This window comes from Clarias gariepinus, chromosome 26 (assembly GCF_024256425.1).
Source record: "Clarias gariepinus isolate MV-2021 ecotype Netherlands chromosome 26, CGAR_prim_01v2, whole genome shotgun sequence".
Lineage (NCBI taxonomy): Eukaryota > Metazoa > Chordata > Actinopteri > Siluriformes > Clariidae > Clarias > Clarias gariepinus.
The window spans coordinates 21,933,255-21,994,202 of record NC_071125.1 but is presented as its reverse complement, the minus strand read 5'-3'; the positions used below and the strand labels follow the sequence as shown (position 1 = coordinate 21,994,202).

At 41.3% G+C, this 60,948-nt stretch overlaps 5 protein-coding genes across 8 annotated transcripts; 3 read left to right on the top strand and 2 right to left on the bottom strand.

Annotated features, from left to right (window-relative positions):
* Nucleotides 1-1,312: 1,312 nt before the first annotated feature.
* atp6v1ab (ATPase H+ transporting V1 subunit Ab) lies at nucleotides 1,313-11,328 on the bottom strand. The gene is made up of 15 exons (XM_053488077.1): nucleotides 11,192-11,328; nucleotides 6,258-6,354; nucleotides 5,885-6,013; nucleotides 5,348-5,562; nucleotides 4,800-4,937; nucleotides 4,559-4,710; nucleotides 4,064-4,226; nucleotides 3,872-3,980; nucleotides 3,665-3,787; nucleotides 3,352-3,466; nucleotides 3,136-3,199; nucleotides 2,848-3,051; nucleotides 2,671-2,765; nucleotides 2,415-2,586; nucleotides 1,313-1,776 (listed from the first exon to the last, which is right to left on the bottom strand). Exons 2-15 carry the CDS (start codon nucleotides 6,337-6,339, stop codon nucleotides 1,684-1,686), a joined length of 1,854 nt encoding a protein of 617 aa, XP_053344052.1. The 5' UTR covers nucleotides 6,340-6,354; nucleotides 11,192-11,328; the 3' UTR covers nucleotides 1,313-1,683.
* A 1,167-nt stretch (nucleotides 11,329-12,495) lies between these two features.
* naa50 (N-alpha-acetyltransferase 50, NatE catalytic subunit) lies at nucleotides 12,496-18,378 on the top strand. Of its 2 annotated transcripts, none has more exons than XM_053488310.1 (5): nucleotides 12,496-12,673; nucleotides 14,526-14,659; nucleotides 15,076-15,195; nucleotides 15,370-15,436; nucleotides 16,582-18,378. In XM_053488310.1, exons 1-5 carry the CDS (start codon nucleotides 12,666-12,668, stop codon nucleotides 16,757-16,759), a joined length of 507 nt encoding a protein of 168 aa, XP_053344285.1. In that variant the 5' UTR covers nucleotides 12,496-12,665; the 3' UTR covers nucleotides 16,760-18,378. The 2 variants fall into 2 exon arrangements, with proteins under 2 accessions (XP_053344285.1, XP_053344284.1); XM_053488309.1 differs by having other exon boundaries at nucleotides 12,497-12,673; nucleotides 14,523-14,659.
* An 803-nt stretch (nucleotides 18,379-19,181) lies between these two features.
* LOC128514058 (basic helix-loop-helix domain-containing protein USF3) lies at nucleotides 19,182-31,116 on the top strand. 2 transcript variants are annotated; one of them, XM_053487709.1, is made up of 7 exons: nucleotides 19,182-19,286; nucleotides 22,455-22,535; nucleotides 22,639-22,706; nucleotides 23,001-23,032; nucleotides 23,295-23,377; nucleotides 23,457-23,553; nucleotides 23,925-31,116. In XM_053487709.1, exons 3-7 carry the CDS (start codon nucleotides 22,657-22,659, stop codon nucleotides 30,623-30,625), a joined length of 6,963 nt encoding a protein of 2,320 aa, XP_053343684.1. In that variant the 5' UTR covers nucleotides 19,182-19,286; nucleotides 22,455-22,535; nucleotides 22,639-22,656; the 3' UTR covers nucleotides 30,626-31,116. The 2 variants fall into 2 exon arrangements, with proteins under 2 accessions (XP_053343684.1, XP_053343683.1); XM_053487708.1 differs by having other exon boundaries at nucleotides 19,198-19,286; nucleotides 21,863-22,535.
* A 900-nt stretch (nucleotides 31,117-32,016) lies between these two features.
* Nucleotides 32,017-58,970, bottom strand: boc (BOC cell adhesion associated, oncogene regulated). Of its 2 annotated transcripts, none has more exons than XM_053487812.1 (19): nucleotides 58,695-58,970; nucleotides 44,914-45,037; nucleotides 44,510-44,800; nucleotides 39,626-39,772; nucleotides 38,619-38,762; nucleotides 38,196-38,489; nucleotides 37,394-37,669; nucleotides 36,872-37,137; nucleotides 36,472-36,637; nucleotides 36,331-36,384; nucleotides 35,810-36,028; nucleotides 35,355-35,533; nucleotides 34,808-34,907; nucleotides 34,601-34,723; nucleotides 34,273-34,458; nucleotides 33,918-34,123; nucleotides 33,727-33,815; nucleotides 33,466-33,581; nucleotides 32,017-33,350 (listed from the first exon to the last, which is right to left on the bottom strand). In XM_053487812.1, exons 2-19 carry the CDS (start codon nucleotides 45,017-45,019, stop codon nucleotides 33,229-33,231), a joined length of 3,084 nt encoding a protein of 1,027 aa, XP_053343787.1. In that variant the 5' UTR covers nucleotides 45,020-45,037; nucleotides 58,695-58,970; the 3' UTR covers nucleotides 32,017-33,228. The 2 variants fall into 2 exon arrangements, with proteins under 2 accessions (XP_053343787.1, XP_053343788.1); XM_053487813.1 differs by having other exon boundaries at nucleotides 36,478-36,637.
* Nucleotides 51,504-52,951, top strand: LOC128514116 (uncharacterized). Its single transcript, XM_053487814.1, has 3 exons — nucleotides 51,504-51,849; nucleotides 52,095-52,241; nucleotides 52,478-52,951. Exons 1-3 carry the CDS (start codon nucleotides 51,771-51,773, stop codon nucleotides 52,735-52,737), a joined length of 486 nt encoding a protein of 161 aa, XP_053343789.1. The 5' UTR covers nucleotides 51,504-51,770; the 3' UTR covers nucleotides 52,738-52,951.
* Nucleotides 58,971-60,948: the final 1,978 nt, after the last annotated feature.

Genomic DNA, 60,948 nt, shown 5'->3' with positions numbered 1-60,948 from the left:
GTCGTCCTGGTCCCTTTGCAGAAAAACCGTCCCAAAGCATGATGTTTCCACCCCCATGCTTCACAGTAGGTATGGTGTTCTTTGGATGCAACTCAGCATTCTTTCTCCTCTAAACACGACAGTTGAGTTTTTACCAAAAGTTCTATTTTGGTTTCATCTGACCATATGACATTCTCCCTATCTTCATCTGGATGATCCAAATGCTCTCTAGCAAACTTCAGACGGGCCTGGACATGTACTGGCTTAAGGCAGGGGACACGTCTGGCACTACAGGATTTGAGTCCCTGGCGGCGCAGTGTGTTACTGATGGCAGCCTTTGTTACTTTGATCCCAGCTCTCTGCAGGTCATTTACTAGGTCCCACCGTGTGGTTCTGGGATTTTTGCTCACAGTTCTTGTGATCACTTATAGATAGATTAATTATAGATGCCATTAATACAGGTAACAAGTGGAGGACAGTGGAGCCTCTTAAAGAAGTTACAGGTGAGAGCCATAAATCTTGCTTGTCTGCAGGCGACCAAATACTTATTTTACTGAAGAATTTACCAATTAATTCATTAAAAATCCTACAATGTGATTTTCTGGAAAAATTTTTTCTTATTTTGTCTCTCATAGTTGCATTATACCTATGATAAAAATTACAGGCCTCTCATCTTTTTAAGTGGGAGAACTTGCACAATTGGTGGCTGACTAAATACTTTTTTCCCCACTGTATAACACTACATTAAAAACAGCATCATCTGTTATTGTAGAAATCAGAGATCGGTTATATTGTAACAGTATGACATCAAAAAATAGCAAGTTGCTATTTTTATGATGCAACATAAAAAGTAATTTTCATAACATTACTTGTGCACATGTGGACAACCAATTTCTCATATAAATTAAGAAAAGAAATGAAATTGTACAAACATTATTAAAGCAAATCCCATTTTTTTTGCCAGACACGCCTTATTAAGTGATACAATTTCCCCTCCATAATTCACCCATGTTTGTGTCGCCCCCTGGTGGAACCATCCCACTACTGTATTTATGATTTTATCCTTACAGTGGTATTCTTCACAATCGTTTCTACGTTGTTTAAAAATCATGCACTTCACCATGCAAAGTTTCACTGATGTGTAAATCACTCACATGAACGTTAAAACTTTTCAACATTTGTAGTTTTTTTTTTTTATTGTTGCAGGACTTCAACACCATCATACAAGCAGTGCACGAGAAAAGTGCGACGCCCCAGTTATATTACACAGCGACATTACGGAATAATACAGTTTAAAACAGAACCGAAGAACAACACAAGCACTCAGCAGAGCTCCGAGCAATAAATAGTAACTCTGTTTAATTCATCACATCTTTTCAAATCGTCTGTACAGAGAACATCGGAATGATAATTACACCAGAGGGGACTCTACAACTAGCAATCTCAAAAACAACAACACTGGAGGATGAGGCAGTAGAGTGGTGTATGAAAAAAAACAAAAACATCTGGAGCACTCAAACATAAACACGACTAACTACAACATACACACACAAAATGGAGGAAGTTCTTGACGACAAAACACTTCTACTGCTGCTCCATTAAGTAAGGATGTAAAGAAAGAAGAAGTGGAATGTTTCTGGATGGAGCATAAGACAGGGAGAGAAGGACAGCTGAGTTCAGCTGACGTGGACGACGGAAGGGGCGTTAGTCCTCCAGCGTACGGAAAGCGTTCTGCATGTCCTCAAGCAGCTGTGCGTAATCGGCTTTAATCTTTGCCTCACCTTCCTTCACAGGGTCCTGAGAGAAAGAGAAAAAAATCGTTTAGATTCAAGCAGCCTAAACATTGATGAAAATATCCTAAAAACATCCTGGAGTGTTTTATTGGCCTTGTACTACAGTAATCTGCCACAGTACAGTACTTCATAAATAGAGTTAATGTTGTGGAGCACCGATAGATTTTTGAAATTCTGCTTTTCATATTATGGAGAAACTTGGAGGACTTTCCTATGAAGTAAATATATTGGTTCAAAGCACCGACACTGGAAACTCCTTCAAGAGATGTAATTTTGTCTTGTAAACAAACCATTTGACCAATCAGAATTTTAGTTGTGTTTTTTTGGGGGGGCGGGTTTCCCAATTTTCTTCCTAATTTAGTCGTGGCCAATTCCTCCCTGTCACTAGGGGGCTCCCACATTAAGTCTACTACTACCATTCAGCCGGGAGGGCAGAAGACTATCACATGTTTCCTCCTGTGAGAGGAAACAGCATCACCCGGGGATCGAACCAGCGATCGAACCACTCTGAGGCCAATCAAAATTTTAGTTTGATCAGGTTTGATTTTATTATCAGAACATCATCTCTGAGTTGCTTTTAAAATGTCTGCTTGTCCCGAGACTAGAAAATAAACGTAAATTTTACTGCTGGTAAAAGTTCACCTTAAACTTCATGGAGCTGATCTTGTAAAGGATCTCGCCCATGTGCTCCCGGATCATGGCCCAGGTGATCTTGTTGTCGCTGTGGGCGGTGGTCTCCACCGCGTGCCTGGCCATGTCGTAGAAGGAGATCATGTTGGACAGGATGCCCACAGTCTTGTAAAATGGACAGAACCTGGAGATAACAAATGCAAAAGTAAATCACGTCGATTTTAAAATAATGCAGCCATTCGATTGCGTTCTATGGAAACGCACAAACCTGTCGTAAGGCGTGTAACCGTTCTGCTGCAGGAAATCATCCTTAATCAGCTTGGCCACTTCAAGTGTGATCTTATCCGTCTCAGCCAGTGAAGCCTGGTGCAAATAAATACTTATGTAATGTACAAATCTGAAAAGATTCCGACACCATTTTAACCAATGTGTTCAGAGTCCTGACCTTGCCAACGAGCTGTACGATCTCAGCCAGGTCCTCTTCCTCCTGCAGGATCTCCTTAGCTTTGGTGCGCAGCGGCACAAACTCAGGGAAATGCTTGTCGTAGTATTCATCCAGCGCTCGTGTGTACTTACTGTAACTGATCAGCCAGTTTACAGATGGGAAATGCTTCCTCTGGGCCAGTTTCTTATCGAGACCCCAGAACACCTGGAATGAATAAACAAGAGCGTTGAATAAAGTACAACTGTAGTGCAGCTACTGATGTGAGTCAGGACAGGTTCAAGTTTTTACCTGTACGATACCCAGCGTAGCAGATGTCACAGGATCAGAGAAATCTCCACCAGGGGGCGAGACGCTGCGGGAAAAGAAAAAAAAAAAAAAAAAAAAAAAACACACTACCTATTAATAACTGCTAATTGACTACTTATAAAGTTAAAAAATATTAATAGATTGTAAAATACAAGTGAAAAAAGTTAAAGTTAACAGCTCTGGAAGAAAAGCACTTACGCTCCCACAATGCTAACACTGCCTTCCCTTTCAGGGTTACCGAGACATTTCACACGGCCGGCGCGCTCATAAAACGAGGCCAGACGAGCTCCCAGGTAGGCAGGATAACCGCTATCTGTCACACACACACACAGAAAAACATGCACACAGTCAGGGAAATGATGCATCTGAAGGGGGGACAATTTTAAAATTAATGGTTGTCATAATAAAAAGATTTATATTATATCAATGCTTATTTAGCTTTTTTTTATAATTTATTAATTTTTAAAAGGAGAAGGCTCAAATAAAATGAAATAAACCTAAATCATCTCACCAGCAGGCATTTCGGCCAGACGGCCAGAGATCTCTCTAAGAGCCTCGGCCCATCGAGATGTGGAGTCGGCCATCATGCTGACGTTGTAGCCCATATCCCTGAAGTACTCAGACAGAGTGATTCCTGAAGCATAGACAAAAGTTAATCCAAAAAAAAAAGTGAAATGCTAGTTTCAAAGTTTTAAAGTAACCCCTGCTGAGCGGGTACCTGTATAAATAGACGCCTCTCGGGCGGCCACGGGCATGTTGGAGGTGTTGGCCACCAGAGCTGTTCTCTTCATGATGCTTTCCACCTTCCCATCCACCTCCATGGTGAGCTGTCGAAACAAACCAGAGCACAGTCAATCACATCTCATACCCAGTTTTCTGCAGAGCGAGGTCATGCTGTGGCGTTTCTCACCTCAGGGAAATCTCGCAGTACTTCTGACATCTCGTTACCTCGCTCTCCGCAGCCCACGTAGATGATGACGTCACTGTTGGAGTATTTGGACAAGGACTGAGAGATCACGGTTTTGCCGCATCCAAAAGCCCCTGGGATGGCCGTGGTGCCTCCTTGTACACACCTGTCCACCATTTAAAGACACCAGTTTGGAGAGAAGAGACCAGAATCTAGTCAGGTACAGATAAGGGCTCTAATTCAAACTGTATCTGGTTTGTCATTCATAATAAGTTTTTTTAAAATAAGTAATCCTTCAAAACACCGACAAGTAGCAGAAATGTCAGTGTGCGAGTCCTGGCTCTGCCAGTTCCTCAGCCTCAGCTGCATCACTCTAATCAATAACTGATAGATTTTGTTACATCCCTAATATAAACATGTATACGCAGACACATCAGACCATGCAAGTCTTTAAGCCAGATGTAGAGTGTATACAGTATGTTTATGCAAGGCACTGACGGGAAAAGAGCATCCAACACTCGCTGGCCAGTTAGCAGAGGATGATTAGCGGGCAGCTTCTCTGTGACGGGTCGGACCTGGCGCACGGGCCAAACCTGCACCATGGTGAACTTCTCCTTCACGCCTTCGAACTCCAGCTCCAGCACCACATCCTGCAAAAACACAAATGTACACACTCTTGAGTCAGACACACACACAATCTGCACTGCTATGGTCTGAACAAAACGGCCACGCGGCTCACCGAGACATCGTAGCTGCCAGGGGGCGCCACGTAGGTGACGGTACCGCGGTTTTTGGGCGGCAGCATGATCTTGTGTTTGATGAGAGAGTTCTCGTACACCATGCCGTAGATGTCTCCTCCGGTTATGTGACTCCCGACCTGACACAGGAACAGCGAGGAAACAAGTGCGAAATACTGAAGTTACTTCCAGGCATTCTGACAGTCTAATCTGTGCAAACCTGTTTTTACGCCTCACACGAGACAGGTTTCAACCTGATCCGACTGACACCTGAGCTGTGTTTTATGAAATAATTATAGAAAAGATGATTTGGTTTAAGCAAGATGGACAAATAAATGTTTATCAGCTAACGGTTCGGGGGTAGCGTAACTAGCGGCAACGTCTAATCTAAGGATGTGTGTCCAAATTGCCGTGTCACACTAAAACATTATAAATTTTAAATTAATGTTGACCAAAAGAGTTTAATAAACATAGATAAATGATTAAGTTGTTTAACCTAGTTTTTAAAATCTTAAAAAACAACCCTTTATTTGATTTCCACAACACATACCCGTAAGCTCTTGGAGGGCGAGAACTCCCATTTGAGGTCACGGTTGAGGGCGCCGATGTTCACTCCTCTGGGGATGTAAATGCTCTTGGTCAGGTCGTTGATGTCCTTCAGTGGACGCTGGATACCGTCGAAGATGGAGCCCATGATGCCAGGACCAAGTTCTACAGAGAGGGGCTTCCCCGTACGCAGGACCGGGTCGCCGACAGACACGCCAGCTGAACACGGCTCAGGAAAACAAATCTACATGCTGACTAAAGTTAACTGACAGGAGATAACAGAGAATAAACAGCTCCAACAACGGTGTGGTCTTTTACTCTATCTGTGGTTCACTTTTACTCTATCGCAAAGATTTTTTTTCGGTTCCTAATCATCCATTTTCAATAGTCTGCCAATCACTATAAGAAGTTTTTCATTATTATTAACTTTAGTGACTCTTTAATAATCTTTAAGGCATCCTGTAAACTGGAGATCTCTTTGGAGCAGCTCAGAGTGATCTACAGGATCTGTAAATAAACACAAACTGTGTGAGAAGGATACACGTTTCTTCGTACACCTGAATGGTGGCCATGTCTCCCTCCAGGCGGATGATTTCTCCCACCAGCTCGCTGTGGCCCACACGCACCAGCTCGTACATCGCCGCCCCGGCCATGCTGGAAGCCGTCACCACTGAGGGACGAACACACACACACACACACACACACACAGCATTAAATATGACACGCATCCACTTTGTGGAAATCCTGACAGACCACTTCTAAAAGTTCACTTAAAAAAAAAAGAATTGAGAAAAAAAAAAAAAAAAAGAAAGCATGTATTTTTTTATTGCAAATAAATGCATGTACACTTATTCTTTAAATACAATTTTACACCCGAGTGATAAATAACGAGGCAAAGTGTTTGGTTTACTAACCAGGTCCGGAGACGCCGTGTACGTATCCAAACTCTCCCTCCCGCTCCTCATTTTGGATCTTGGCCAGTTTGGAGAAGTCCATCTTAGAGGTGTGTGTCTGAAGACAAGAGAGAGGGAGAGATCAGACTACGGTGCGTAACTGAAGGAAGTTTTCATCGGAAATGACGTACGCGGACATGACTTCTGACTCGCCACCTTTACTGTACATCACATCCATCCTTGTTAATTGTTTTAATATCAATTTAAGACAATTTCTTGTAGAACACAATTTCATCGAGTTTAATTTTATTACGATGTAAGCACAGGTCTTAGAGCTTACCCAAAGTGTGTGTGTGTGTGTGTGTGTGTGTGTGTGTGTGAGCTGAGCACCAAGCAGGGGGGGGGGCATCTTCTCATAAGCTCACATCAGGGGGAAATCGAACTGGATTGTTTATACCTCAGCCAATAAAAAATTAATAAATAAAAACAACAAAAAGCAGGAAATTTTTTATTTTTTTTCCTGCTCAATCTAGGGACCTAAACATCTAAGTATCTAAATATGATAGCCTTTAGAGCCCTGAAACAAAAACAGATACTGTGATACTGTTAATAATATTTCCCCCCATTTTGTCCCAAATCTTTGGTCTCCTTTCCTCTATCATAGAGCAACTACTAAGCAGAAAGGGGATAAGTGAACACGAAACCACATGAAGCCGACCAGGAAGCGCAACAGCGCTATCCACCCTCTTCAACATGCACAAGCTCATAAACATTTATGATTGGCTAGTGCTGCTGTGATTGACAGGAGGGAAAGGAGTATGCTCCACTCACCTAAAGAACTTTTTTTAATATCATTTATTTATAATTAATTTATAATTATATTTCTATATATAATTTTAATAATTAAAAATTTTATTACAATTATATTTTAATAAGTCCAATTCTTTTTCCCTGATTTTCTCCTTAATTTAGTCGTGTCCAATTCCCTCCCGTCACTAGGGGGGGCTCCCACATTAAGGCTACTTACTACCACTCAGCCAGGGAGGCCGTGGGCTGTCACCAGCCGACCTCTTCTTTTCAAACTGCTTGCTCACGCACCGTTGGGGGCAGCATCACACATTCGGAGAACAGTGCTATCCGCTCCCTCCGCGTGCGCGAGCTCACAGGTGCCCCGAATGGCGTAGAGCCGTAATTAATGTGGGAGCACTATATCTCTTCATCATCGGGACTCGAACTCAAACCCTCATAGTAAACAAGACAATTTATGGACTTGTGTAAAAACCGGATTACACACGATAATGTTATTTATACCAAAACCACATAACTTGACATCACAATACATCATCTCAACTTTCTCACTAAAGAAGTTTTATATTAATTAGGAGTAGTATAAAAAAAAACTGTTTAATACAAACAGCTGAACCTCACAAGAGGGTCTGTAGAGCTGCACTGCAAGATTCTTCCCTCCGTCAACACCAAACTGACAAATACTCCAAGAGTCAGGTCTGGATTGAGTTTTAGTCACATTCATGTGAGCAGATGGACTTCCTCCTTTTTTTCCAAGTGTGTGTCAGGCATTGACAAAAAAAAAAAAAAAAAAAGAAGAAGAATGGAGCAGGGTTACTGCTACTATGCTCATCAAGTTAATCCTGAAGCATTCTTCACTTTCTACTCAAGTTCAGACATTCAGAACGCTCTCCAGCGTGTGTACAAAAAAAAAATGCTATTTTTTTTGGTGTGTTTTATGGTGATACGTATTTAGTAAGTTACGGCCACCTTCTGGTCTTCAACTTCTTCACCTTCCCTTTAGTTTAAAACTTATTTTATCTTATACTTTCTGAGCTATCCTTCCAAATTCCCATAAACCCCCCCTCCCACTACGGTTGGGGTGAAGCTCTCTCTCCCTCTCTCTCTACATCCCCTCCCCCACTGTGTCACTGCTTTTTTCGGTTTTGTTGCTAAAAAATAAGAATAAAAAATAATCTGATTAGATTTTGCCCCTATTGTGACCTCACATAAGAAGACTCCTGCCCCTGGCTTATTGTTCAGCTCTGCTATACTCTGGGGGCGTGGCTTCGGAGTAGCTCACATGCATAGGTACAGAAACGTCAAATTTAGAGGATGCGTGAAATAAAGGGAGTATGAAGTATTAAATAAATGAAGTATCTGAGCAGTTATTTTAGCTGAAGCATACACACACAAACAAGTAATTTGGTTGAGCTCTGAACCCGGTGTTTTATTATGGGACCTTTAAATTAAATTAAAAATGATTAATGAAAATCTGATTCTAATTGTTACAAAAAAAAACGATACAGGAGACTCCTTAAAAATTAAAAACTTCCATCAATTAACAGTTAGGCTTTTTTTAAATTGGTTCATCAATCATAGATAATGTAAAATGTCCACCGTACAGGTTAATAAAACTGTTATTATATAGTATTATAAATTTGTAGATTATGTGTTTGATTGACAGTTCAGATTTTTTTATTATAGCTCTAGCTCAGGTTTCATGCATGTCTGCTTTTAAGGCAGGGTCACATGAGCACAGCATGTGACTGACTCATGAAAAGAGGAAGGCGTGTGTGAAACAGTTGCTTGAGTAATCCCGGTATGTCCGTGAGGATGTGCCGCTTCAGCACGAGGGCCTGGGAGGAGAAACGCTACTGCATAACTGTGTGGCTTTTATCTGCTGTTCTGCTACGAGCTTAAAGGTTTTTTTTGGTCATCTTCTACAATCTCCAGAGCGTTAGTCAGAACATTCAACAGTCTTCCTGCATCTCTAAAATCAATCAATGATTAAGATTTTCTAATATATTTCGATCCAACCTTCCTGAAAAGGCGTCTTTCCTTGGGATTGCGAAAGAGGTGTGATTACGGCCTGATTTTTTTTTTTATTAACTCAGATTAACTTATTAACAGAGCAAAAGATTATACGTGTGTGAATGAAATTCAAGCATCACAAAACCTGAACTTGCAGGAAATCCAATGTGAAATTCAAGCACCAGTGTGTGAGCATGTGTGTTTGTGTTTGAAAAGTGTTCAATATGCAAAAACAACTCTCATAGAATAAATAAGCACACTGTAACTAAACTATTCAATAATCCTTTGTTTAGTTTTTTAAATCCTTCATTTTTACTCCCACTGATCCTTTGCTTTTAACTCAGATAATTTCTTTATTATTTATTTCCATCTGAGGTGGATTATATTTCTAAAATTACACACTGCATTTGACGCATTGCTTAAAAAAGGAAAAAAAGAAGAAGAAGGAAAAAAAAAAAAAGAGTTCCTCATAGTAAAGGAACATTTTTACAGTAATTTCCTTCCAAAGAGGAAGATAAAGATGAGTATGTACTGATTTATCCTAACAGAAAGATGATTGTGTCATTTGTTTAATCACTCAGTGTTTGTGGATATAAATAATGAATCCCAGACTTTAGAGGTATCTGTTTACATATTCAAAGGCGAGGTGTGTGACGCAACTTCAATGAATAAAAAAGAAAATAAAAAAGAAACACATTTCTATACAGATCAGTGGAGCGGACTGAAATGTACATGTTGTGCTATTAAATCCCAGCTAGTCTGATCCTGAAAACATCGCAGGGCTGAAAATTAAACCTGGTCTTTTCAACCAATACAAACAAGGGAGAAAAACTGGACTCGAGAGAAATAAAAGGCCTTAATCGTGTGCTCTCTCTCTCTCTCTATTTCTTTCTTTCTTTCTTTTTTTTTTACATGAGAATAAAACCCAGGATCACAGCAGACAGTTTAAGCCTGAGCATTAGGTTCTCAGGATTGACTAAGACAGGAATAAACTCTACAGTGGGGTCAGGGTTCCTCTTTGGAAAGTCCTGGTGTCACAATAGGTTTGAACTGAGACAATAAATAATAAATGTAAATATTTGTTAGTCTCATTTTACACACACACACACAGACACAGACACACACACAGACACAGACACACACGGCCTGTAAGGAGCAGAGACAGAGCTAACATAAATTCTGAAACTGCAGAAACATGAGGAGAAATGGTTATGGGTCACGTGACTCCTGCATTACACAGCGCACTGGATTAGAGCGGTTATAACCTGTTTATTACAGCGCGTGCATCGCACTGGGTCTGACTAGGATCACAACAGCAGCTGTGTGTGTGTGTGTGTGTGTGTGTGTGTGTGTGTGAGGAATCATTACACTGTGACACTGCACAATAAACTATAATAATTAAATTAAATCACGGAGAGGGGAAATGAAATGCTTAAGGGGAGGAGGCGGATCAGGTCACGTGACGTTGAGCTTCAGCTGATCTGGAGTCAGACACGACCTGATGATAAAGACCCCGGAATGTCACGTGACCATCGCCCTGGCTGCAGGCTCAGCTTGAAATGCAGACAATACAACACGTTCACATACAATTTTATTTAATTTTAGTATCACTTCTGTATTAGCATGTAAGCATTTAAATGCTAGCTATTATTTATTTTATTTTTTTTTATCTCCAGCAGGCGAGTCATTTTGGTTTGCCTGAATGGACTGCCTCTGTTTTTGTTATATTTTTTCCATCTCAGCATATAATAAAATGATTTTAAAAAATACATTATATAATTGATAAACAAAAATTTCTAAATGAAATTGGGTCTTAACGCACGCGCAGCCCCGTGCAGTCCCCAAGGTTATAGCCGGGACAAACCGAGCATCACAACACACAGACACAGCCTACACCGCACTAAAACACACCTGGAGTGTTAAACTGTGTTAGTAATATTAACTGTAATCATTCAGGATCGAAACAAAAAACCGAGTGAGTCCGACTGAATCGAATGAAAATGCAGTGCAATGGATTTAGCTTAGCCACCTGCGCTAGCTACCTGAGAACTAATCAAACAGGCCTAAATAAACATCCTGGCATTTAAATCAACTTAAAGCAGCCTACGCACGGATATAATTTTAATATTACATACCTGAAATTTTGTAACGGATCGGACAGAGCTCCTGATTCACACTGCGGGGGAAAACGATGAGAAATAAGGCGACTAGAAAGACAGATCAGCTGACTTCATTCACTCGACGGTGCCTTAGAAACAGGAACAGATGTACAGAGCGCCCTCTAGTATGAGTGAGAGGAAATACCGTAAATGATATACACAGCGCCCTCTTGTGTAAGCTAAAGGAAATATTTATATATAAAGCGCCCTCTTGTGTTAGCGAGAGGAAATACTGATATAAAAAGCGCCCTCTTGTGTGAGCCAGAGGAAATATTGATATACACAGCGCCATCTAGTGTAAGCGAGGAGTGAAAATATTGATGTACACAGCGCCCTCTAATGTGACCAGAGGAAATAATGTACTGATGTACAAAGCGCCCTCTTGTGTGAGCCAGAAGAAATATTGATACACACAGCGCCATCTAGTGTGAACGAGAGAAAAAAACTGATATACACAGCGGCATCTAGTGTGAGCGAGAACAGAAAAGACCGATGTACACAGCGCCCTCTTGTGTGTGCGAGAGGAAATACTGATGTGCACAGCACCCTCTTCTGTGAGCGAGAGGAAATGCGGATGTACACAGCGCCGTCTAGTGGGAGCCAGAGAAAATACCGATATTCACAGCGCCCTCTAGTGTGAGCGAAAGAAAATTGATGTTATAAACAAGCTTAAAACTGAAAAACGTAAAAAATATAATAATGTCAAAGGTATATAAATAAGCACATAGAAGCGAACAAAAACGGAATTATTTAACATAAAGCTAGTATTTTTCTTAAACTTCTTTTGTAAAATGTATTTTTATTCAATATGGCAGGCCAAAAAATATCATATCTCTTTGACGTAGGTGTTCGTACAATAGCAAATCAAATTACATGGCTCCAACACTAAACTGTTAGTGCTTTAATGTTTCTTAGTTAACTTATTTTCGCCCCCAAATGAGTTACCTGGATAAAAAAACGGAGAATGTTTATATTCTATAAAAGTACTCTTGGGACAGAAAGAAACTAAGGACTCTTAGTTTGCCAGTTAAAAGCAATACGCGTCACTTCCTGTGCCCATGTCTTTGCTAGTTGCCGCTGAATCTCAGAGCTGCGTTATTTCTCCTAATCGTTTTCATTTAACCCCGCCTCTTAAGATGTGATTGGTTGGGAATACATACATAAACGATTATTACGTTTTAAACCAATAGTAGTTCAGGAAGCAAGACGCATCCAGCCAATTGTGTCGTAGAAGGCGGGGTTTACCGGAATATTGGTGTTGAAAAAAACAGACTGATGAGCGACTTGACAGCAGCAGCGTTTGCTAGTCTGCTAGCAGCATACATGTGGAGGGAACAGCAGCGAGAGTTGCTCGCAGCCCAAAGTTAGCACAAATTTATCATCTTTTGTATTCGGATATCATTACGACGACATCGGTGATTTTTAAAACCACATATAAGTTGAGATAAAGATGAAAGGGTGAGTAGGGTGTGTGGATTTATCCGCCTTTAAACCGTCACTGAAAAACTTTCCCCCTTCGTCTCTTTTTTTCGTCAGGGGAGGGCGGGGGAGTTGCTAGCGATGCTGATGCTAACACTGATGCTAACTATATGCGAACGAATTTAGCTAATACAAGCCTTTAAACTACAGCTGAGTTTAAACTTATATGATGTCAGACTTAACACTGATTTGTTAAAGGCTTATAAACAAACAGCTTGCACTTTCGTATGACTCGGAGCTCGTACATTGTTAAATTAGCTTAGCTTAGGGACGAAAGTAAATGTGAAAAATGTTGAGTCAGACTGTGGAACGCTTAGCAGCTAGCATGGTTAGCGCGGCACATTTCCTCAGCAGGGCAGGTGATTAGCACTGGTTTAGACCTCACACAGGGTTTAGTGGAATTATTGTGATTGAGTAGCGCTTGCGAAACAATTAACATAGTCTACGTAACAATGTAGCTAGCAATGATGCTATCGTTACACACTCGGTCAGTGAGATTGAGCGCGTGCGCTTAAACCAGTAACCGGGCGGTTAACACGTTATATTAGCATATATGTTAATGAGGCGTGCACTCATTTAACCTGTCTAACACACAGGTCTGCTGCCCAGACGTACAGTTTACAGAGCTAAAATCAGTCAGAATCATGTTTGCTAAGATTTCATTAGGTTAACCTTGTAAGCTGTACACACAATTTTACTTTAAATGTACACCTGAAAAGGGCGTGTTCATTCTCGGGGTCATATTGAATAAAAGCGCTCCTCTCTTCTGATTGGCTGTGACTTTCAGAACTCATTTGTTATTCAGTGTTCATTCAAATATATGCAAATTTACACCTGTCCCCATGGGATAACTAGTCAAAGCTCTTTTTCTTTACATTGTTCAGATGCAGGAATGTTCACCAGCCGTGCTGTATACAGCTTGTTACTAATATTACAGTATTGCAAATTAACAGACAGTCATTCTAATCCTCGAACAATAAATGTGCGTTTATACTGTATTTGTAGATATTATTTGCGTTCTCCTATGTTGGATATCAGATAAGTGTGGTAGTGCGAGGTCAATGCTGTGGTTTTACAGATAATGCAGACTTTATTTTTGCATGGATTGTAAAAATGCATGGATGGTAAAAACATTCTTGGGACAGGAGTTAATATTTTGGAGTGAGTGAGATATTTGCAGCAAAACATGAAGAATTTTTGTGTTTTAGAGAATCTTCATCGTGTGTTAAATCTGTTGTGAAGTATTAAGTAATAATTTTAAATGAATGCCAGAATCACTGCGTGTTAACCCAGCTTTAAGAACACAATATAGTTACCTGCTGTTTCTTTCCTTGACACACACAGCCCTCGATTTCGAATCGAATAGGTGCTGTTTGTTTTTATTTAATCGAAACAGGATCATGTGATTAACCCACATAAGTCTTTATATGTGATCTAAAATTCTGGGCAAGTTTCTTATTTCTCGCCCTTTTGTTTCAAGGTTTGAGAGAGTGTATTTGTTGCTCTATCGTTACCCTATCTTCACCCCCAGCTGTAGCGGTGACCTAAAAGTGCAGCTGTGCCATTTTAGCATGCACTCGCCCTATAAATACTGCTGTCTGTCGTTCCCTAACTGGTGTCAAGTGAAAGCAACTAATAAAGCTCATGACTGAGATGAAGCAGTGCTTGGTTCTGTTGGCCATCCCACTAAGTAAATGAACCAAATGTAAATGACCGTGTTTTTGGTGTGAATATCCACCCCAGTTCTTATAAAGCGTTGTTTTTAACAAAGTGTTTTTCTGTAATGATGAGTAAAGCAATTTTGTTGAGCATTCTGCTTTTGTTCCAGTAGCCGGATCGAGCTGGGGGACGTCACCCCCCACAATATTAAACAGCTGAAGCGTCTCAATCAAGTTATCTTCCCTGTCAGTTACAACGACAAGTTCTACAAAGATGTGCTGGAAGTAGGAGAGCTCGCTAAGCTAGGTAAGGCACCCAGTCTGTTTCTCATCTGCTACATTCGTTGTGTGAGATTAAAACAAACACCCATTGTGACCCATTTCACTGCATGCACTTGCAAAATAAGTCTTACATTAATAGGTTTGAGTTTGTTTGATTTAAAATTCCTCCCTAATTACTTAAACTCATGTTTTTCAAACAGATTGAAACCCAAAACAATAATTGAAGCGATAACATGCCCTTCATCATTAATAAATTATAAACTATTACTCGTTGAGACATGAGGTTATGGGAAAGCGATCAGCTTTAATACTGCTTCATTACATCACACCCAGTCGTTTATTATTTTTCCTGAGCTGAATGACAATGTTTTATTCTTTCATTGTTGCTTTTGGACCAGAAGCACCATCAGTCATGCTTTTGATTTTTTTTTTTTTCCCAAGCATACTTTAACGACATCGCAGTGGGAGCCGTGTGCTGTCGGGTGGATCACTCCCAGAACCAGAAGAGATTGTACATCATGACACTTGGCTGCCTCGCACCCTACCGCAGACTGGGCATAGGTACAGGTTTTCCACGATAAGGAGCAGTACAGGAGCGAACCTTTGAAAGCCTCAAGCTATACTATATTTCAGAAAATTTATTCTCTCTCTCTGGTTTCAGTTGCATAATTTTCAATGTGTTGTTTTTTCATGGTAAAACTTTTTAATTTTTAATTTTTAATTTTTATTTTAAAGGAACAAAGATGCTGAACCATGTGCTGAACATTTGTGAGAAGGATGGCACGTTTGACAACATTTACCTGTAAGTTGTTTTAGTTTTATATAATAGCTCAGCCATAGTTTATTACTTTTTAATTAGCGATACTGGTCGTTTAGGCATAAAACTTGTTCTGACCTTTTGAACAAAGGCGTTAGTGAAGTGTCATTTTTCACCTTTTTTTTCATTTACAGTTTTAAATGGAAACAAATCCCAGATTTTGAGTGTTATCTCAGACTTTTGGACCTCACTGTATATAATCAGTTAACATTGTACTCGAACAGCAATAGATATGATAAAATAATTTCTCTATTATCCTTTAGGTATGGTTCTATGTAGGGATGCATCGAATGTTCGGCAACCGAATAAGTAAAAAGGCCGAATAAATTTTGCCGAACAATGACGTTTTTAATGACGCGATTAAATATTAACCCGCGTAGAGTGAGAGGCGCGCGCTTTATGCAGCAAACATGTCGGCAGTGTGGAAGCACTTTAAAGTGTCAGAGAAAGAGGCAAAAACGGCCGTTTGCAGACACTGTTCTGCTGAATTGTCCAGAGGGGGTGCATCTGCAAAAACGTACAGCACTTTAAGTTTGATTTATCACTTAAAATCAAGACACCCCGAACATCATGCAGAGTACGAGAAACACACGGCGGCGGCTACGGCAACAGCAGCAACGAATCCACATTTTTTGCACTATTTAATGCACATTTGTTGTTGTAGACATACAGAGTTACATTCTTTTAGCAGGCAGTTAAAGGCCTAACATAGGCTATTCAAGAAGGGGGGCTTCAAAGATGGCCAAATAAAAATATTTTTTTATTTTACTAATTTATTTATTTTAAGTTATATTGTGCTTTGTTTGTATAATATCTGCTGGAATGTTTAAAAAAATGTTCAGTGTTAAATAAATATTTTGAAATTGTATTTTTGTTATTTGATTTATTTTTCTAAAAAAGCAACACGAAATAGTAAAAAGCAAATTTTTACTATTTAATAAATAATTAATATAAATTGGCGAAATAAATGGAAAAAAAATGCGAACCACCGCGTTCGGCCTTCGGCCAAGCATTTCATTATTATTTCGGTGCATCCCTAGTTCTATGTGGTTGACCAACAATGATCTTTCATTGAACAATGATTTTTCCTTTTTTTAATTTTTTTTTTTTTTTATCATTTTCTTCCCCAGTCATGTGCAGATCAGCAACGAGTCTGCAATCGACTTCTACCAGAAGTTCGGTTTTGAGATTATCGAAACAAAAAAGAACTATTATAAACGGATAGAGCCGGCAGACGCCCACGTTCTCCAGAAGAGCCTGCGGAGCCCAAGCGAGCCCCCAGCAGGAGACCTGCAGAAGGCTGAGTAGATGCCAGAGCACTCTGGAGAGATGGATCTCGGCCCGTATTCACCATGTGGAACTGTGACCGATGCCCCGGGGCCTGTAGATACACCACTTTCATTCGGAGGGCAATTCAAAGAGAATAACAAGTCCATGAGAAAAATGCAGAATTTTTATTTTTTAAAAACAAAACTCAGTCCCCATCAGTTTGCAATTTTTTTTTCTTTTCTTTTCCTTTGCTCATTTAGAGAGTTGAAATTAGGCACAAGGGTTTTTTTTTTTTCATCAAGGCAAAATACATAAGTGCTCCAAAAAGCTGCTTACTTGTTACAGAGTAGACATGACACGGTGAAGGTAAAACTTTGTAAGCATACTGTTTGCATTTTGTTTTTAATCGTTAATGACAAGGGGACACGACGTTGACGTTTGAACAAGCCGGTAGACCTTTAAAGACAGTACTGTGTTTTTGGCGAGAGGTGGTCTTGCCTGGCAGTGCTGGACGTCATGCTCCGGATTGTCTCGGTGACCTCTGGACCTCCCGTCACCTCGCCAACCTGAGCCCGGGGACGCAGATATGTTCGATTTCACAGGCAGAATGCTGGAGAGGCGTGTCGCACGTGACGTCGCGTCTCTTTGCAGCGCGAGTCTCTCTGATCTGCCTTGCACAGGATCATCTCGCCCCCTCGAGCTGGCATGAACATGGTCAAGCGGTTTGAGAGTGAGAGATTGGGTGTGGGAGTGTAGGAGTAGACCTTTCTCCCGTTTCTGAATGTCTTTGCTTCTCTGCCCATTATTTAAAGTCCCCTTAATTTTTTTTTTGTTTTGCATAATTGCTGGTTGGTTCATGGCTTTTCCTGGGGTGCTGTTGGTGCTTCAGATTGGAGAAAAGACTGTTAGTGCCAGTTATGGAGAGGAGGTGTGCTGTTGGTACAGTTACCCCAGAATATGAGAGACTTTTAACCTAGCACGTGCCTTTACTATACACGTACATTCCACGTGCAAGAAATTGATTTTAATTTATTAGAGATACTTTTTTTTTTTCAAGAACAAGCTGATTTCAAAAACAGGGAAAAACAATGGCATAAAATACTATTATTTATCGATTTAATAAACCACAATAATGTGGATTTACTCAGAATGTAATCATTGTAATGAGTAATTTAATTGTCTGTATGATTGTAAAATATTGGCGTAATGCAAAGGAAAACTTTATAATTTTTTTCTTGAATGGTTTCAGTCTGAATTTTTCGTCCTCCACGTGACTATCAACAAATTTCATTTCACTGTAAGTGTTCATTGACTTTGATTTCAGCAGTCTCCTCTTCGGCACACTGGCAGCTAAAAACCTACCCACTACATGTTGCTATCATATTAGTGATTTTCACTGACAAAATAAAAAAACCTCACAGTTCAGTTTTTTAGCGCTCCGTGGGATTGGCATGGTTCGATTATAGAGGTTCCTTATGCTGAACTTGGATTCGCAGGCCAGACCCCAGGGGAAGCCTTGACACTGCATGCCAAGAGGGATGTGCCCTCTCCATTGTAGTACAAGCATGATTTATTTCTTTCTTTGGAGAATTTTGTCTTTTCTGGAGCTCTATATTGTAAAACTTTTAAAACCTCTAAATAAAATACTATTTGCATTATTTGTCAGAATATGCTCTTATCATGCTGCATAAAAAATACAAGGATGCATGGGGTTGAATATAAGGGCTGGGTGATAATGACAGCATAATATCCATATTATTATAGATTGTTCTCTCAATATACATTTTTTAAGTGTTTTTTAAAATTATTACAGTCTGCTAAGTTAAAGCATTTTTTATGTTTTTATTAATATGGATCATTAAAATGTAAAAAGTTTACATTTTTAAAGAAAATGTCAGTCAAAAAAGTTTATTTTTCATGATTTTTATGTACCATCAGTGACATTTTGGAATTTTTTTAAAAAAATTATGGAATAAATACCAGTATACTGTTTTACTTTGTTTTTAGTTTAAAGCAAGCATTTATTAAGAATTAATTGCCTCGTAGCTTTTCAATAATCAATATCACATTAACACTGTAAAAAAAAAAAAAAAGATGATGCATGGTATTAGGTTTTAGGAGAGATACTGTTGGTATTATTGGTCGATATCGGTCCTTGAACGTGACCTTATGTTTTAATTAATATGCCATTAAAAGAAAAAAGGCCTTCCTATATTAATTATTGAAGGAAGGCCACACCCGTTAACTAGGTTCCGACTCGTTTTTGGTCAATACCTTCTCCTTAAATGTAATTGATTGATATTTTAATCCGCCCCTCCCATTAATTATATTATATTTGCAGCAAAGTAAAATCGTACGGATTTTAATAAAAGCCACGCCCCTTGGTCGTCTTCCTGCTCATTATTGGGTGACATCAGCTCCTTCGATGTGATTGGTGGATGGTTTAATCTGCCCCGCCCACCAGGTTGGTACCTGGCATTGGGGGAAAAAATGAAGTAAATCGAAAAGGATCAACAAAGTTTTAACTGGGATTGTTTCATTTAGGGCAAAAATGCTGAAGCTACTGGTAGGTTTTATTAAATGATCAATATCCATGTCGAAGTGATTAGACAATCGATCATATTGGTTGTATAGTAATGACCCAGAAAGCTAGCCATGATGCTAATAGTTAGCATTAGCTCCGAGTCGGTAGCTGGTTGTTTTTAGCTCTAATGCTAGTTAGCGTTGCGCTCGTGGCAGCAGTGATGACCTGAGTGTCTGGTTATAAAAGTGAATAAAGATGTTATAAGCGTTATTATCTGCATTGTAGTCGCTACATAGTCGCGTGTTTATGCCTGGAGCCGATTGTATTTTCTGTAAAGTCAGCAGAACACTTAGCGTGTTAGCTCGCAAGCTAGAATAGCTGTCAGTGTTCATTAATATCTTTTATATTAAAGAGTTATTTGTTGTTTGTCAGCAGGTTGATTTTTAATCGTAACGGAAAGGAAACAGAAACGATTAACGTGCTACAGATTTTTTTTTACACTTTATTTTCTGTGCAGAACTTACAATGTTAGATAAAAGAAAGTTATTTAATGTTAGGCTTCACTGGTGACTAGCTGTTTCACAGGAAGTGTAAGTGATTCTCCAGATGCAATTTAACCTGGCAGGTGTAATAAGATGATAATGTGCAAACAGGCAAGTGATGCTTGGAGATTAAATACAATCCACAAACACAATAAAGACAACACAGTCACACTGGCTACGTCAAGGCTAGGTCAGTTAGACTTGTGTGACATAGAAGGCTTGATGAGAAAAGGAGCGTGGTCCTGGTTCTGATGGAATGGTACCGAGATCCTGAGGGTACTTTCACACCAACTGGTTTCAGTCCTACTTACGTCTAGATTCAGTTAATTTCATCTGGTGTGAACACTGTAATCGCACTTGGATGCAGATCAAACAACCCCACTGAGACCACAAGAACAGGTGGTCTTAAACCAAATCATCTGAACTCCCCTTGTGTGCTTCCTCTTGGAGAGAAAGCATACCAAACCAAAACCGGACAAATGTACAGTCATAATGGATCGCGGATATATTTTCAGCTGAAGAGCATGTCACAATTTAGTAGGATTATGCACACCTCTCTCTTTGATCTCTTACTATGCATTTTCCAGTGCATTAACACATGGATTTTCAGCTGTCATTGTGCTTTTTATTCTTCTACTTCTTCTCTTTGTTGTTTAACAGCGGTTTGAATCCATTAGGCTGCATTAGCACCAAATTCTCTCTCGTTTCACTGGCCTTTGAATGCCAGCCGTCTTTCAAACTTCTAATTAATCCTTTTCTACTCTTGCCTTGACTTGTTCTTTGTCTTGAACTCTTCATCTTTTTTATCCGATCCTTCAACACACACTTTTCGACACTCTTCCTCTCAGTACCACTCAGCATTTAGTTGAAGTTCTGCAGGTTGCATCACCGCCACCTATAGATCTGGGTTCCCTGTACTTCAAAGTCAACTTTCCCTGTATTTTAAAGGAAAATTTCCAGTCCCGTCTTTCTTAAAAATAACATTAAATGCTTCCTTCTCTGATCAGTGACTCCCCGTATTGAAAGACTCTTAACACTGCTTTCTAATCTACAGTTTTTGTGTTTGAAGTGATGCATTTTAGTATGATTGATTTTTTTTTCCAAGTGTGTGGAAAGAAACCGAATGTACAGTTGTGCTCAAACGTTTGCATACCTTGGGAGAATTTGCAAGATGTGTACCAGTGAGAAGGCAAAACACATTTGTTGTATTTCTCATAGGACTCAAGTTCATATGTAAGGCATGACAGAGTGACAAGTGTCAAACAAAGGATGACAATAAAAAAAAAATAATAATAATCCCTGTTCAAAAGTTTGCATACCTTAATATAGTCTATTGCCTTCTTTAGCATCAATGATAGCATGCCGTTTTTTTTTTTATAATTCTGCATGAGGTCCTTAATTTTCTAAAGCTGCCCATTATTCTTAGCAAAATGCCTTGCATTGGATGAACTTGCAAGAACTGCAAGAGCGTCCCATGCACAGCTTTCGTGCTGTAGAATGCAAGTTGTCTGCTAGTATATTCTGATAACATCCTTCATTTGTCTTGTCATCAATTTTAATTAACTTTTCTGTGCCATTGGCGCTCACACAGCCCCAAAACATAAGAGACCACAGTGGGCATGGTGTACTTTTCATCGTAGACCTTGTTGACTCTTCCCCAAATATGGCATTTCATTTTATAGTCACAACTATACATTTTGGTCTCATCACTCCAAATGACTCTGCTCCAGAAACTGAGGCTTTTCCAGGGTGCTGTCTGGCGTATTGCAAGCAGGCATTTTTGTGGCATTGGCACAGTAACGGCTTTCTCCTGGCAACTCAACCATGCAGGTCACCATGCTCTTTGAAATAACACCACTTTTTTTTCCAGAGCAGCCCTGTATTTCTCTGTTGTTTGGGTTTTTCTTTGCACCCCGAACAATTTTTCTGGCAGTAGTGGGTAAAATCTTCCTAGGTCTAAGCCATTGTCAGTATCAACAGGACCTCTTATTTTCCATTTTTAAGTGTTGAAATATCTTTTATATATTTATATCTTTTTTTTTGTGCTTTATAAAATTAAACTACCTTATTACACAGGTCTTTTGGCAGTCCTTTCATCTTCCCCATGGTGCAGTATCCAGCCAAGTCACTGCATCTCATCATGAGCTGAGAAACTCGCTGACAATTTATGCACAGACCTTTTAAAATCCATTTAATAGCCATTTAAACCTGTGTGTGTGTGTGTTTTGCATTATCAGTCATATTTCAGTAATAAATGGCAGTGTTTAACAAATTCGTTCAGGGTATACAAACTTTTGTAGTATGTAGTTAAATTCTGTATTTGTATACAAATTTATTATATGCCTACTGTTACAGTCAATAAGGAAGGTATGATAAAGACATTAGGAAATGTAGGAAAAAGTCAGGCGATGTTTTTGTAATCGTCAGCTGTCCAGTTTGGGTGATCCTACAGAAGTTACAGAGTTTTTTGAGTTAATGTAGCAGTTTTCCTTTGATTTTACTTATCAACAATGTTTTTGTCCTAGCAGATATTTTTTTCATGCCATACTGTGTAAACTCCAGAGGATTGTGTGTGTGTGTGTGTGTGTGTGTAAATCAGCCTAGGTCTTATTCAATTGTTTTTCTGTGTGATACATAATACTCAGATTTTGCTCACTCATACTCACAGACAAATGCTTTTATGAAGAACATGGCTGTGTGATTGAGTTGAAGCTGGCATACATAATACTCCTTTGCCCACTGCTGAAAGGTAGGTTAGTTTGTTTAAACACTGTTTTAGACTTGGTACACATTTGTGCGTTTTATATAAGTGCTTCTGTAGATTTTTATTTCATTAGGAATATTATCTTTAGGCTGCAGTGCGTGCCACAATGCCAGAAATCATACAGAATCAACCAGAAACTACTCAGAAACCAACGCGGTAAGGGTGTACCCAGAATCTTCTATATAAGCTTTTAAAACTGTACATTTTGTGTTCATTATGTTGGTACTTTGCTATACCTCAAATGTCCCTAGAGCTCAACCCAAACACACACCTATGGCAGATTTTGAAATGGCTTTGTCATTTCATGGATTTTTTTTTTTAAATATGTCACTAATCTATAAAAGATGTATTCATATGTAGTTGCTCTACTTTTGCCTTTGAAAAACGTGTGTATTGTGAATTGTTGGATTCTGTTGCAGTACTAATAGTATTTGTTTTGTACAATGTCAGGAAGAAAAAAAACAAAGAGACGCACAATGCAGGTAAGAGCGCAGGAAAAATTATTTTATTTTAACATTATTATCTTAGTAATACGCAATATAGTGATTTCCAATACATATTCTCTTTTTATTTTTTTTTAACACACATTTTTTAGTCATAGGATTGACAAATTGTGACAAATATCACTAAACGGGACTGTCTGCAGTTCTTTTGAACTTTATGGTCATCAGGTAGTGTTGTGGGGTTTTTTTTGTTTTGTTTTCCAATTTTTAACATGCATTTAAACACCCATGTGTGATTTAGTCGAAAGACACCGCAAAGAGAAGATCAATGCCGGTATACAACGAATCGGAGATCTCTTGCCTTGCTCTCAAGCCTTAAAACAGGTAACACACAATGCAACCTAAATAACATAATCATGTAATACATGGTAATAAAACTAAGAGTTGCTTTATTTTTTTCTAGAGTAAGAATATGATTCTAGGGGAAGCCTTTCGTTATATCACTGAGCTGAAGCAACGGAATGATGAAATGCTGCTCAATGGAGGAGACAAAGTACAAGGTAAGATCTTTTATCTGCTTTACTTGGGTAGGGTGTAAACTATGACTTAAGGTTTCCAGTAATTTGAAGCTCTAGACTGATGTAATAGTTTAGTCTTTGTTCTGTTTTTGATGGATTTTGTTTTTGAATCCGAACAATGCCATAGCTGTGAGTAACTGGAAGTCCAAAAGAATATAATAAGTGCTGCTGTCTGTGTAGAACAGGTGGCATTTCTCCTCCCCATGTTTAAAAACCCTAGTCAATTCTAAGTATCTGTGAGAACGTGCATATGGAAAAGAGGAGTTTCCCAGTTGAAAAAGTTAGCTTGAGTGAGATATGATAGTGATGTAAATTGTGTTCTTTTAAATTCTTTATTGACCGTTTCTCTGCAGCGGATGAGATAAAACGCTTACGGCAGCAGGTGGAGGAATTACGAAAGGAAAGTGGTCATTACATTGAGCTCCTCAAAGCAAATGGTATCAACTTTCTGGATGACCCCACTATTCACTGGAAGGGCAAACAGCGCTGTGCTAAAGTAGCCAAAATAACACCAACTCACTTGTCAAAGGGAATAATTGTGTATTCCAATGAGAATTTGGTTTGTGCAGCAAGTAAATTGTCTGATCCTTCAAATCCTGTTTCTCATCTGGATAAGCAGCCAGTAAATGCTTTAGCCATTCAACCATCTTGCAATGTTCAAATGGGTCCAAGTCAAGCACTCGCTGTCCCAAATGGAACACAGATCAGTGAAATAACGGTCCCCTCTACAACATCTTCACACATTCCATCAGCGACTATTATTCCTGCTTTATCCAAGCCCTGTCTTACAGTGGTGGAACAATATGCTGCTGCGGCACCTGTTGCTCCAAAATTGCCCCCTCCTGGGAATTATGTTGCTCTTCAAGGCGTATGTCCAAAGCTTGCAGTCACTGCTCCTAGTCTGCAACAAACCCAGCCAGCAAAGCCTACACCAACTCTAGCGTCTTCCACGCCTGTCCAGCTTCAGCCTGTTTTTAGTCTGTCGTCCTTGCCTCAAACCGTGGTCAGTAGCAGACATGTTTCTGATGCTCCTTCAGTGTTGCCGCAGGATACTGAAAGCATGTCTTTTGCTCAGACGTTACCAGGCAACTCTGCTCATCTTAGGACCAGTGCAGCCAGCAGCACACAGACCACATGGACAACACTACAGCTTACTGGGAACACAGTACAGCCTGTCTGTCGAGCTTTGGGCACAGAAGCCAGTAGCTCTGGGCATAATATTCCCCAACTTTCAGTATGTCCTGTTGTTGCAAATCCCCTGGCTCATCCTGTTCCTCTTCAAGTGCAAACGCAAGTTCCTATGCAACTGCAAACCCCCAAACCAGCATGCATCCCTGTTCGGCCTAATCTTCCCCAGTTGTTACCAGCTGTGCTTACCAGTCCTCAAACACCTGTTGTTACTCAGGCATCACTTTTATCCCAGACTCCTGTGGTCCTTCATCAACCACCTGCTGTACCCCAGACAGGGTTACTAACTCAGTCACAAACTGTTGTAGCTCAAGCCACAATTTTACCCAAACCTGTCCCTCCATCAACTCAGTCTCACACATACTCAGCCATACAACACAAGTCTCAAATTCAGCATGCCATGGCACCTCAGCATGAACTACAAGCCACTATTCCATCTAAGCCCTCACCCCAGCCAGCTATAATACCCCAGTCCCAGTCTGCCACTGTGCCTCCTGTTCAGCAAACAATAGTGCCCCAGTCTCAAGCCGCCACACTGCCAGTACTTCAGACAATGCAGGTTGTGCAAATGAATTCAGATGGTACCCCAGTAATTGCAACATCCCTGCCACAAAATAATTCAAATGTTGTTATTTTGCAGCAGGCCAATACCTGTCCAGGCTCAAAAGTAATTAGAGAGGATGTTACCAATCAGGCGACATGCCAGCACATTGTTATAATCCAGACACCAACAATGCCACCTACTCAACAGAACCATCAAACTAACATTATGCCAGCGGCAGTTTCTACTTTGGCAAATCAAATAACCACCTCCACCAACCCCTGTCCCACTACTGCTCAAGCTAAACAACTGGTTCATATCCTTCCACGTCCTTCAGCCCAGGTTCAGACACAGGCACCCCAGACTATCACTGTAAATGGACAGGTTTACGTTTTACAATCAGTGAAATCAGCAGACACTGGCAACTCTCAGGTTAGCCAAAGTCCTACGCAAATCATTCAACCCACCTGTGAGGAACCCAACTCCAATGTCGCATTGAATTGTTTGGGTGCCCTCACTAGCCTTAGTCAGAGCATTTCACAAATCTCCAATCAAAGCATTTCACAGGTCTCCAATCAAAGCAATGTACAACTGCAAATTACTCCACCTTCAGACACTACAGTACAGTCTTCTCTATCTAAGCTGGTTTCACGAATCAGTACATCCACCGAGACTGCTCTACACACTGTTGTAGCTGCACCAACATCAATAAGTTCCGCAGTTAGCATTCAGCCAAAGAAGACTAATGTACCGTCTGTAAATCAATCCAAACAGATGCCAGTTAAAAGGGCCAGGCCAGTCAAGAGAAAAGAACCAACCAAAAGAAGTACATGTCGAATTTCAGCAAAGCCAGCAAATAGTACATCATCTCAGTCAAATGTTGCACAAGGACATTCATCCTCTATAACAGATGCTCAGTTTATTAATTCTGCCAGTGAGGATATGAGCCTGAAAAACAGTACTGTAAGTACATCCATGGTTATCAGTGTTTCTGCATGCAATACTTCTACAGCCGTTTGTGTTAGTTCAAGTAGTAAATCACTGCAGAGTCCTGCCCATTCCACAAATACAAGTGTTGGTTCCCTAGTCAATGATGAAGTAGCAAAGAGTCAAGAACAAAGTGTTAATGCAACTCCACCATCTTACAGTAAAATGGGTAATACCCTTAATACTGTAACTTCCCTTGAGGTAAGCACTGTAGTTTATCCCAGCAGTGAACCTGTTTTGACCAATAAAATTGACCTTGAACAAAATGAATCAACAAGTAGTGTTCTCTCTGCTCAGTGTAGCACATTGAAGAGAGCTTCCACAAAATCAACAATAAATGAGAACTCTGTATCCAGTGCACTTATTTCTCAAGAAAAATCAACAGTCAAACATTCTTCTATGAGCTGCATGCAAACAGAATCAAGTCCTGTTTTAGTTCAGAGCAAAACTATGCTCACAACGGTCAGCTCCTCAGAAAGTAACTTGAAGGTTTCATCTGTTGAAACCACTCCTCAGCAACCCCAGAGTACACCTTCGGGCATAAGTGCTGATTCAACAAAGAGTCTAGAAACCGGATCCCTCTTAAAGAAGGCTCCACAGGTTCAAACAGAGCCTGCAGTAGTTAAACCAGCAGACACTTCACATATGCAGACATCTTTTGTTTTGCAATCTACTTCGTCAACTTGTTCAGATACAGGAGCACCAGTTCAACACGAGGAGTCCAGGAATTTGAACACATTGGACAAGCTTCTTAAACATTCAGAGGTTAATATGTCTGTGACAACTGCTAATCAGATTCATTCTGTTAGTATCAAACTTGGTCAGTCAAATTCAAGCAAAGAAATCAGCAGAAGTGAAAATTTAAGTGTTACCACTGAGAGTATATCTGAGGCAGACTCCTTCTTGCAAAAAAATTCTGTCCTTTCACAGGAGGCATCAGCAATGGGAGGTGAATCATATGATTCCTCACTAGTGCCAAATAGACAGACTGATTCACCAACAGCAGGAGCTTCAATTAACAGAGGCTTTTCGGTTGCATCACTGCTTCCAACAGGTCAGAATATTTCTGCATCTCCTAACACATTTGGTTCTTTTAGTTTCACCTCTGAGCAGGCAGAAATCTTAGCAATGGCTGCAAGGGCTATATTTGAGCAAGATAGCCCAGGAAGGAAGAGTGATGGCTGCAGTGGTGACAACCCATCAAATACAACTGCCACCAGATGGGAGCTTCCAAAAACACAGCAAACTCCCATAATCAAAGAAAGGGGTACAAGTCAACAATTAAAGCAGGCAAATCAGGGTGACAATACAGTGTCAAAGACTCCATCACTAGTTGAGGTTTCTGGAATTAGTACACCTGGTATCCGGCTTCCATTGAACACAGCTTATTCTCAGTCACAAGCTAGTACTCTCACTAGTCTAAATGTTAATAATCTCATTAGGCCAAGTTCTGTCCAGTCTTACCCAGGGTCTCCAAACCTTGGTCAGCAAGTAACTGTCCCATCACCAGGGGGAGCAGCAATTCTAGTGTCTCAGACTTCATCTCAGGTTACCCAAAGCTGCTCTGGCCCAGCACAGGTTAATGAATATACGCCTTTGAAGAGTGCACTCATGAGAAGTCACATAGGTGCTGGAATATCTGAACGTCATCAAAAGGATATGCCAAAACGGTCTGCCCAAGAGGACCTAGTTCTTCCCATAAACAAGCGCTCAAAACCATGCCCAGCTGGTAGTATTGCACGGCTAGATGTTAAGGTGACAGATCATGTCCAAGCCATGTCTGGACAATTGCCCCCAAATTCCTCATCGGTTATGACTGGGAACCATTCTGATGGAGGAGGTGCCCTGTTTTCAGGAAACAGTTTTATGACCACCGCGCTTCGCCCATCTGAAGGACACTGCCCTCCTCAACTGGCACCACATGAACAAAATCAGTCTAGTGTGTTGCACCTACAACAGGGACATATACAGCATGGCACACCACAGTCCAGGCACATAGTTGGAGCAAGCCATTACCTCAAGCATCACCACCACCAAGAACAGCAAAGGCACCTCTACCAACTTCAGCATCACCTTACACAACCAGACACCCAGATACACAATATTCAACAGAGGACTCTTCTACAAGATCAGAACGTCCATAAAAAGAGAGTTGTGCGAGGTGGTCAGACAGGACCTCCTGTTAATTTGCAGAAGCAGCATCACTTGGAGAAGAATGGTGTACAGCACCAACCACCGCAGCAACAATCCCAGCAGCACCAACAGCAAGCACAGCAGCACCAACAGCAGCAGCAGCAACAATCCCAGCAGCACCAACAATCCCAGCAGCACCAACATCAGCAGCAGCCACAACACCAACAACAAAAACCACAGCAGCTCCAACAGCAGCTCCAACAGCAGCAACAAGGTTCACATTCGAGGCATCAACACCTTCAGCAACAACTTCAGCAGCAACACTTTAGTAGACAGGAAAAGAATTGTGAGGGTCAACAAGCAGGCCCCAGGGCTCATCAGAACAACCATTTGAGTCAGCAAGATCGCCAACCAGGGCAGGATCATGGAGCCATGCAAAGGTTAATGGGTTCTCGCACTTTAGAGCAGCAGTTGACTTCACAGGCTAATAATCCTGTTTCTCGCTCTTCAGACCATGCTTGTACTCCATCACGACAGGAGCGTCATCGACTGTCTAGTTATTCCGCTGAGGCACTCATTGGTAAGGCATCAACTGCTGGTGACCAACGTATGGGACTTCATACATTACAGAATTCTCGTGGCAATTCACAGGATCAGTCTGAATTACAAGGTTATGTTGATTCCTCACACGGGAAAGGAAATATTAGTCATAATCCTCAAGGCAGACTAGCCCAAGAACACTCGGGAGATCCAGGCATTCAGCAGATATCGGAACGGTTACCTTTTAAGACTCTTGGTAATGGGCCTCAAGTAAGCACTTTTGAAGCGCAAGTGTCTCACAGTGGAGATATGACCAGTAAATCCGTGGCTCCAGCTCAGAGGGGTCCTCAGCCACAAACTGGATTCAGAATGGGGGCTGGTTCCTCTGCAGATGGACGTAGTCGTGGTATCTATGGCACGCATCCTTCATCACAGGCGCTACAAGCTGGAGCAGGGTTGCCACGTGAGCAGGACTCATGTCATCAGAGCTTTATGCAAACTCTGTTGGCTCCACATCTTCCTGAACAAACTGGACACCAGAGAGCTGTACAAGGCTGTCCCACAGTGAGTATAGAATATAACTGTGTGCCTGGAGTTTCTTCTGGAGAACTTCAGGCTAAAGTCTCAAGCCCTAATCTGCACCCTACACAGACAGGTCCTCCCATGCATCTCGGAGACAACAATAAAGCACACATTTCTCAGGTTAGTGCAAATCTACATGGTTCATCTGTAAGATCAGTTCTACCCCATCCTTCATCAACACCCCACAGTAGCTCAGATACAGGCCGCGCTCAGGGTTCTTCCAGGTCACTTTCTGCTGTCAGTCAGCGAGCCCATCATGTTGGACCAGATCCACAAAGCTCAAAAATCCGCTTAGGAGATCGACCAAGGTCTGGCAACTTGAGACCTGTAAACACCTTTGAGACTGAAAGTCCATTGTCGCTTCCGTCAGGTGGTGGAGTGCTGCTTGGACGGCCACAGACAGCTGGTGAATCTCGGCGCAGAAGTATTGTGCGCTTTATGCCGGATGGTGCACAGGTCAGTGGTGATGGCAACTTGGTTTCAGATCAGCATCTCACCCAGAACTTTGGCTTTCCATTTATTGAAGGAGGTATGAACCCTCCACCACCAATTAATGCAAATGCATCTTTTATTCCCCCGGTCACCCAGCCCAATGCCTCACGCACCCCTGCCCTTCTTCCTGTAGAGCCTCAGAACACTCTCACTTCCTTCTACCCCTCGTATTCACCTGCTGCTCATCCAAGCATTCCAAATGATATTCCTATACAGTATTTTTCCAACCAGATATTTACAAGTCCAAGTGCTGATAAGAGTAGTAGTACTCCGCTAAACAACCGCTTTGGATCTATTCTTTCTCCGCCTCGTCCTGTGGGTTTTGCACAGCCGAGCTATCCACTGCTGACTGATATAGCACCAATGCCTATTGCAAACTCATCAGGCATTACTCCTCATTTACCCAACTTTAACCTGACTTCTCTTTTCCCTGAAATAGCCTCAGCGATGCCCCCTGACGGTTCTTCAATGCCAATGTCCCCATTACTGTCGCTTGCAAACACTTCCTCCTCAGACTCTAACAAACAGTCTAATCGCCCAGCTCACAACATCAGCCACATTCTCGGTCATGATGGAACCTCTGCTGTTTAAAATTGCAGTAACAAGGATATTAAACATTGTCCTCATGTGCAGTACTATCTAAATGTAAATCATCATATCTGTTAAACAGGATTACTTTCTTTTTTGGGGAAAAAACGATTTGGCATGACATGTTCTTTTGTTTCTGCTATAAGCCTATGCATAGAACTTATGCCTATGCATAGAACTCTTGTAACACAAATAACACCTGAAGTGTCAATGCCTACATGACTAAAACAGTTATTACCTGACATGATGCCACAATACATCCATTCTTTTTTTGTGAATGATCATAAGCCTTGACTGATTTTGTGGATTTAAAGAACTTGGGAGTTTCCAAGTTTTTCCCCCATCTCTTAAAGAGACTAAAAAGATTTTTTTATTGATAAACAAAATACAAGGTAAAATATTTTTACTTATTTATGGGAAGATGTGTTTTTGTAGATATTTGTAAATATACAAATGTGGTTATTAAAATTGTTTTGTTTTATAAATTATTGTCTTTTGTTGATTTGGCTGAACTTTGGGGAAAATGGAAGTGCATTCGAGCAAAACAAATGCAATTGTGTTGTTTTCACCAGCAAATAATAATATAGAGAAAATTATGTATTTAAAGTTTTTTTTTTTTTTTTCTTGTCCAAACTATTTTTTCTTACCATTTAGATGGTACAATATTTGATTTAGGACATTTTCTTAATTACAGTTAGCCATAGTAAAAAAATAAAATAAAATAAAATAAATACCATGGGTACATGAATTTCTGACTGATGCTGTTTTCTACACAGCTTTTATTAAGTGAAAAGGCATTTTACAATTTTAACAAACTGACATAATTTTGCCAGCTTACATAAGTAATAAGCGTTATTTTTTTTTTTAAATTAGCCAAATACATTTTAATACATCTTCAGAAACCCAGAGGTACTTAACTGAATAAAGTGCAGTATTTGTCTTTTGTGATGTATCACAAGCTTTCCATCTCTATCATAATATATTATTTATTATGATATTCAAAGGACACTCAGCATTTTTTAGTTTTAATATTTTCTTTATATATGGAATGTCTCTTCTAAGAAGAACATTGGAAAGTGCAACCAAGTAGCAACTAAAAGTTTACTGCAAACTCTCTCACACTCACTCACTCATTCTATACACAGATAATCCTGCACACTCCAGACTTAGCCTGGAGCCTGTCCCTGGGGACTCATGGCACGAAGCCGGGTACACCCTCGTCAGGGTCCCAATTCATAGCGGAGCACACAAGCCCACACACGCTACAGGGAATTTGAAAATGCCAGTTATCCTCATCAGCATGTCTTTAGTCTGTGACCCTAAGGTGGGATTTTAACCTTCGACCATGCACTAAAAACCGTTGATGAAAAAAAAAAACGAAATGAAGCAGTGACTGTAATTTCTTCAGCTTTATTTACATGCAGTAATGCTGTATGTGACATAACCACAATACCCAGGTACCCTTCAAAAATGAATTTTCCTTCATTTCTTTTTATGGTTCAGCACTTTGTGTAAAGGCTAATACTGATACAGTAGCATTGTCTCTTAGTACAGTCTACTGGAAACTGTACATTATATTATTTTCAGTTTTCAGAATTTAGGAAGATTTAAAGGAGCTAGATATAAGATTCTTCAACCATGCTTTTCATTAAAATATAAACTGTATATAAAATTGCAAAGACCATTGTGTAATTTAAATTTTAAAAATATATATTTTTAAATACTGAACTGTAATGTACACCTAAAAAATATTGATTGGAAATGGAATTAAGGTACTGTACCAAATAATTACCAAGTAACAGTGGTCTCTAACTTTGTACTGTACACAAAGTTAGAGACCACTGTGGGCAACTATTATAAACCTCTTAATTTATAAAAATGGTCAAATGTCGTTTAATAGAGTAAACTAGACAGACAGCAACATAAGACTGGAAGTAGAAGCTTACATGTTGCTCCGTAAATCTGAAAATCAGTATTTGAAGGTAGTTGTGTTCGTTCCAGGTTTCCCATGCACTCTTTAAAAACATATAGGCAATATTACTGAAGGCAGGGTGTTTATACATTGCATACATTTGTTATTACATTGTTAATAATGAAATACATATTTTTAGTGATATATCTACAAAAACATTTGAACACATTGAACCAAGAAGCTGAGCACCACCAGTAACACAGATTAACACAGGCCCCATGTAGTGAAACTTTTTGGCAGAAACAGATTTTTTTCTGAATAAGATATGTGGCAAATATTATACGCTGATAAATACTGTTTTAACTTTTAATTTATAAGCAAATCATGCTCAAAATCTTCAAATTAAAGCATTCTTTACAGCGTAAAGGCATGAATAATGTAATAATATTAACATTTCCAATAGCAAAACAGCTAACATGGCTTAAACAAGGACTGTCTTTTATCCTGGTGGTAACAAAGCGAACACGGTAGAGAATTTTTTTACTTTTATAAACAATCCATATATACAACATAACAAAACTATTTACATAAGCATAAATATATAAATATAGTATCTTTAATACAAAAATAAATATTGTCTCTCTTCTGTTTTTGTGTTGTTTTTGACTTTTTTTTTATTTCCCTCTTTTTTTTTTCATCCGTCTTGTAATACTCGTTCCTCTAGTCGACCTTCACGCTGTATCTTGACATCTTCCCGTTGTGTTGTGACTGTTGTCATCATGCCATCAGCCTCTAATCTGGGCAACAGGGACAAATCTGGAAAAAAATTCACACATTCAGCAGAGGGACAGCAGACTGTTCCAGGACACACTACGGGAGATTCAGTACAGCTAGTTCACCTACTGGAATGTGATGGTGTTCATTTACTAACCTAAACTCTGGATGGCGTGGTTCTCCTGCGCATGATCAGGATGATCAGGGCTCAGGAGCTCCAGAGTAGAGTCGTCTGGCTCGCAACAGCCGTCGTCTTCAACGTGACCGGGAACACTATAGACACCCAACACAACCTCATCAATCAAAGTCTAAATTGTCTAATACTAATTCATCCTTAAGTTGCAATTGAAAAAGTCCTAGCATCCATTTTTCACAAATGAGCTTTTGATTAACTGACTGATTTATTACTGATTCTTACCCCACGGGATAGTGATAACCATGAGCATGTCCATTGGAAAGTCTCTGAGGCATAAACGTGCCATTTTCCATTTCACATTCAGCATCATCCTGTAACAGAGACAAAATTTTACATGTGTGGCAAACAACTTTTATATATATATGCTGTTGAGGTATATTTCCCTTTATGTGCTGCACATGCTGAATGTGTACCTGGTGTAGTCCAGGACCGTGGTGTGTGTGATTCTTCCCATTGGCCATGTACTCTCCTTTCGCTGCATACACAGTATGACCGGGGGTCAGGTGAGGGTCTACAGGGCAGTGCCCTACCAAAGCCATGCCCTGCATCGGCACCATGGTGTACTGGCAGGACGACAGCGGTGCGGCTACAGCTGGAAAGCACATATCTGTCGTTTGCTCTAAAATAAAAAGTTTTAACAACAAAGCTCAATATCGTGCAATGGTAAATATTAACATGCTTCTATTTATTTCACAAAACAAAGTAACATGACCAAAAATGTCAAATATTTTAACAGTTGACCTAAAAAAATTAATGTGCCACACTCACTCTGCTTGGCCCAGGCTCTCCATAGACAAAATGGAATGAAGGCAATGATGATGAAAACAAGAGCTCCCAGCACCACCACTCCCACTATGAGGTATGGTAAATCACTGGGGCGAGGCGTCCCAGGGTTTCCCATGTTCGACTGGGGAGACGAAGTCTCTGGAGTTGTGTGCTTCTGATTGGGGCGGGCTGAAAGTCCAAATAAAACTCTTAAGAAACAAGCAGCAATACTGTAGGACTATAGAGCGAGTCTTTGTGTTTCTGTGCGCGCGTGTGTGTAATTGTCTGTGTGTATTGAGAGACTGAGAGAGACTGGGCATTAGAAACTCGCCTTTTGTTTCTAAGATGACCACGTTGCCAAACTCGCTGACGCCTCCCTCATTAAAGCACTGCATCTTAATGTCGTATGCTGTTTCAGGCTGCAGGCTGGTCATAGCGTGCCAGTATCGATCTCCTGAAAAACACAAGAAGCTATTAACCCCAGGAACATGCCACGCTGCCAGCTAACATGAGTGTCCGGTCTTTTCTTATGACTCACCCTCTACAACATCTCTCTTATAGTCACTGTCGTTATCGCTGTCCGTGGGTCGGTAATAGATGTAGAAGCCGTAGATGGGGGTGTTATTCACTGATGTGTACTGGGGAGAGAAAAGCAATTTCCTTTAGTAACTGATGCTGACTGATTTGGGGAGAAATGTCCTTACATTATATTCTATTTTTATTTTAATTTACAGTATATTTTCATTTTTATCTCTATTTTTATCCTAGTTAAATAAAAATTTTCTATCGTATTTCTTTTATTCATATTTATTTCTTATTATAAGCTTTAATTCTCTTTTTAAGGTCACTGACGGTCGTGCATATTATACTGTGTATGACTGTTTATGTGACTTAATGATTTTGAATTTATAGTCAGGTTAAAGTCATGCCATTAAAACATTAATGATTTAATATACTGCATATTACAGTATATATACACTTCAGCTGACATTTCTTTGTGTCTTGTCTCAGGGTCTGACTAAAACTAAAATATGTGAATTTTTATGTGAGCATTAATGTTTTTATTTAGATTTTTTTTCACTCACAGTCCACTTAAGGATGATGGTGGTCTCATTGATGGCTTCAGAGTAGGTGATGTAAGGGCCATCGACGGGCCGGGGGTTGGTCTGGTTGCTACCCATCACCGTGTATGCTTTGGATGGTGCACTCGGTGGACTCGCTCCCAAAACATTCACCGCCAAAACCCGGAACTTATATGAGGTTCCTGAAAAAAGCAAGAAAAAATCTGTTAAAGTCACAGGTTTTTAACATGATTTTTTTTTAATTATACTTTTAGCTAGAGCAAGTCATCTCAAAATTTTTGCAGGCAAGGACCCCTTTAACAGTAAAATAAATTCCACAGACATTCACACACACAGACACTTTTTCTAATAAGCAGTATCCATATTCAGACTTTTTTTAATGACAATGCTCTAAGCATTCAAAATCTAGAAATCCAATGTAAATTATGGTCAATAATCAAAAGAAGGCTGCAGCACACCTTTCTCCAGGCCTTTGATCTGTACAGACAGGCGTGATGGAGAGATGTTGTCCTCCGCTACCTCCCACTCGCCCCCGGCTCCTCCGTCCTTCCTCAGTTTCTTAAACTCGACCCGAAAGCACTGGATGGGGAAACCTCTGTTTCCTCGGGGGATCCAGGTCACGTAGGCTGAAGTCTCTGATGCTGTGGTTACCGTCGGTCTGTCTGGAGCTTCCGGGGCTACGAGCAAATAAATAGCGAATTAAACATAAGTACAAATCCACAGCACTGCGCTTTTGCATGCAAATATTATATAATCATACAAACATACATAGATGAACGTTTAGACACATACACCAACACACACTTACTGTTGTCCTTAATTTGAGTTAGGATTGAAAAGAGGTCAAGAGACAGAGAACCAGAGTTAGTATAAAACACGCATGTTGGTTATTGTTAGAAGAACTTACTATAGTAAGATTCGTAAAAAAAATTAAAAAAAAACTTCTGAATGTGGAAATGTGTTTAGGTTCGGTACTTACGAGACAGACGTAGCGGTGGGTCTGGTGGTTTTGGTCGGTCTACTGTCTTGCGTCCTAAAACAAAACAGAAATGTTAAACACTGATATAATGAAAGGTGATCTCACATAATTTTGGGTCTGATATCAGTGAACCTGCTGTACCTTTACCAGTTCTGAAGGTCATCATGGCAGGCTGTCCCAACCCTGCACAGTTCCTCGCCGACATCTCAACTTCATACAGGCTGGCCGGCTGCAGTTTGGCCAGAATGAGCTTTTGCTCCAAACCAGATATGTTCTTTATGGTCCACTCACTGAGGGAGTCTCCAGCCTGAGGAAAAGTGCAAGACGGGAAATAGGAGTTAACCAACACAGGTATTTCTGCACTTCTATATGGTGTGGCCGATATGTCAGTGGACCAAAACAGTTTTTAGCAAAAGTAAGAAAAGAGCAAGTCATAAATCTCACATAGCCACTATTTATTTATTTTCATCACAGTCCGTCATAGTGTGAGCTCATAAATTCAAGCGTTTGCCTAAATAAAGGTACTGTAAAATTCTTTTACCTTTCTGTACTTGACAACATATTCCAGTACGGGCGCCCCACCATCGTGCCGAGGCTCCCAGATGAGCTCATAATAGTCGGCTGTTCCTGTACGCGGCTGGCTGAGGATGACTGGAGCCTCGGCCGGCGACACGTTTCCCGGGATCTCTGAGCAGTCTACGAAAAGATCTGTGCTGGGTGCCACGGGCCGAGCAGGAGGCAGCTCTCGCAAAACCTGGTCAGGGCTCATTGGCCGAATGAGTGGCAGCCGACCGGGCCGCGAGGGCGCTGGAAGCAAACAAGAGAACGGTGCATTTAACAAAGGAACAGAAAGAGGCACATCTCCACTATTAAACAGAACTAATAAAATGTACACAACATTCTTGTCAAGAATATCAAAAGTGGTGATCATAATGCCGTAAAGAGGAAAAACAGATATACTTTTTGATTTTGATTTATTCAAAGACATATGCAAAGACCATCTACACAAAAGCAAATAACACTTGGACAACATTCCTGTACTCAGACTTAAGACTGAACGTACCAGAAGGCACAGTGACGAGACGCGTAGCAGCCTGGGCTCCACCCACCCAATTCTCAGCCATGCACTGATAGACTCCTTCATCCTGAGGGCCCACACTGAAGACACGCAGCATGTGTGAGGAGGTGAGGCGATGACGTGATGATGAAGAGATGGGTTGAGCGTTATGGAGCCAAACCACACTGGGTGTTGGATTTCCCCGAACCTGACAGCTGAACTTCACTGTGTCACCCCACGCTGGTTCCTGCTGCAGCAGCTCAACCCGCACCTGAGGGGGCTCTAAAGAGAGGAGACAGGAAAGTAATTAGGCTGTGTGAGGGAGCTGCGGTATATAGCATGTGAGTCTTACTAAAATTACAAAATACAGGGCTTTTTTTGCCATAGATCTATGCCGGAAATTGTGTCGTTGTGTGTGAATGTGATTCTCTGGCTTTCAAGCTCCCTTTCCCTTTCTCGCTTCTACAAATTCTCCGTCTCTCTTACTCTCTCAATGTCTCACTCTGTTGTTCTTGCACTTGATGGTTGGCTGCTAATAAAACAGCAAGCACTCATTAGGGCAGCAGGAGACCAGGTTTAATCAATCACATGTGGCATGAGACAAGCCCACAAAAACAAGCTCTGTCTCGGCTACTCCAATTTTGCCCACACACACACACACACACACACACACATATACACTGCTGTCAGCTTTCAAAATAGCATAAGCTATTAAAAACAAATACAACATGCTATCCAGGAGTAAGACTAATCCGTACTGCCTAAATGTCTGCCAAAGTACAATGACCCGCACGTCCTGAGCACTCACCGATCACTTGGACTTCGTAGAGGATGGTGGCTGTGCCAGGAGAGCCCATGCCATTGTGGGCGTGGCAGGCATACTTGCCCGAGTCTTCGTCACTCACTGCGTCGATCAGCAAGTTGCTGAGCAGGAACCGAGTATTGTTTTGAGGGCTTAGTTCTCGACCGTCTTTCGCCCAGGTGACCTGAGGGATCGGGGAGCCGCTGGCTACACACTCCAGAACCAGCCTGTGGCCTTTAAGCACCGTCATGGAGCGGGATGCTGGTGGGTAGATGATCCTCGCTGCCTCGGATGTCGAACCTGCACAAAAGCCACATGGCTTGGCTTAGTGACCAGAGCTGCCGAGAGTCTGACTCACTTTTTCCATGAAAACATATTACAATATAATTTGTGCAACTTTTACACTTGTTTATTTGTGTGTTTACTCACGGCGTATGCGCAGACGGTCAGTGGAGGTGGAGGTCTTGATCTCCTGAGTGACTGGATTGTAGGCAGCACATTTGTAAGGCCCTTCGTCATCCTGGGTGGCGTTTGCGATCTGCAGGTTCCCAGATGGCATGATGAGGTAATTCCCTATAGTGACAGACAGGGGGCAGAGGGTATCAGCAAACACAAGCAAACTGCATCAAAGGCTGTTCGGGCTACAAAGTCTCAATGTTATCTGATAGCAGATGAAAAAGCTGAAAAGATCAAAAAACAAACTAGCACTTGAAAAATGTAAAAAAAAAAAAGATAAACAATTTAGCAAAAATGAGCATAGTAAATAGCGACACTATACTCTTTTTATTTTTACTGTTTTACATTTAGTCAGATTTACTGTCAGATACTATCCAGATCAAACATAATTTACAAAATGTCACTAAAATTTTAAAATTACAAACGTAAATAAAACAAAAAAGGCAAGAAAATACAAAGAAAATTGTATTTTAAAAATGCAAATGCTTATTTAAAAAATGCTAAATAAAACTTAAAAAAAATTAAAAAATAAAAGCCACCTGTAAAAAAAAAAGTAAACCAAAACAGTTTCTGCACAAAAGTCTGTGAAAAAAAATACACCTTACAAAAAATTATAAGCAGTGACCAAAGAAAGAAAATGAAAGATGGCAGGACCAACAGGGGGCGCCATAAATTCTGTAAAAGATCCAACAGCATGGAGAACTCACTAACAGAGATCCACAGCTGCCAGAGGGTTACATACCAGGCACGGCATGAGAAAAAGATTTACAGATGACATAAATAATTGAAAAAAATATTTAAACAAAAGTATTCCCAAGTTTCAACTTATTTCTGATAAGTGAGAGGGCAGATAAAAGAACTGGCATTCCAGCAAAATCAGCTTCTTGAGATGAGATGAGACGAGACTGGTGATAGAGTGAGGTAGGAATGAGAAAGAACTAAAGGAAAGAAAGTTACAGAGGTTTTGAAGTCTTTAGTACCTTTGGATGTTTCGAGCCACTCCTGCTTGATGCTGTAACGGACCTGTGCCTGGGGCTGGCTCTCTGGGAGGTGACACTCGATCACTGCTGTGTTCCCTTCATCCACCTCGATCTCCTGCTGGTCATCAGGTTCAAAGTCTCGCAGTTCTAAACACACACACGCAATCATCAAGCTACTAAACCTGTACACAATTATATCCAGGACAGTATGGAAACATTGAGAAATTAGTAAAATGGACAAATATAAGGAGCACTGCGGGGAAACCACGACAGTCAAAAACAGTCAACATGAAGTTAACATAAAGTAAATGCATAAAATAATACCGTGATGTGATTGTCTGGTGCTGCATATTTGCTTTTCAGTAATGCACAGTTCATAGCAACACTCATCATCATCATCATAATCATTACGAACGAGAAATCCAGTGTTAAATTTGTAGACAGAAGTCCCACAATGCACTGCGGCGATTTCCCTAGAATTATGTTCTCTAAACAGGAACGTGTCATTCGGAGCTTTTCGTAGGATATCGAATGTACAGACGCATCATAGTCTTACAACTCAGAGCCTGAAAGTCTGCCTAGCTCTGACCTCTCGTTCGCCCACGAGCTGAAATGAGGTCAGAGGTCGAAGGTGCCCTTCCTCTTGAGTTTCAGCAAAAGAAAACCAGCATGGACTCCAATGCAATATGACTAATCCTGAGTGTGTGTCAATGGCTATGTTTACACAAACAATATTTCTTTAATCCGATTAAAATGATTCTGATTAGAGATTTCAACTTAAGTGTTTACATGGACGCTGATCTGACAAAATGTGTTTACATGCTCAAAGCATTTCATCAGAATATTATTTAGAATAAAACTATTTTCGACAAGCATGAAGTGGTTCTGCCCACCGTGAAGTGTTTAATCTGCTGGATATTAAACAAATAGATGTAGTAACTTTGGGGTTAGGTTAAGCTTCCCATGTTTGTTGATGAATCCCACCTTCTGCGTTATAATTGGTCACAAGAATTCGGTCTAGTCTATGATTGGTTAGATGCTTTACAACATGGGAAATGATGAGCCAATCAGAGTTCTCTGTTCTCACTGAGTTTGCCGATCAGGGAGAAAAAAAAGCTAAATTTCCCCTTTTGGAAACTCGTCACATCACCTAATGTTACCTTCATGTGGGCAAACATGCGCAGGAAGATTATATTTATTCCAACAACAGAGAAACCATCAGATCAAATGTTTACATGGATAATATTTACTTATTGAACAGATTATCACAGGTCCACACCACGCCTCTCACTCTCACTGCAATCAGGTCAGATCAGGTCAGACATCTCTGAGTGAGGTGATGCATGATGCATTTTATTCCGATCGGGCGGATATTCTGATTATTACAGTAATGTAAACACACCTCATGAGGAATAAAAATGCCCATATACCATTTTAAAACACTCCAAAGTTGTTGATTTTTCTTTTAATGAAAACAAGCCGCCTGCATTGTCCTGAACGCTTGTTTTTCATTTGGTTTTATTGCATTCTTTGGCAATTCTGAAGTCTCTCAGTCATGCTGAACGATGATGAGTCAGGGTGGGATTGTGCAAGGTTTCGAGTCCGAAACAGAACTCAAGACTGGGGGGGGGGGAACAGAAACAGAACTAGCTGTGAGCTCGTCTAGCCAAACCCGCTGCATAGGCTTCAGCGCATCTTCCCACCTCGGTTTGTGTAAAACATAATGTATATAAGTGTGTTTAAAATGAATTAACGTGACGGTGTTCCGAAACTTTGGTTTAATAAAATGCTAGTGCGTGTACACACACGCACTCACTCACACACACCCCATTCCAAAGCAGATGAGCATCCCAGGATGTGTTCAGACTGGGTGCAGGCTGGGGGGAGCTGGGGAAAGGCGGTGTGACGCTCCGTTTGCTAAATCAATCAGGGCCTTTTTATAGCTTCCCCCCTGCCTGCCTCCCGAAATTCCACCCAGCACACCTTTAACCCCCTCCTGCACCAACCCCCACGCTCCACAACATACACACACACACACACACATTCCTGCTCTCAGTACCCCTCCATGAGTAGTCTCAGGTGAACCAGGGGGGTTTTGATAGAGAGAGTGAGAGAGAGCAGACAAAGTACATCTGCTATTAAAGGGATACTCTGGTGTTTTTCAACCTGAGGCCAATGCAACCTCATGACTTGTGAAAAGTTGCTTTGTCGACCTAGCCATGTGCACGCGACCCCCGAATTAAACCCTCAGACTTGCATTATAATCGAGGTGTTTCTCAAGACAGGGGCGAATGTTAAGTTTAAGTTATTAACGTTTTCCCTTTAAAGTCAATTCTCGAGTGTATAGTGTAGCCGTCGAGTCGCAATCAGAAGAGGGCAGACAAATGCAAAGTTGTGTGCGTGTGGAAAATGAATGCATGCATTGTGTGTGTGAGGTACACTCAGAGTATGTGTGTGTGTGTCCTGGAGAGCCAGAGAGCAGGGGATGCTGGGAGTCACTCAGGATTAATGGTATTTATGAAAATGGATCTGCTTTGCTTCCAACTCGTCTTGGCAACGGTTTCATACACGCTGCAGGCTTTCTTAGCGTTCATCATTCTTGTGTGTGGGGAGCTATAGAGCCTGTGTGTGTGTGTGTGTGTGTGTGTCTTTGCTCTGGGGAGACTGGAATATGACAGTAAAAATGACTTAGAGAAAGTAGCAACAGTCTGTATCACATCAGAGGAGAGCAGCGATTCATGTGTGCCTGAACGTGTGTGTGTGTGTGTGTGTGTGTGTGTGTGTGTGTGTGTGTGTGTGTGTATCGTTTCTGGGAAACCCAGGGATGAGTAGAACATATGAAGAAACTTTTGCTGCTTGTAATATCTCCCTTAGTGAATATCACTGTTGTTACATGAGAATGTGGCCAATGTCTGATAAATAACAGGATTAACTCGGGACTAAATCTAACTTAAATGCACAAATCAGTTGAGTTACATTTTACGTGCTTACCTTCATACTAGCATCAAAGCCCGACTATGCTTTGATCTCGTTAGCAAACTGACCAGAGGAATGAACTAATTCTGCACTTGTTCTGCATAGAAGTTGCACAAAATTGAGAAAATCACAATTTAAATGTCGCTGAAATCGCAGCTCCTGATCGCATGGGAAGGTGAAAGATTCAAGGTCGCTCGTCACTTGTGTGTTGAACGCCAGAGAGGCTTAATGTGCGATCGCAATCAGAGCTTGGACTAAATTCATGGAACATTATATACCCCCGGTGGGTGTGTGTGTGTGAGACAGGGTGAGAGGAGTGTGTGTTGGCTCACAGGCGAGGGAGGCTTGCTTGTCTCCAGAAGAATTCGAGTGGAGAGGTTGAAATGAAACACAGCCGTCCCCCCGGTGGGAGTGAGCGCAGGCAGGATTCCTGCAGCGGCAGATACCAGGGAGAGCCAAGCTCTTTCACAGAGCAAAGACAAATGAGAAAAAAAGACCCACAAGTGAAATATGGAGACAGGATTGTCTGCGCGCACACACACACACACACACACACACACACACAGAAAGCGCCTCCCAGAAGACTTGTTCCTCTCTCTGGATGATGGAAGTGGGGTCTTTATTAAATTAGGCTCCGGCTAAAATTCCACATCTGCAGCTCCATCAGCCAGATTCATAAGGGAGAGGGGCCTTATCACTTACATCTGATACACACACACACACACACACACCTCCTCATTTTTTATGCTTCAGGAAATGGGAGTCTAAGTGTGTGTGTGAGAGAAAGAGAGAGAGAGAGAGAAGGAGAGAGAGAGAAGGCAAAGAAAGTCCAGGGAGTCAAGAAAGCAGAGGTAGAAGGAGAAGAAAAAACAAAAAAGAATGAGGGGGGAGAAAAAGGAAAATGGTAAAGGGGGGGAGGAAGAGACAAGGGACAGAAAGTGCTCTGTGAGTGGAGCGAAATTTAACGCTCCATAAAATACTTGGAGAGGAGAAGAGAGGAAGAGAAAAGGAGATGATGGAAAGTGTTTTGGTCTCGTTTGTAGATGTCGGGTCGGAGACAAAGACCTCATCACGGCTCATCTTCATACTGGTTCCTGTCTCAACTTGCTGCAGAGTCGCAGTGTGTACGCAGTCGTAGCGTTTCACATAAATACACATGTGCCCCCATACTTTCACACACATACACACACTGCGGCGAGAAACAGAAAACTCTCCCCACACACACACAATCCAGAGGAATGCAGTGGAGAACTGGGAGGAGGCCCTGTACTAATGGGCCTGTGCCTCTACACACACACACACACACACACACACACACAAAATCTGGCATTTCACCACTGTACACAACCACCACACACTCCATCAATGTCCAACACAAGCACCGGCGCCAAACCTCGCTGAACTAAATCGGCTTCGCCGCTGCTAACGCGCGCATCCGCAAACACAACACGAACACCGTGCCGGTGATCGCTATCATCTCGCAGGTATCACTTTTGCCGATCGCTTTGCTGAAGTGGTTTTGTTTTGCTAGACTGAAGCCCTATTGGGATGGTGTACGAGTTTAATATGAAGAGGTGGTGTAAAGTAATTATAATCTCTGAGATTTTATTCTGGTCTGCGTGCACATGACTAGGAAAAAGCCCAGCTCGTTTATTTCTCGTCTGAACTGACAAGACATTAAAGAGCTCGTGTTATACTCTGCGGTGTTTTGCGCGTTTTATTGAGTGTATAAACCATAAACCCGTAACCCAAAAATGTTTAAAAAGAGTTTAAAATATTAAAAGAGTTTGTCTGAGGTTTTAGGTATGTTATTGAGTTTTATTAGTGTCGTACAATCACTCCAGTCATCCCAGACCCCAGGTCACGATCGCGAATGAGAGCGTTAGGTCTCAGAAGTTGTGTACTTACTCGCTGCGGTGACGTTAGCAGGGACGCTGGCTCGCGCTCCGGCGCCGTTGCTGGCTACACATTGGTATCGTCCCAGCGTGCCGTTAGAGAGGGAGGCGATAAACAGGGCGTCCGACTGCATCACGATGCCCAGCTCGGCCTCGTCGCCGCTGGTGAACAACTCGCGTCCGTTCAGACGCCAGCTGATATGTGCCTCAGCGGGTCGGGCACTGCATCGCAGGGTCACGCTGCCACCTAGTTTCTGCACCACTGACAGCGGCTCCTGCATGAACACCGGGACCTCGTCGCTGCCTATCCGGAAGAACACAAGAAATAAATGTGTTTAGAAATGTGTCCTAAAAGAGCGCTCAGGAACGTGTGCTTTGGGGAACTAGGATATTTAAAATTGTGGATATGAAACTTACCGCTGAGAGCAGGAGCAACTTGGGGGCAGCACAGAAGAGCCGAACACAGAGCACAAAGCAGATGAAGCCTCCGATGCCACGCTATTCGGTCCACAATTCTCGACATCTTCCATATACCTATTCTCTATACCAGAAAGAGAGAGAGAGAGAGACTATCAGCAGGATGGAAACAGACAAAAATGATCTAACGTGCATCCTAACATAATCTTTCAGGCAGAAATGACACTAACACACAAACCCAACATACTTACAGAGTCATGAGTAGCCTGGGAGTATCATAAGCATGAAAAATAATAGACTATTTTTTCCAAAATCAAAAGATGTTAAAAAAGATCCACTTACTTAAAATTAATTTTCCACAACTACACAACTAACTTTTAAATCAGTCGATAAACATCAACACCCCCACACGTTAACTCCCCAATGGTGTCTGTTGCACTGGTGCCACTCCTAGTTAGTAACTCAGTGTAAGAATATATTTAACACCGTAGTAAGTCGCTCTGGTTAAGACCGTCTGCCAAATGCCTAAATGTAAATGTACGTTACGACGTCGTTAGCTAAAACTTTTCGAGCCTCGTCAGGCTTTCTGGAAACCCGACACCGTGCCCTGGAGCTTTTACTCGCCTGGTGACAGAGATAATGGATCATCATTTGTCCACCTCTCAGAGCGTTCCAGCACTTTGGATTTTTTTAAAAATGGAAAAAAAAGAAACTGTGACAAAGACTGAAGTGCTTTAATTAGGGAGTATTTACTTTCGAGTGTGGAGTGTACAACCTGTCATGCCCGCACCCCCTCGCCGTGTTTTGAGGCGGGCGCCAGGATAGCAGAGGCGAAATCTGAGCTGCCCCTCATTCAGGTGTAACTGATACAGGTAGAGGCCCGAAGAGAGGCCCAAACAGAGGCTGCATTATTCATCTCCGACACACACACACACACACACACACACACACGCAGAGAGAGAGAGAGAGAGAGAGAAGGGGGGTGTAATGGTCAGTCTATTAACGGTTAATGCAGGAAAGAGCTTCTCTCTCTCACTCTCTCGCTCGCTCACCCTTCTCTCACTGCCAAGTTTCCCGAATTCTTTCCTGTCAGGTTAAACTAACAACTTCCCGTCAGGATGAGGAGGGTGGTCCACTGCTCCCAAATTGCAAATCTCTTGCTCTCTCGCTCTCTCTCTCTCTTTCGTTCACTCCCTCATTCCAGTCTATAATTTCAGAGTAAATGATTAATGACACTTCACAGAACGACTCAGAGCGCCAAACATGGCCGGGCAGAGACGATCAGGATTCTAAAAAAGAGACACAAATCTCGGGACGTGGACCTGTTTGCGTTCCGGAGTCGCCTGACGTTCGCCAGAGTTTCTCGCTCCGAACAGAACGCACCGCAGTTACAGCCTTCTGGGTTGGCCCTAATCTAATGTTTTCCTTTCCAGGCCAAAAAACAAACAACGTCACACCAAGCGAACGAATCTCAGCAGAGACACGGGGCAGTTTGGGGCTTTTCTCAAACAACAGGATTGCCTTTCACATTTATGCGAGTCCAGCCTCTTACACACAAACACACAACACGCCAACATTTTTTGTATCTCTTTACCCGAGTGGGAAGGCCTTGACACTGAAACCTTATCCCTGGGATGTAAAGAAGAGGTGGAGGGTTGGGGGGGGGGGGGGGGGGGGTGGTCAGGACCATAACAAGTTAGCACGGCTCTTGTCCATCAGAGCAAATAGTCAACACTGTCAGCAGCAGGACACACATCTGCATTTGTCCACACCGTCCTGACAGCTGTTTGAGACGTGCTCTCACTTCATCTGCTTTATCAACAGTGATGCAGCTTTCCTAAACCTCATCTCTGTCTGCCTCTCACTCCATTTGTGTCATCATGTCTCTCTGTTTCTCTGTGTCTCTGTCCTTCTCCTCCACAACTTCACAACTCCAGCCTACAACTGATTTATAATTAATAAACACTTTCTAATAATAAAGACTCACAGAAATCCTCTGCAACTATTTTGTTCATTTGTCACAACAGTAAAACTTTATCTTCCGATATTGATTATGAGCCATAGAGCTTTTTTTTCTCTCCAAAGATCAGTAGCCATAATTGCACTTTTTAGTTGTTAAAAAAAATATATCTTTTTTTTTTATTAAAAGTTTCATTTGAATTGTCGGAGAAATCAAAATACTTGCATGCTACTTAAAGTGATAGTAACACTCTTATAAGCGCCTGCCAGGAGTAGAAAAACATCAAAAACTTTAACGACGTTTCTACAGAGACCTGGATCGCCAGTGAGGGACACACAGCTGTCAGGAGTCAATCTGATGAACCACCTGTCCCAAACACAAAACCTCTTACACATACACACTTATTTAAAATGTCACTCTAATGCACTCATATCGTCACCTCAGCCTTTTGTCTGTAAGTGTAGAGGGTGTAGAAGTCATTTCGCAAAGTCTCATTGTCACTGAGCCCTTTTTTTTTTATCCTCGGGCCACTCAGGGCACTATTGTCCCCGTGGCCTGTGTGGATAAATTCATTTTGACAACCCTGCTAATTGGATAAACCGGCTCTCTGCACTCGGTGAGCGCCTCTCACGCCGTTCACATTCCATCTGCTTTCTGGTGCGGAGGGAGGAGAAGAGAAGAGGAATGAGGGATAGGGGAATAGGATGAGGTTTAGAGGGGGGTCATCTTAGCTTAGTGTCTTAGCTCCTTCTCAGGAGTTGAGCTGTTGAATATTTATCGCCCTTCTCGCTCTCTCTCTCTCTCTCGTTACCCATTTATGTCCTTCAACAGCCATCGCAAATTCTCCAAACAACACAAAGTGCCCCCCCTCCTTTAGATAAACACATGTGGTGTCAAGTGTGAGGAGTGCTGGGTTCAACTGGCTGCGCGGGCTCGCGGCCCACAATGCCCGTACGAATAGCTGCCATGCGGGAGGCCCGTTGCTCGGGGTGACGCTAACAGGCAGAACGCACCTTAATAGAGTGGAGAGTCATTGTAAAGCAGTGAGCCGGCGCGAGGACAATAACCCCAAGGCCCCAGCGTGAAAAGAAAGACGCTTCTCTGAAGGGCCAGAGGAAGAGCTGATGGGCTCAATGGTCAAAGGGAAGGAGCGAAGGAGGGGCGATGGAAGCGGGGGGCTGGGTTGGGGGGCTCGATGACCAAGTGTGCTTAGAGAGATGGAAGCATTGCTCGTGGTAGTGAGGGGGTGGAGAGGGGTCGGGATGGATGTGAGATGGTGGTTGGGGGGTTACGTGGAAAAGATTATTTTAAAAAATCCAGTTTATAAGGGAGACGTCACGCCATGAACCGAGTGTGTAGAATAAATCATAAACCGAAGTCTCGCTTTAACTTACTTAACATCTTACATATTTATGATCTACCACACTTATGACTTTACAATTATTCCGTGCAACACTATTTAATTGACATAACCATAACACAAGTCCGTTAGACCAAATTCTGGTTCTTTGTCCAGAAAATGTAATACGTAAGCTCTCAGGAACGAGTTGGACGAGGTGTCGTGAGGCAGGTGTGATGAGGACGTTTCTTTTTTAAATTCGTTTTAAACATATAATATACACCCTGATGATCAAACCCGGGTCCTCTGACTGCGTCGGTACACCACCTCGTGGTACACCGCTCACTGAAGCGCGCGTCATTCGGCCAAAATCCGCTCTCCCCACTTCGACTAAACTTCTGGAATGTTCCTAATGCAGCCGAGAGGCTGGAGGGCAGGTGGAAACACAGCAGAATCTCATTGGTGCTGTCTGGACCCGAGCAAACATCAGTCTCTCACAAGCTTGAAAATGGAACATCAAAAGCACCACTAACGAGGTCAATACTCCCTCCTCGATAACCCCCCTCCTCGTCTGTGTATTAATGAGCAGCACACCCCCACACTGACACGGGGAATAGAAAAAAAAAAAAAAAAACACTAATGAGACACAGACGTTCTCAGGGGATTAACGAGCGAAAGATCAAGCCAAGTACAGGATTCCTAATCAATTATAAAGGAGGGCATTTGCATAATTTATAGCACATGCTTCAATTAGCAAAGCATGCGGTAATTAGGGGATCTGGCCAGCGCTGTGGTCACATGACCTGGCTGATTTAAAAGAAAGGGTACAGGTGGCCTTTCAGATCTTAATTTTAACACTAATTAAACGAAGCACTTAGTTGCGTTCATGACTAGTCAGCGTCTGAACAATAAAAATTTTATTTCCTACTCTGCACAAGTTATAAATACAGTTTAACTCATATTTTTGTAAAATGTACAAACTTAAAGTCAAGCAATCGACTGCTTTAATCACTCTGAGGAAAAATAAACATACACAGGCACTAGGTTACAAGCTGACATTAAATTTAAAACACACACACACACACACACACACACAAAACTAGGCTGAGGCATGTTGTCAAGTCTCCAACAAATAAATCCCAAACTCCCGCAGCAAGCACAGGCACACAAGGCTGTAAAATTCTCCTAAGCATGAATATGTAATGCTCTGCGTCAGCACACATGCACACACACACACACACACACACAGCAGTGTGTAGTTATGCAGGTGAGGGAAGGGAGGAAAGGAGGGAGGGTGGGATGGAGGGACGGACAAATGGATAGAGGGGCCCCTGCTGTTCTGGCAGCTCCTCCATCACCGTGAATGGAACCAATTTTAAATCAAAAGCAATTTCTGCACATTATTCAGCAGGAACCCGGAGAGCTCAGACTGCCTGTCTGCGCACCAATGAGTCTTTCAGGGGAAAAAAAAAAAGAAAGTAACGGGTAAGGGGGGAAAGTGCGTGATACGATAGTAATAAAACGTGCGTGAACTGTTTATAAGCACGGGTTGGTGTGATAAAGTGCAGTTGCCCGAGCGAGTGGCTTTAAATATGACCAGAAGTAAACACGACAAATGAGAAAAGCAAACAGCGGCAGCGTTTAAGCATGATCTAAAAACAGAACGTGAGGGGTAGCCTGTAGGTTTCACACACACACATATGCACGCAAGCGCACACACGCACACTTCTGGCCTGTGTAAACACCTACGGGACCCATGACCACATAGTTTGCAGACACGTCAAGGTCGACGCCGACCGCCGAACAAACAAACACTTAGAGCTGCTACGTCGTACGGTAGCCTCCGAGCTCCTGAACATGGCATCATGCCAACCTCCAGGAAGACAAGAAAGACAGGAACTCCCTTTGTAGCTGGGAGAGGTTAGCGCCTCTGTGTCATCGCAGCAGGAAACTGTTATTGCTAGAGCACTTAAGGGATAACGGAAGTCGCTCATGATACTGCTCTTGAATCAAAAGATTTATTTCTGATATCATTTTCCAAGAACGCTGAACATTATATTAAAGTAAAATCCAAAGTTTAAAATAAGATGCGAGAGACACTGATGTAAATGACGGACTCAAAATTCCCAGGATGCATCACAGCACAGGTCCGTGAGTGACTCGGTTCGTCTAATTAGCTATCTACGAAACAACGAGTGCGGAGGTGTTGTCACTAGTATTATATATGGTATATATTAATTATAATAGTAAGCTGAAGAGGAAATAAGAGAGATGGAGCGGCGATGTAGCGGTACAACAGTACAGTGCAAAAGTCTCAAATTTCTTCATGTTCTGCTTTCTTGTATTTTACATTTACATATTTTTACATTTACATTTATAGTCTTGAATAGTCCATCAGGCTTCCTGAAAGACTTTCTTGTCCCTCGTTCAGTTTTGGCAAGTTTTTGTCTCTCATCTTCAGTCCAGTCGCTGTACCTGGGCAGTTTCAGAGAATGTTTTTTTTGTTTGTTAAGCCACACAGTGACCTATGAATCATTAAAGCATAAAAAGCACCTAACTTAAGGCATGAAGAGAGAAACAGGTACAGATGATGACAGGTGATCAGGCCCGTGATTAGTGATGCTGAATGCTGAGAACAGACAAGAGGGGAAATGTGGTCGCTGCTAAGATTGTTATCATTTTTAAGTTGTATCTTTCAGTACTTTGTAGGCTGTCACATTAAAACATGTGTTCCTAAGCTCAAGACTTTTGCACAGTACTGTATACAGTGATTAAATATAGGGATTTCAAGACAGTATGTATTTTTCAAAGTATGTATTTTTTGCGTCCGTTTTGTGTCTGAAACAAACTGTGTTCGTGAATGCGTTCTCATGACAGAATGCCAGGTTATAATGATCAAGTGTTTGTTTAGACCAACACCATGCTAAGACATTTAGTGCTATTTTATAATAATGAGTGGATACATTACAGCTAATAACGTTTTACTGAATATCTAATGGCGCTTTTCCACTGCATAGTACGGCACGGCACGGTTCAGTTCAGCTCACTTTTGGGGGGTTTTCCACTGGGAACAGTACCTGGTACCTGGTCCTTTTTTTAGTACCACCTCAGCCGAGGTTCCAAGCGCGCCGAACCGTTACCAAAACGTGACGTGTAAACTCTGCTGGTCACTGATTGGGCGGAAAAAATCGTCATTACTGCGTCACTGAACTTGCGACACGAGACACAACAGAACCACTAGTATTATTAGCACAGCCAGCGAAGGATCGGACGCAACAGTTTGTACTGTATTAACTAAAAAAATGGCTGTTTCATGGTCTATTGAGGAAGTACAGACGTTCCTCTCGTTGGTAGCGGATCCAGCGAGAGCTTGATGGGGCGACGCGAAATGAAAAAGTTTTTCAGGAGGTCGCTAAGCTCTTGGCCGCACACGGCTACCATCGGACTTACAAACAGTGTAGGGACAAGTTAAAAAAAATTAAGAGCGACTACAGAAGTATAAAAGACCACAACAGCCGGTGTGGTTTAAACAGGCGGTCGTGAAAGTGGTTCGGCCAAATGGACGCAATCTACGGAGGCAGACCAACGAGCAATGGAAGGGACGGTGCCCTGAACTCGGAGAACACGATCGAGGATGGTACGTTGTGGTTTTTTTTTTTTATAACGCTTGAAATCCTAACTTTACTGATTTTATTGACCGTCGATTCTTATTTTATATCGCAATTTGACTGTAAAATCAAGGCCTAATAAAGCACGAAGCCCTAGTAGCTAACATGTATCAGTGGTAGTGCTATTGGTCATGATGTTCATGGTTTGTTTTGTTGTTGTTGTGTTGCAGTAATTTGTGCATTCCCAACTAATTAGACAAACTTTGCGTTTCAGACTCATTGTCCACGATCGATTCACTTGTACTTTCTACATGCAAGGACGACGACCCCTCTTCCCAAGCGGTGCTAGCAGCGTCTCCACCACGCCCGCCAACACCATCACCCTCCAGCTGCACGGCGACACCGCAGCGTGTGTTAACGGGTACAATACTCATTTGATACTTCATATATCATAATATGTACAAATAGGATATCACAATATAGGATATATATCCTTATAAACCGTGTCTCATGAACTACTGTTGCTTACCATAAATAGTGTAATACCATAAATATTATACAATACCATAGATACTGTAAATGTAATTGAGTAAAATCACATTAATTTCAAAAATAATTTCTCTCATTCTCACTCCAATTTTCTACGCTCTGTTCCAGGCAAGAGGAAACGGAGCCTGCACCATCAGGAACATCTTGCTGCATTAAGAGAGATGCAGGTGGCAGACATTGAGCAGCAGGAGCTGAACCGTGCCCAGAGGGAGCGCCACTTGCAGATGGCACTGGAAGAGGCCAAACAAGCGAGGGAGCAGGAAGCGGCCTTAAGGGCTGAGGAACACTCTCAGACGGCTGCTTTCAATCAAGCATTCCTCAATATTATGGGGATGCTTGTCCAGGCAATGAGTGGCCGACGGGAATAGAACTCTCTTGCTGACTAATGCCATAGGTGTTTTTGTGTTTTTTGTTTTTTTTTGATAATGTTTGCACTACATGTCTGCACACTGTTAACAGTTTCTTCTGTTAACGTAAAAATTTATTTTGTTCTACTTGTCTGTTGTATGTCCGTTGTGCACTACGTGCATGTGCACACTGTTTAAAGTTTACAGTTTATATTTTCACTACTTATATTTTAATTTTTTGCACCTTGTAAATTTTTAGTGTTTTCTGGTCATATTTTTACCTGTAAAATTGTGTTGTGCTTTAATAAAAACAATCTGATCAAATACGTGTAGCCCAAGACTATATTAAAGATTTATTATTGTATGAGCAGGTAAGGTACCTCCTGATAAAGACAAATGGTTAATGCCGACACAATACAAACCAAAAAAAAAAAGGAATACACTGTAAAGTTTGAACTGGTGTTTAAAAATTTATTGATAATACACTTTACAGAACATGCTACGTGAATAGTTAGCTACTCAAGTAACGCATCAGACCTGCACGGACATCCCTGCCCTCCTCCTCTACAGCCTGTGGCACTGCCACCACAGTCTCTGCTGCTGGGGTTTGATCTCACCATGACTCTCACACAGGCTATGTAGAGCACAACATGTCAGCACCATGGACTACACAAGGTTGACAGCACAGTCATTTTTCATAATGCATCGCCATCTTCCTTTTAATCGACCGAAGGCATTAACCACAACGCGTGCTGGTTAACGAATTAGCTCTGGGACCAACATGGTTTCTGCTGCTGCACAGAACTCCTGAACACACCGACACACAGTTGTTATGCTTACACCTTTCTTTAAAGGTACACACACACAGAGGTTTGTGTCCCGTCACTCCATCGCTGGACGCAGTTTGTTGCATAAGTGGATGAATGTTTCTTCAGACATTCTAAAGATCTCCAGCCACTGAGTGTTTGTAAAACCGGGAACAATCACATCCCACCACTCTGAAGCACGATCTGTAATATACAGAGTCTGCATTTTAATGTTACACTGGCAGTTAAGTTTATTATATGCTTAGCAATAGTGATAAAAGTTAGCTAGTGATGTGCTTTTTTTAGATGCTTACACTTGTGTACAGTTGTCGGTGTCTTCGTGTTGTTGTAAAAGTTCCCAAACTCTCTTGTCTTTTTTATCTGTGTTTTCTTTGGCTGCCATCAGCCTCTTTTGAAACAAACTCCTTCGTCTTGCTGTTAAAAACATCCACATGCCGAGAATGAAGAACACCATTCCGTCCATATGCTCCATTGTTGTGTGTTTGTTGTGGCGCGTTTAGATGATGTCACGGCAGTAAAGGCGGCGCAACTATGACAACACGTGAATAATCACGGCCACTCTAAAGCGGTACTAAACTGCAGTGGAAACGCAAACTGAGTCGAACTGAGCCATGCGGTGTCGTGCCGAGCCGTGCCGAGCCGAGTCGTACCACGCAGTGGAAAAGCGCCATAATTCAAAAGGAAAGTTCTTGGTAGATCCTTCAAACAGTGAGAAATATCTAATGGCTATCTCTAGTAACTGGAGCTAAAACATATTTTTTTTTATACTTTAATTTGTCATTTATTTTGTCTGGGCTCTTGATTAAACAATATCGCAGGAACTGCAATATATTAACACCCAACATTGCAACAACATGTACACAAAATATAAATTAAATCTCCTACCACCTATAGTCCTTTAAACCTTTTTTATTTTGTACACAAGTTGTGTGAATCTGTACAAATCTGCAAAGCACGAGATGTGAAATCTTACAATCAGGGCAAACGACTTCCCCCTATCCGTTCTCAAGAGGGCTTGTGGTGTATGTGCGAGAGTGTGTGTGTTCGGAGCTTGTGTGTGAATGCGACATTGACAGTGTTTGCTCTGTATTTGAGAGTTAGTGCGAGAGTGTGAATGGAGTGCGTCTCGGTTTCTCTTGGCTCGTCGAGCGGCTCTTAATCTCTGTTCAAATATCTACTTGACAAACGCACACACACTCGCCTGTTTGTCCTGACACACTCTCTCTCTCTCACACACACACATGCATATACACAAAGGTACACACTTCTTACTTACTTATGAGCCTGGAGTTCATCGGCTGGCTCATGACCCTGTGCCAGACACACTTGTGCAAACAACAACGTGTGTGTGTGTGTGTGTGAGAGAGTGAAAGAACATTGTGTTGTCTTTCATGCTATAGAGGTATAGACAATCACTTAGAGAAAATCATATGAGGGAGGAAAAAAAATCTTCCTTTCTCTCCACCAATCAGAGACGGGTTTCGACGAGGACACGCCTCCTTCAATGTGCATGCAACATGTTGTTCGGGACCAATCACCGCCTCCAGAGGCTCGAAGCACAAACATAAGTGCTCTGCCACATGGCAACGGCATCGTTCTCTTTAAAGACGGTGTCACAGATGGTCAGCATGGGCAGGGAGGAAACACGCTTGGGATTCGAACCTCAAAACTATGTTCCCGCCTGTGCAGGAAATTCCATTTTAAATATCCATATCAGGATCGGCTGAACATGTATGCAAAGGAATAAATTAACAAGGAACAGGAAATAAGCAGCTTAAACTTACAACATGTTCGGGAAAGTCAGGCCATGCCACAATATTGTTATAACACTTTAATTTGTCATGCATTGACATGTTATGGACAAAGACTTCATAAATTAGAAATGAAACAGCCTTGTATGAAATCTGATCATGCCGCTTTTCCCAGGGCTTGACACTCAGTCAAGGAAATAAACCTGACAATTTGAGGGCATTTATCAACAGCGAAGTGACAAGCTCTACATTCCTGTATGAGAAGATAATCCTGACTGGAGAGCATCTCCTCTAGCACACACACGCAAACTTGCTGGTTGTTGCCTGCAGGCTGTTTTGGCTACGTGAGCATACCGGCTGAAGCGGACATAAAAGTCTACCCTGAGGAAGCTTTTTTTTCGTGCTTCTTTCATGAATTAAGAGTGAAGTTACACCCCTTAAGAAAACAATAAACCTTTCCGAAGGCAGTGCTAGCACCGCAAAAAAAAAGAGCCTCCCTGCCAGAAACACGACGCGCTCTCAATCAGAAGCAGAAGGTGACCCGGGGGAAAGGACAGGCCTATAAAACATGATTTCACGCTCCCCCAAACGCTGAACCAAGTGAATTCTGCTTCCTGAAAAAGAGGGTTCCTTAAGGCTCTTCCGCAGAGCTGGAGTCTATAATTACTATTATTATTACTACTATTATTATTACTACAAACCTGAAGTGGGTAAAAAGTTGCTATGGTGCCCAAAGATCAGGTTCTTCCTAGCGTTCATAGCAAAAAAAAAAAAAAAAAGGCATGTTTTACAGTCTCCTGACATTTAGCATTACAGTCATGATGTGCCAAGACAAGCGCCTTGACCTCTACAACAGGCCTGGACCCTGTAAAGCGATCAAAGAAGTTCACATTAATGCTCTTTTTTTTCTTTTTTTTCTTTTCAACCTTCATGCACTTTCTTCTTGGCAACATCCTCATCATTCTTCGTGTCCCTGAAACATAACACCCTCATCTCTTCTCTCTAATGTGCCTCTATCAACTTCCCTAAAATCCCCAGCCCAGCTTGCTCACCCCAGATACCTGTTACACAGAAAGAATTCAGGGCTGTGAGGGCATGTCAACGAGGGAAAAAAAATAATAATAAAATCTGGCTCTACATCTGCACACGGCTAATAAGTCTTTCCCAAATAACGCCCTAACCAAATAAGGTCCGAACGCCACGAAAGCCAACAACATAATCAGGCTGGATTCAATTACCAACTATAACTTTGATCCACCCGACCACCAATCATCATCAACGAAAACACTGCAGCCGAGATTTTGTTTTTTCCCTCCCCCCCTTCCCGCAAATTGAGTTTGGAAGTGATCGAATATCGTCTCTTTATGTCTGTAATACAATAGCTGGATTTTAATGACCGTGGCACTGACAGCATTACTGCTACTTTTATTGTCGAGAATGTTTTTAATACTCCATCGAGCGGCCTGGACGGGATTCAGTCCAAATCACAAAACTGTACTGAGTCTTTTGGGGATTCTGGATATATATATGCGTATTTATATATCGCCGTATGTCCCTAAAATCTAATCTAATCTGTACATCAAAAAAAACATTCCTGGGAATATGAATACTTTCATATCTTATTATTTTAATATGTCTCTAAGTATTGTTTATTCAGTACCTGCTGATAATCTCCTGCTATTGAAAACTGATTAGTCTAATGTCCTAACACATATTAAAAATGTAGAGACATGGAGCTCTGTGAATGATGTCATCTCACAGATATGAACCATATGAATGACATGTTTATATGTGTGTGTGTGTGTGTGTGTGTGTATTATTGTATCAATAACAAGACATCCTTCATACTTTATAACCTAATATAAACTGATATATAAACATGTAATACACAAAAATGAGATGAATTGAGTCACTTGTTAACACGTCACAGAAAGGAAACTCGTTGCTATTCTGTTTTTGTTTTCCCCATAACAATGCTTTAAACTTTAAGAATATTATTCAGATCAGTAACAGTTACCTAGTAGATATTGATCAGTAAGTGTATCAGGAAAAGTAATATAGAAGGTATGTCATAATGTAGGCGTACAGTGGAAGTTTGGGTGTTGATTTGTAGGGTTTATATGAGTATATGTATTAACGCACATGTATTAATGTGTGGATCTCATGTGGATTCCCAGAAATATGATGATCACACTTTGTGATTAAATAATAATCCTCAGGTGATAATATACAGTATAGCAAATAATCAGTAATCATTAAGAACGTAAAGTTCAGGCACTGGTACCATATAAGAAATATTCAGAATTTTAGACTTTGCTTCGTGTTCTTCGCTAGCTTTCTGATTATTGAAAATATAAGTCAGTTATTATACTGAAACTAATTTAAAAGGTAAACAGCTACAAAAAGGCGAATTATCTAAGGATTGGTGTAAGCAGTTAATATGGGTACACACATTAAGCTAATAGTTAATATATAAGATGCATATAAATGTGTAGTTCATGCTTTATAACCAAATTAAAATAATAATAAAAAGATTTTAAGCATCACATGAAATGAACTGTCAAACCTGATGAAAGCTGATGAGGATGCAAAGACGTTTCATTTACAATAGACAATTAAAACAAATATAACAACTAAACAATACATTAATCTCAACTAGTTATATTTTATATCCTGTGATTTGGTCTGAAATACCTGTCTTAAAGTGGTAAACTATGGATTATTTTGACGAGCACACTAAGCATCATCAACATCAACAACCTGTACCAAGCTAGTAGTACTGCATACTTTAAACTCCTAAAGAATTAAAAAAAAAAAAATCTAAATGCAATGTTGCTTTTAAAATATAATAAAGAAACACTTTAACACCATAAGTTAACATAAACGCCTAACATTATAACATTACACTGTCTCCAGTATGTGTGTGTATGTGTGTGTGTGTGTGTAAGAGAGAGAGAGTGTGTGTGTGAGCGAGCTTAGCATCACAGCAACACATCACTCCACAATGTAGGAACTTTCAACTAGCTGTTGCATGAAGGAAAAGTGTGTCTGGAGTGGTGTTTTAGTTTTGTATAGTGACAAAAACACATTAAGGACACGCGCGAGGGTTTTACAATGTCGCGAGACGTTTTAAAAGCCTTTGAACAGGCTTCCATCGAAACAAAACAATGTAGCGAAGTTAAGAGTTACATGTTAGCTAGCTTAGCAGGCGCATCATGCCAGAGTGTGTGAGTGTGGAGAGACTTTCTTCTTAACTTTAAAGCGTTTTTTTTTCTGTTTCTATCACGAACACCGCGTTTCAAAACAATATTAAATACATTTCTAGTCAACAATTGATAAAACAAACTCAATATGAAACACTGGGCTAAAGTAAAAACATAAATGTTTTTCAGAGACTTACCCAAAAAAAGCGAGTGCTGGAGATGAAGCTGTGTTTTTTTCTCTCTCTCTCTCGCTTTCTCTCTGTCTCTATGCAGTGTGAAGTTTTTTCCCCCAAACAACTTGGTGCAGAATTTAATCCCAAACCAAAAAAGAAAAAGAAGTAAGAGTGTTTCTTTGCCTGTTTTCCCACCCTCTAAAGCACTGAGCTAGTTCAGTAATTTACTGCGGTGGGACCGACATTTTCCTCGGCTCCCCCAAACTTGTCCCATTGAAAGGCCGTTTTTGGATGACTGAGCTCGCACACAATTCTCCCTTTGGCTCCGCTTCGGCTCCTCCCACTTTCCCAAAAAAAAGAGAAAAAAAAGAGGGAGGGATTTGAACAATAGATCCCCAAATCTCAAATCTGAGCTTGGGCCTATCTCTTTCCCTTACTACACCTCCTGATATTTTAATAATCAAACACACACATACACACAAGCATGGGTAACTTTTACCCATAAGCTCCAAGCCTTAATGACCACTACAGCAAAACTGCACTAGTTACTTAAAGGAAATGAAGAATCCCCTAGTGACCCCCCCCCCCCCTCCTCCACTTCTCCACCTCCTCCTCCCTGCACTCTCTGCCTTGTTTTCCCCTGATTTGGTATGCGATCGTCCCCTCAGGGTTTGCCCCGGTTTGCATTGTACCCCCCTGTGTTATTGAGGCTCACAGTCCCTGAGCACAGCTGTGCTGGGGCAACAGACTTACACTACAGTGATCAGAGCAAGAATGTAAAACCTTTCATTTTATTTTTTATATATGGAAATTCTCTCTATAACCTGTGGATCCAGATCCCGTCCAGGGAAATACACCCCGTATCGGTCTTCGTACCTACCTGTATGGTCTTGGGTGGTGGGAGGAAACCGGAGAAACCCACACAGATGTACAGACAGACGTCACCGCATCACAGCGCCACAATCTGATTCTAAGCTTGTCTTTTGGGTTTTTGCATGCTCTCCCTAGAATCTCCTGGGATTCCTCAGGGTTCTCTGGTTTCCTATTGTGAGTGTGTCTGTGTGTGCATGTTGCCCTACAACAGCCCGCCCAACCTTGTACCTAGTGTTCCAGGTATACACTTAGGATCCACCACCACCCTTTTATGACTAATTTTTCCTGTTCCTTATTCATTCTAAACCCAAAAATTAGTCAGAGTGTGTGTTTAAAAATTCACAAAACCAACTACACACTGCTTCGTTTTTGCCATTATCGGGGTCATCCAGAAACACACTGCTTATGTCCTTCTTCATCGTCCAGATGATGTATCATAGAAGAAATGACATTTTAGAGAGTCTAGGGAAACAGCATTTCAGACACAGACTCTGACATTTTCAGAAATGTTCCAAGTAAGCCTAAATGTGACTAAAAGCAGGAATATTGCCAGGCTAGATGATGTTTTATGTTGCATTTGGCCCGTGAATTGTAGAACCAGCAGAAACCTCACTATGTCCACCACAGGGAACAACTGCTCATACGTAGGGACTTTTGCTCATGTCTGAAAGCCAAATGCATTATATTGTGCACATTCAGTACTCTTCAGGGAGAATATCCAAATTATGTCCCTTAGAGAGAGAGAAAAATATTTCTTTTACGGGAACAAAGTATTGCACAATTTTAGGCATGTAATGAAAATTATACAGCATTTTGGATCAGAAAGGTTTAATAAAAAAAAAATCAAACTAGACTCTGAACACGATTTTAATTCTAGACATCGTCATAGAAATCTGGTATAGGTGATATAGGTTTAGTTTTTAAAAGAACAATCCAGAGGTGATACTCGTAAAGAAAAATCTCTCTGAGATTACATGAGGAATAAATGTTGAGAGGAATCAGACTCAAAATTGACCCATTCCACTATTTTTTTTCTATACAGGTGAAGTACATTGCAGACTCTGTTGCAGTTTCCAGGATGATCACTATAAAAAAGAAATTTGAAAAACGCTATATATTTTTTTAGAAACTTTGCATTTCCACGTTTTGTGCCAAGCACAACACATAGCTGCCTGACATTCTAGCAAAAGCAGAGGCTTTTTCTTTTTGTCACATGATCAATGAAGCAAAGACACTTTCTCTGCAAAACAGCAGCTGGTTTAAATGTGTCCAAAAGGTTTTTGGAGAATGTTGGCAAGAAGAGTTACTTTAAATTTACGCTGTTATTTTATATATATATACACACACACATAATGATTGGTATGCATCATTAACATGCCTTTTTTAGTGTAAGCACAATGTTACA

Coding starts and splice junctions, on each gene's coding strand:
- atp6v1ab (XM_053488077.1), bottom strand. CDS start 6,339: ATGGACTTCTCCAAACTGGCCAAGATCCAAAATGAGGAGCGGGAGGGA. Junction 4,938..5,347: donor CGCCCTCCAAGAGCTTACGG/GTATGTGTTGTG, acceptor TTCCTGTGTCAG/GTCGGGAGTCACATAACCGG. Junction 3,788..3,871: donor AGAGGCGTCTATTTATACAG/GTACCCGCTCAG, acceptor TCTATGCTTCAG/GAATCACTCTGTCTGAGTAC.
- naa50 (XM_053488309.1), top strand. Junction 14,660..15,075: donor AGGAGAGCTCGCTAAGCTAG/GTAAGGCACCCA, acceptor TTTTTTCCCAAG/CATACTTTAACGACATCGCA. Junction 15,437..16,581: donor ACGTTTGACAACATTTACCT/GTAAGTTGTTTT, acceptor TTTCTTCCCCAG/TCATGTGCAGATCAGCAACG.
- LOC128514058 (XM_053487709.1), top strand. CDS start 22,657: ATGCCAGAAATCATACAGAATCAACCAGAAACTACTCAGAAACCAACG. Junction 23,033..23,294: donor CAAAGAGACGCACAATGCAG/GTAAGAGCGCAG, acceptor TGTGTGATTTAG/TCGAAAGACACCGCAAAGAG. Junction 23,378..23,456: donor GCTCTCAAGCCTTAAAACAG/GTAACACACAAT, acceptor ATTTTTTTCTAG/AGTAAGAATATGATTCTAGG.
- boc (XM_053487812.1), bottom strand. CDS start 45,019: ATGTCGAGAATTGTGGACCGAATAGCGTGGCATCGGAGGCTTCATCTG. Junction 36,638..36,871: donor ATGTTGTCAAGTACAGAAAG/GTAAAAGAATTT, acceptor ACTTTTCCTCAG/GCTGGAGACTCCCTCAGTGA. Junction 36,385..36,471: donor GACCTTCAGAACTGGTAAAG/GTACAGCAGGTT, acceptor GTTTTGTTTTAG/GACGCAAGACAGTAGACCGA.
- LOC128514116 (XM_053487814.1), top strand. CDS start 51,771: ATGGACGCAATCTACGGAGGCAGACCAACGAGCAATGGAAGGGACGGT. Junction 51,850..52,094: donor GGAGAACACGATCGAGGATG/GTACGTTGTGGT, acceptor TTTGCGTTTCAG/ACTCATTGTCCACGATCGAT. Junction 52,242..52,477: donor ACCGCAGCGTGTGTTAACGG/GTACAATACTCA, acceptor GCTCTGTTCCAG/GCAAGAGGAAACGGAGCCTG.